General features: G+C 50.5%; 1 protein-coding gene and 1 long non-coding RNA gene across 6 annotated transcripts; one reads left to right on the top strand and one right to left on the bottom strand.

Annotated features, from left to right (window-relative positions):
* Positions 1-18,836: 18,836 nt before the first annotated feature.
* On the top strand, positions 18,837-63,216 carry LMO1 (LIM domain only 1). 5 transcript variants are annotated; one of them, XM_044929479.2, is made up of 5 exons: positions 18,837-19,055; positions 23,516-23,775; positions 58,514-58,727; positions 61,251-61,376; positions 62,841-63,216. In XM_044929479.2, exons 2-5 carry the CDS (start codon positions 23,751-23,753, stop codon positions 62,944-62,946), a joined length of 471 nt encoding a protein of 156 aa, XP_044785414.1. In that variant the 5' UTR covers positions 18,837-19,055; positions 23,516-23,750; the 3' UTR covers positions 62,947-63,216. The 5 variants fall into 5 exon arrangements, with proteins under 5 accessions (XP_044785414.1, XP_025122389.1, XP_044785412.2 ...); XM_025266604.3 differs by lacking the exon at positions 23,516-23,775; XM_044929477.2 differs by lacking the exons at positions 18,837-19,055; positions 23,516-23,775 and adding an exon at positions 56,574-56,815.
* Positions 22,013-24,734, bottom strand: LOC123329774. Its single transcript, XR_006545323.2, has 2 exons — positions 24,427-24,734; positions 22,013-22,487 (listed from the first exon to the last, which is right to left on the bottom strand). It is a non-coding gene; the product is annotated as an uncharacterized LOC123329774 (long non-coding RNA).
* Positions 63,217-65,622: the final 2,406 nt, after the last annotated feature.

Below are 65,622 nucleotides of genomic sequence, written 5' to 3'. Positions count from 1 at the left end.
ACCGAGGACATGAAGGCGTGTTACCATGATTAATTCTAAAATGGGTCCCTCTTCCAAGGAGAAAAGTGACATAGGAGGCTGAAAATAGGGGACATCATAGAGGACAGGAATTACTATAGAAGGTTTTGCAAGGGGAGACAGAGGAAGACAGGTATGGAATGGGAGGGTAGAGAGGCTGTGGCTGGAAAGGTGCATTTCTGGCAGGAGAAATGGACATGGAGAAAGGAGAGACACTAGGTTCAGAGGGTCTTGAAGTGTTGACCTGAAAAGTTTGGACAAGATGCTGTTTGCGAGCCTGTTATAGAGTATGACGGAAGACTGGACAGGGCCAGGGATTCGGCCTCCATGACCTCCAGCACCCTCTTCTGGGGAAGCCCTCCCTGATCCCAAGCGAGATGCGATGCCCTCCCTTGCTGGAATGCCTGCAGTTCCCTCAGGGGGTCTTCCTAAGGTCTGAGCCCATTAAGCCTTCCACAGTTAGATGAGTTTTTTTGGTTCCAAGTGAGGAAAATCCAACTTACTCTTAGAACATCTAGACTAAGGGAAGGGCAGGAATGAAGCTGGGTTTGGGGGAAAATAGAATTAGGAAGCAGAACACTATTGGGTCTGTGTCTGTCACTGCCTCTGCTTGTCTCTTCTTGCTGGGTTAGTCTTTGTCTCTACACAGAGCAGCTTTATCTACATGGCAGAGAATATGTCTTGACTTTTACAGCTTATAGTTTCAGCCAGAAGAGAAGGACTAACTCAACTTTCTTGGTCCCAAGTCCAAATCTCCTCGCAGAAGACACTCATCAGTCTAGCTTGGATCAGGTGCCCACTTTCAGGGTCCATCAGGTCATGGGGCTGGGATTATGTAAGAGCTGAATACCTTTCACAGCAGACATATGAATGGAATGATGAGTAGGAGGTTACGCTGAGCAGACATCTCATAGTTGTCTACCACAATGACCATGAACCTTGGTGCCCAGCATGGGGCCCAAATACAGGAGGCACAAGACATTGTTGGCTACAAGTCGACAAGGGCCGTGCATGTGTGCATAAGTTGCTCAGTCACATCTGACTCTTTGTGACCTTATGGACTATAGCCCACCAAGATCCTTGTCCATGATATGTCTCCATGGAATGAGTTGCCATGTTCTCCTCCAGGCAATTTTCCCAACCCAGGTATCAAACCCACATCTCCTGCAGCTCCTGCATTGCAGGCAGATTCTTTACCACTGAGCCACTGGGGAAGCCTGTAAACAAGTGGAGCATGAAGAAAGATGAGAGGCTTTCATTCCAGATTTACCAGGTAGAAGTCTCAGGCCCACCTCCACTCCTTAGCATTATTCTGTTGGCCTTAGCAGATCTAGGCTTATGTTAAGTAATTCCATCTAGATCAGTAGCTTCCAGATCCTAAGCTCCGGCTGGGATAACCTCCAGGCAAATGCTCAAGGTCAGGTTGGAGTAGATTGGACAAGAGGACTGTCCTTTGGGGCACGTTTTGTGTGCTATCGCTGTGCTCTAAGAGTTGATGAGCAAACTTGCTGGGGCCCTTGGGCAAGGCATGAAGTAGGAGAATGCCACCTTAACCAGGGACCCATTGGGGTCCTATGAAATTAAATATGAAATGGATTTTTATGAAGGCAGCTCCCTGTCCCTGTTGTATTCACAGACCCAGGTCACGTCTTCAGGGTCAAAGCATCTGCCCTACAACCAGCAGAAAGGGTGAATGAGGGGGAGGGCCTAGCCAGAGGCCCCACAGTTAGAGCCATTGGGCTAAAATAGCCAAGGTTAGGGTCAAGATGAATACCTAACTGGGCTCAAACCAGGGAGGGCTAGGCAGCCTAAGACTGAGACCAATCCTTCAGCCTTGACTCCTGCTCCATCTGTGCCCTCAGCTAAAAAGAAAAGGTCTTAGATGTTTCTGCATATTCTTTCCCCCATCTCTTCCAGGGTCAGGCCTTTATGTGACCCTCAGGGAACCTCTTGAAGGAAGGAGGAATCAGAGGGTATAGCAAGGATTGGCTCCAGGCCAAGGGACAAAGTTTCCCATTCTGGGCAGTTTCCAAGAGACCAAGTGCCTGGGAGAGCAAAACCTGGTATTGGAAACTTGAAGAAATCATAGAAACTATTTTATTGCTGGAAAATCAGGCTCAGTCTTTTCATTAGGGGAAAGACTTAGCTGCTGTAACAGACTCCAATCTACAATGGCTTGAGGAAGATGAAGCTTTATTTTTGTCTCGCATTACAGGAGATAACCTGGGTGGCTTGGTGGTAAAGAACCTGAATGCCAATGCAGGAGACTCAGGAAACACCGGTTTGATCCAGTGGGTCAGGAAGATCCCCTGGAGGAGGAAATGACAATTCACTCCAGTACTCTTTTCTGGGAAATTCCATGGACAAAGGAGCCTGGTGGGCTATGGTCCATGGGGTCACAAAGAGTCGGACATGACTGAGCAACTAAGCATGATAAGCAAGCCAGGAGAAAGCCCAGGTTAGCAGGGCTGCTCCACAAGTTCACTCAGGGACCCATCTTCCTTCCACTGTGTTTCCTCTCATCCCTTCTGGTGGTGGCACGCAGAGTCAAATCTGGGTGTTCAAATGTCTGTCTTCTAGCTTGTGGAAAGGTAAAGCCAGGAAGCCCTGGATAAGCAACATCCTTGTACGCAGGAGAGGTGAAAGTAGCTCATACCTGTCCTGCCTACAGGTGAGAACAGTGTCTATACCTATTTGCAGGGAAGCTGCAAAAGATAGTTGGGCAGCTGTGTGCCTGGAGGGAGGAGACAAAAAGGCTGGGAGACCACCAGAAGTTGGCCAGGCTCAGGAAGGGGAACTTGCCTAAGATCTGCATGGAGTAGATCTTTGAACCCGAATCAGGATCCAGGCCTGAGCAGCCACCATCAAGTCCGAGAGGCCTCAGGGCAGCGCTGCAGCTCTGAGGGTCTGAATTAGCAGCCAGTCTCCAGCCTGAAGTCCCTCGGGCTGGGGATGACCTAGTCTACTGGGCTTGGGCACATCTAGTACGAGCTCTGAGAGGTGGCTGACTGTGACCACCAGCCCCGACATGACTCAGACATGTTTACGACTTAACATAGGAGGGGCTGAGAGGGGCTCAATGCCTTGGAGAAACCCAGGCAGGTCCTGGGGAGCAGCAGCCATGGAGGACTATGTGCTCCAGGGGGCTGGGTTTTCCTCCAAACTTGCATCGTTTGGGAGCTGGTGGGCCACATGGAAGAACCTTTCGATCTTGGGGTAGGGATGGAACAGAAGGATCCCACTAGCTAGAACCTGGAGGAAGCAGACCAGGAATGCTCCCCCACCAGCGCCACACGCCTCGGCCCCTGCCTGCAGCATGAGGACGGCTTCTGTGAGGTGTGTGCTGTTGGGACATGCAGTTGTAGCTCCAAGGGGACCACCTGCGTGTGGGTGTGTGCACTCTGTGAGCTTGTCGGGAGACGGTCTGTTCTCTGGGAGTGAGTCACCGTGCCCAGCCCTATGGGCCAGTCGCTTGGGAGTCCACAAAGCTCTAGAACCAGCATCAGCCCCCGGAGCATGTGGGAACACCCAGCCTGCGAGACCCAGCCCAGGACCACTCCAGGACTCCAGACTTCGGTGGGCAGGTGATTAGGAGGGTGGGAGAGGCAGAGAGGACCCTAATCACGCAGGGTGAGCACTGGGGATTCTGATTGGGACTGAGGTTGGGATCCTGACCTCCAGCTGCAGGTCAGGCTGGAGTTTGGTTATTGGTGTGGCTGTGACCCCAGAAGGGACATCGGGGTTCCAAGAGCCCCCATGGTGAGGGTCTCTCAGGGGTGGGAGGTGCAGAAGAAAGCCATTCGGCCATTAGGAGAGACCCACCCTCCAGGGGTGCCTCATTCTAACTGCTGAGAAAGGCTGCAAACTCCCCAGCAATACAGAGGCTCTGTCATCACCAATTCTCAGAACAAGCCAGATGGCTAGATAAATAAGAGAGTGGAGGGAAATATTTGAGCAGACAAATTCTCCCAACTGGGCATTGGGTGGTGAGTGTGCAGAGGACTAGGGCAAGTTCAGAATCTCAGAGTTGGGTTAGACCCCCAAGGCCTTCTTGTCTGACCCATTTCTCACCCAAAGCAGGGAACTGGAAGAGACGATGCAAACACTTACAGCTTACTAGTTTTTCTTTTATCCCCATCACACAAATCACTATACAAATAGCTATGTAATTAACTAGATGGTTGTGATAAGAGCTATGGAGGAAAAGCAGAGAGGGCCCTGCCAGACTGTAACAGGGAGATCTAACCTAGTCTGGAGGGGAGAGGCCACCCTGATGAAGGGAGGGACATTAAATCCCAGACTCACAGTGTGAGCCAGAGGTGGTCCAAATGAAGAACATTCCATGGAGAAGAAAGAGCAAGTCCAAGGGCCCTGTGGCAGGCAGTGGTTCAGGCGGTGACAAGGGCAATGGGTGTTGGCGGGGGCCAGCGGTGGATGTCCGTGATGGGAGATGCTCCAGGAGAGCCTGCTTGTGTAGAGTCAAGGGACGGGCAGAGATGGGGGCTTTCTGCAGAGAGTAATGGGGAGCCATTACAGCTTTGAAGGTTGGTTGACAAAATCTGATTTGCATTTTTATAGTATGTCCCGTCTGCCTATGGAGTATGGAGGCTGGATTAGCGGGCCTCAGTGTGGATGCAGGTATTCTAACAGGATGCTCTTGGAGCTTTTGCTATTCAGTCGCTCAGCCATGTAGGACTCTTTGCAACTCCATGGACTGCAGCAGGCTAGGCTTCCCTGTCCTTCACTATCTCCCTGAGTTTGCTCAGACTCATGTCCATTGAGTCGGCGATGCCATCCAACTGTTTCATCCTCTGTCATTCCCTTCTCCTCCTGCCCTCAATCTTTTCCAGCACCAGGGTCTTTTCCAATGAGTCAGTTCTTCGCATCAGGTAGCCAAAATATTGGAGCTTCAGCATCAATCCTTCCAATTAATATTCAGGGTTGATTTCCTTTAGGATTGACTGGTTTGATCTCCTTACTGTCCAAGGGACTCTCAAGAATCTTCTCCAGCACCACAGTTTGAAAGCATCTTCTTCAGCACTCAGCCTTCTTTATGGTCCAACTCTCACATCCGTACATGACTACTGGGAAAACCAGAGCTTTGACTATATGTACCTTTGTTGGCAAAGTGATGTTTCTGCTTTTTAATACACTGTCTAGATTTGTCATAGCTTTTCTTCCAAGGGGCAAGTGTCTTAATTTCATGGCTGTAGTCACCATCCGAAGTGACTTTAGAGACCAAGAAAATAAAGTCTGTCACTGTTTCCATTGTTTCCCCATCTATTTGTCATGAAGTGATGGGACCAGATGCCAAGATCTTAGTTTTTTGAATGTTGAGATTTCATGCTGCTCTTGGAGTAGCAGCAAGAAAAGATAATGGTCACTTGGACTAGGACGGTAGTGGTGACTATGTGATTGGAGAGAGTGTTAAATATGACTCCAATTTATTTCTAAATTTTTAAAATTACAAATGACTTATTCATTATAAATAATCAAAAGATTCTAAAAGTAAATAATGAAGAAAGGTAATACTTTCCCCTTAACGCTCATCTTCCGCTCTTACCTGCTAAGGCCACCCTGCTGACAGCTGGAACAAGAGCAGCCTTGCACATCTTTCCTTTGTGTTCATCTAAGGGGAGAGAGGTTTTCTTTTAAATGGGATATTACTTGCTACTTACTCTGCAACCTACTTTTCTCGCTTAACAGTACATCACAGATATCCTTTGCAATTCTGTAGCTGTAGGTCTAACTCGTACTTTAACAGCTTAATGGTGTTCTACAGCTTCATGGTGTTCTACAGCGGGGCTGTACGACAGTTTTTTTGATCACTGAGTGACATTGATATTCGAATAGTTTCCTGCCACCACAAACAATGCTGAAATTATTAGGTTATCCTTAAATACGGGTGATTTCCCTCCATAAGATACTTTCCCGGAAGGAGAATTTCTAGGTTAAAAGGCATGTGCATTTCTAATTTTAATCAATAGCACCAGGTTACTTGCCCCAAATTGTAATAGATAGTGCCAGATTACTTGCTCAGCAACAAATGAGAGCACCATTTCCTCAGATTTTTAGCAGACCTGAACATTTTACTCTTACTTTTTTTTCCAATCTGACGAATTAAAGCAATGAAAACTTATTTCACTTTAATTTGCATTTTCCCAGCTAATAATCAGGGTAAGCATTTTATTGGCTATCTAGGTCTTGTCTCATAATGACTAGTTCATACCCTATTTCCATTTCTCTTTTGGGCATTTGTCTTTTTCTTTACAATTTATAGAAACTCTTTGTATATATGACATAATTTCCCTTTTACTGTTTTATATTTTGTAGATTTCATTTGTCTTTTTCTTTGTTTATGGTAGCTTCTACCATCAAAGTTTTAAAAATCAACTGTAGTATAATACCTATCTTTTTCTGTTACTCCTACAGGTGTATCCCACTAAATTTATTCATAATTTCATTATCCAAATCTATTCTATTTTCCTTTAAGTTTTTGTAATATTTTCACTGGTTCATTTGTATATTAAAATCTCTAACCCATTTGGAACATAATCTCTATGGGGGTGCGTAGGGATATCATTTTTTTCTCTCAGATGGATAACCAATTATGACAGCACCATTTTTTTGTAAATTAATTTATTTATTTTAATTGGAGGCTAATTACTTTATAATATTGTAGTGGTTTTTGGCATACATTGACAATCAACCAATGGTGTGTACATGTGTCCCCGATCCTGAACACCCCTCCCACCTCCCTCCCCATCCATCCTTCACGGTCATCCCAGTGCACCAGCCCTGAGCATACTGTCTCATGCATCAAACCTGCACTGGCAATCTATTTCACATATGGTAATATACATGTTTCAATGCTATCTCTCAAATCATCCCACCCTCGCCTTCTCCCTGCTAAGTCACTTCAGTCGTGTCCAACTCTGTGCGACCCCATAGACGCAGCCCACCAGGCTCCCCCGTCCCTGGGATTCTCCAGGCAAGAACACTGGAGTGGGTTGCCATTTCCTTCTCCAATGCATGAAAGTGAAAAGTGAAAGTGAAGTCGCTCAGTCATGTCTGACTCTTAGCGACCCCATGGATTGTAGCCTACCAGGCTCCTCCGTCCATGGGATTCTCCAGGCAAGAGTATTGCAGTGGGGTGCCATTGCTTTCTCCCACAGAGTCCAAAAGTCTGTTCTATACATCTGTGTCTCTTTTGCTGTCTCACATATAGGGTCATCATTTCCGTCTTTCTAAATTTCATATATATGTGTTAGTATACTGTATTGGTGTTTTTCTTTCTGACTTACTTCACTCTGTATAATAGGCTCCAGTTTCATCCACCTCATTAGAACTGATTCAAATGCATTCTTTTAATAGCTGAGTAGTATTCCATTGTGTATATACCACAGCTTTCTTATCCATTCATCTGCCAATGGACATCTAGGTTGCTTCCATGTCCTAGCTATTGTAAACAGTGCTGCAATGAACATTGGGGTACACGTGTCTCTTTCAATTCTGGTTTCCTCAGTGTGTATGCCCAGCAGTGGGTTTGTTGGGTTGTATGGCAGTTCTATTTCCAGTTTTTTAAGGCATCTCCACACTGTTCTCCATAGTGACTCTTCTAGTTTGCATTCCCACCAACAGTGTAAGAGGGTTCCCTTTTTGCCGCACCCTCTCCAGCATTTATTGTTTGTGGACTTTTTGGCATGAAATGGTACCTCATTGTGGTTTTGATTTGCATTTCTCTGATAATGAATGATGTTGAGCATCTTTTCATGTGTTTGTTAGCCATCTGTATGTCTTCTTTAGAGAAATGTCTATTTAGTTCTTTGGCCCATTTATGACAGCACCATTTTAAAAAATAACTTTCAGTTCAGTTCAGTTCAGTCGCTCAGTTGTGTCCGACTCTTTGCGACCCCATGAACTGCAGCACGCCAGGCCTCCCTGTTCATCACCAACTCCCGGAGTCCACTCAAACCCATGTCCATTGAGTCAGTGATGCCATCCAACCATCTCATCCTCTGTCGTCCCCTTCTCCTCCTGCCCTCAATCTTTCCCAGCATCAGGGTCTTTTCAAATGAGTCAGCTTGTCGCATCAGGTGGCCAAAGTATTGGAGTTTCAGCTTCAACATCAGTCCCTCCAATGAACACCCAGGACTGATTTCCTTTAGAATTGACTGGTTGGATCTCCTTGCAGTCCAAGGGACTCTCAAGAGTCTTCTCCAACACCACAGTTCAAAAGCATCAATTCTTCGGCACTCAGCCTTCTTTATAGTCCAACTCTCACATCCATACATGACCACAGGAAAAACCATAGCCTTGACTAGATGGACCTTTGTTGGCAAAGTAATGTCTCTGCTTTTTATTATGCTGTCTAGGTTGGTCCTAACTTTCCTTCCAAGGAGTAAGCATCTTTTAATTTCATGGCTGCAATCACCATCTGCAATGATTTTGGAGCCCAGAAAAATAAAGTCAGCCACTGTGTCCACTGTTTCCCCATCTATTTGCCATGAAGTGATGGGACCGGATGCCATGATCTTAGTTTTCTGAATGTTGAGCTTTAAGCCAACTTTATCACTCTCCTCCTTCACTTTCATCAAGAGGCTCTTTAGTTCTTCCTCACTTTCTGCCATAAGGGTGGTGTCATCTGCGTATCTGAGGTTATTAATATTTCTCCCAGCAATCTTGATTCCAGCTTGTGCTTCCTCCAGTCCAGCATTACTCATGATGTACTCTGCATGTAAGTTAAATAAGCAGGGTGACAATATACAGCCTTGACGTACTCCTTTATTGAGATATAATTCACATACATACAATTTACCCATTTAAAGCATAGAATTTAATGTATTTTAATATATTCTTAGATAGGCAAATCACCATAGTCAATTTTAGAACCTTTCCTTATCTCAAAAAGAAAGCTTGTACACTTTAGGTAGAGGATGAGATGGTTCGAAAGCATCATCTACTCAGTGGACATGAATTTGAGCAAATTCTGGGAGATAGTGAAGGATGGGGAGCCTGGAGGGCTACAGTCCATGGGGTTGCAAAGAGTCAGACACAACTCAGCATATGAACAACAGCAACAACAACCTTTTAGGTGCTAGCTTGTTGCTACCCCTGCAACCACTCATCTGTTTTCTGTCTATAAACTTGCCTACTCTTGACATTTCTATAAATGGAATCATATAATATGTAGACTTTTGTAACTGCCTTTTTTCACACAGCATAACATTCTGAGGCTTATTCACTTTGTGGCATGTATCAGTATTTCATTCCTTTTTGTGGCCCAATAATATCCCTTGTCAGTTGATGGCCATTTGTTTTTTTCCCACGTTTTGGCTATTATAAATAACGCCACTTTCAACATCAGTGTACAAATTTTTTGTGCGGATATGTTTTCAGTTCTCTTGTCTACATACCTAGATGTAGAATTAATGGGTCATATGGTGATTCTATGTTTACCTTTTGAGGGATTACCAGGCTGTTTTCCAAAGTGGCTGCACCATTTCACATTCCCACCAGCAGTTAGGGGTTCCAGTTTCTCCACATCTTCACCAACATTTGTTATTATCTGACTTTTTGATTTTAGCTTCCTAGTGGATGTGAACAGAGAAGGCAATGGCACCCCACTCCAGTACTCTTGCCTGGAAAATCCCATGGATGGAGGTGCCTGGTAGACTGCAGTCCATGGGGTCGCTAGGAGTTGGACACGACTGTATAACTTTCAAGTAGACAACCTGAGCGACTTCACTTTCAATTTTCACTTTCCACTTTCATGCATTGGAGAAGGAAATGGCAACCCACTCCAGTGTTCTTGCCTGGGGAATCCCAGGGACAGGGGAGCCTGGTGGGCTGCCGTCTCCAGGGTCGCACAGAGTCGGACACGACTGAAGCGACTTAGCAGCAGCAGCAGCAGCAGTGGATGTGAAGTGGTATATTATTGTGGTTTGATGTGCATTTCCAATAGTGATGAACATCTTTTCAGGTGGCTTATTGGCTTGTTTATCTTCTTCAGAGAACTATCTATTCAGTTCGATTTATTCATTGTTTTCTCTGATGAACTGAAATGAAATTTTATCATCTATTAAATTATTTTCTAATTTGGATCTATATATTGCTTCTTTGTTCCTCTGTTCTACTTACCATTTCCTAGCTTATCCCATACTGTTCAGATCATGGTGGCTTTGTAATATCTTTTATTATCTAATAATGCAAGTTCTTGTTAACTAGTCTTTCTTCTCATGTTTTCTCAACTAGACTCAGACACTTATTTTTCAAATATAATTCAAATTAATTTTTTACATTTCTACAATACTTTTTAATTTGAGATTCTAATAGAAATTGCATTGAAAGTGAAGTGAAATGAAAGTCTCTCAGTCATGTCCGACTCTGCAACCCCATGGACTATACAGTCCATGGAATTCTCCAGACCAGAATACTGGAGTGGATAGCCTTTCCCTTCTCCAGGGGATCTTCCCAACCCAGGGATCGAACCCAGGTCTGCCACATTGCAGGCAGATTCTTTACCAGCTGAGCCACAAGGGAATTCCAAAAGGCTGGCTTGTCAGGAGTGGGAAATGAATTATTTTTATGAGAATAAGTCTTTTCTTTGAAACATGGCTACCTTTCTATACGTTTAGATCTTGTTATATGTCCTTCAATAAGATTTCATAACTTTATCCAAAGAACTTTACCTTTGGGATTGTTGTTTTAAAATTATCCCTTAGTATTTTACTGTTTTGTCACTATTGCAAATTAATCTTTTTGTCATTTACATTTCTAATATGTCATTGCATTGAGAAAAAAACTATAGATTTTCCTTTACCTTGTATTTAGCCACCTAGTAACTTCTAAACTAAACTTCGTTGGAATTTCTTGAAATGCAATCATATCATTTGTTAAAAAAAAAATGTCATTTTAAAAAATCAGCTATTTATTCCAATTAGTTTACTTTTGTCTTATTGAATTAGTTAAAATCTTCAAAAAATGTTGAATATTAGTGATGGTAATGAGCATCTTGGCAAGAGATGCTCTTGCCAATTTCTGGCAAGAGCTTCTGAATATCATATATTTGTTATTGAGTTTTGATAGATAGTCTTTATCAAATTAAAATATTTTTCTTCTTTCTTTTGCTTTGCTTTGTATTTTATTAGCAATATTTGCTGAATGTTATGAAATGGTTTTTGGCATCTATTACTATAGTCATATTTTGATCCTTTTCATTAGTTGATGTACTAGACTTATATTGATAAATTTCTTGATGCAGAATCATGTTTTGATGATAAACTCTCCTATGTATGGTGTAAATTTGTGATACTTTTCCCATATCTAGTAGCTAATATCCTTATTTTAGATTTTGCACTCATTGAAACTGGTCTGTAATTTTTTCTTTCTCTTTTAATTCAATCTTTATAAGTTTGGGGAATTAAGAAGATGCTAGTGAATAAAACAAACCAGTAATATTTCCAAATTATTCTCTTGTCTGGAAATAATTTAGGTAACATTAAAAATCATCTGTTTTTAAAGGTTATATAAAACTCATTTTTGCTATAATCTGTGGCTTGTAATATTTTTATTTTATTCTTAATTATGGTAAAATACACATGACATAAAAGTCACCATCTCATCCATTTTTAAGTGTACATGTCATTAAGGGTAAGTACATTTACATTGTTATGCAGCCAATCCCCAGAACTCTTTTTATTTTGCAAAACTCAAACTCTATCTCCAGAACTCATTTTATCTTGCAAAACTGAAACTCTATACCCATTAAACAAAAACTCCCTGTTCTCCCCATCCCTCAGCCTCTGACAGCCACAATTCTATTTTCTGTCTCTATGAATCTGAGTGGTCTAGGTATCTCTTTGGAGAAGGAAATGGCAACCACTCTAGCATTCTTGCCTAGAGAATCCTGTGGACAGAGGAGCCTGGTGGGCTGCTGTACATAAGATCACACAGAGTCGGACACGACTGAAGCGACTTGGCATCCATGCATTGGAGAAGGAAATGGCAACCCACTCCAGTATTCTTGCTTGGAGAATCCCAGGGACAGAGGAGCCTGGTAGGCTGCCGTCTATGGGGTCGTACAGAGTTGGACACAACTGAAGTGACTTAGCAGCAGCAGCAGGTACCTCTTATGAGTGAAATCATGCAGTATTGGTCTTCCTGTAATGGTCTTTTTTTACTTAGCATAATGTCCTCAAGTTTTATCCAAGTTGTAGCATGTATCAGAATTTCCTTCCTTTTTAAGGCCAAATAATATTCCATCATATATATATATGTATATGTTTACATATATATACTGCATTTAGTATACCTATTCATCCACTGATGAACACATGAGTTGCTTCCCCCTTTGGGCTATTGTGAATAATGATTCTACAAACAGGGGTTTACAAATACCTCTTTAAGACCTTGCTTTCAATTCTTTGGGGTATATTCCCAGGAGAGGAGTTGCTGGATCATACAGTATCTTGTGGGCTTCCCAGGTAACTCAGTGGGTAAAGAATCTGCCTGCAATGCAGCAGATGCAAGCAGACGCGAGTTTGTTCCCCAGCTTGGGAAGATGCTCTGGAGGAAGACAAGGTAACCCACTCCAATATTCTTGCCTGGTGCCGGAAACATCAGTTCACTTCCTGGGTTGGGAAAATTCCCCTGGAGAAGGGACAGACTACCCACTTCAGTATTCTTGGACTTGCCTGGTGGCTCAGACAGTAAAGAATCTGCCTGCAATGTCTGGATTCAATCCCTGGGTTGGGAAGATCCCCTGGAGGAGGGCAAGGCAACCCACTCCAGTATTCTTGCCTGGAGACTCCCCATGTACAGAGGAGCCTGGTGGGGTACAGTCCATAGAATTGCAAAGAGCTGGACATGACTGAAGCAACTGAGCATGCGTGCACATGGTATCTTGTAATATTTTAATAGCAGAGTTTTCATTAAAAAAACAACAACAGCTTCTGTTTATTGGCCTATTCAAGATTTCAACTTCTGTGCTCAATTTTGATAATTTTCTACATTGCCTGGAAAACATCTCTTTCCTCTAGGTTTTCACATTTGTTTTCATAAGCTTATGTACATTATTGTTACAATTCTTTAACCTTTTCTGTACCTGTGATATGCCTCTTTTCTTATATCTAATATGGTATGTTTTTGCTTTCTTGTTTTTCTTAACTAAGGTTGCCTGGAAAAGTTTATCAATTTTGTTGGTTTTTTCAAAGAACCAGGGTTGGGTTTTCATTTAATTATTTTTCTATTATTTTGTTGCGTTAATTTCTGATTTTTATAACTTTGTTAATTTCATTTATTTTCTTTGGGCTTAGTTTGTTCTCTTTCTAATTTCTTAAATTCTTAGTTAAAATTTTTTTAGTCTTTGTTTCATTGTTAAAAGCACTTATAATCCAACTATTTTTTTTAATTTTCTTATATCTATAGTAAATATATTAAAAAAACAAAAAAAAGTTTATGGCTATATTTTTTCCTCTGAATACAGCTGTGTCTTATAAATTCTTCATGGTATGCTATTCTCTTTTTCATTACTAGGTGGTTTGTAATTTCAGTTTTGACTTTATTTTTGATCCAGTAGTAATTTAAAAGAGTGTTTCTTAATTGCCAAGCAGTATATACATTTGGCCTTGAAATTAGTCTTATTTATATTAATATTGCTGTTCCTACTCCTTCTCTGATTGCATTTACTTGGTGTATCTTTGCTCATTGCTTTATTTTCAGTCTTCTTTGTCACCTTGTTTTGAGAATATTTCTTGTAAACAGCATGTGGCTATATTTTATGCTTTAAATTACTCAGACAATCTGTTTTTTGATAGGGAAATTCAGCCTCTTCACATGTAGTGTAATATACCGATATACTTAGCTTTACTTGTTCCATCTTATTCCGTATACTTGTTGTTCCTTCCCCTCTCACACACACACACACACACACACACACCTTTGTTGTTGTTGCTTTTGCTGGCTTGGTTGAAATTCTGCTTTACTTCTAGATTTCTGGTATTAAGAATTGAGTGGTTGGTTTACTGAAAAAAGATGAAGAAAATTTTGGGAAGAAAATCATGGGCTCAATTTGGATTTTAAATTTTAAGGTACATCCAATGGGATGAAACATTCTACGGGAGATGTCAAGGGGATATGTGGAAATACCAGAGCAGAACTCAAAGGGAGAATTCTGAGTAAGGGCTACACACCAACAACCCCAGATGGCACCTCAAGGTGGGGAAGGTGTTCAGAGACACCTGGGACCCAGTCCTGAGGGATGCCATAGTTAACAGCTGATGAAAGAAGAAAAGCTGGCAATCCATGAAGACTAGAAGGAATGTCCACAGGGTAGAAGGAAACCTCAGAGAATGTGTCTGTCTGAGGAAGAAACATGTTCAAGACAGAAGGGATTATATGCATTAAATTCTGAGAGGTATGGTGAGCCCTAAACATAGTCTTTTAGTGACATAAAAGTCACTGGTGACCTTGGCAAGCCTTACGGAGGCTGAAGCCAGATGGTTGTGGAGGAGGAGAGAGTAGGTGGTGAGGAAGTGTGACAACAAAGGGAATAGATGGCAAAAGGTCTCAAGGCAGATGTGAGGTCCAAGGAACTCATTTGTTGACTTGTTTCAGGTGAGACACCAGAGTTTGCCTGCCTGCTGTGGTGGAAGGTCCAGAAGAACCAGGAGGTCAAAGGGAAGGGGAAGAATCAATTGGACCCTTTGACCAGTGGTAGCTGGTGGACCAGAGCACATGCTGAGAGATAGGGCCCAGCAGGAAGAAGGTCATGTTCTCCAGGAGGGAAGGTATGCATGACCAGGTGCCTGTTGCAGATGTGGAAAATGACGGTAGAAGCACAGACCTGGGGCAGGAGGACCTGGGCCTTTCTGTCTGACACATCCCATCTCTTAAAGTAGGAAGTGACATCACCTACTGACCCTGCGGTGGAGCAGGGGAGTAGATCAGACAGCTGGGGAGACAAGAAGAGAAAGAGGACAGGAAGAGAAAGAGAGTGTGGGAGAACACGTGTGGCTTCTGGGCAGCAAGGGGCAGTGGGAGCAAAGCCTTTGGTTGGCCTGATGTTGATGACATTGATGACGCCCTTTGCATCTCTGGCTGAGCTTCACTGCCCCCCAGGCAAGGCTGGCTATGGGTGCTATTCTGGCCCATTCTCACTCCCACAGCCTCTCCCTTCATGCCAGTCACATAGCTAAAACAGGTTGGAATGTGGGGGCCATATATATGTCAGGTACCAGATCTCACACATTTATAACAATCAGCTCCAAATTCTGATTCCTCTCTTCTGAGTCCTCCTCTCCAAAAAGGTGTAAGACCTTCTAGGAATGCTTATACATGTAATCCAGGTGCCCTCTGGACACCATCAGATTTTGAGTTCTGGATAAAGCCATTTTCTCTCTAACATTCCCAGGGTTGGGAGGTAGGGTTGATAGGCTAGGGATACAGATGCCTCCCGTAATATTAGGGTTGCTCCCTGATACTCTTGCCATCTTGTCATCCACTGCATACACACGCTTCCACCCATGCCACTGAGCTGCTGACGCAGGTACTCTTGTCCCTCTCTGCAGTTACCCGTCATTTCTAGTGACCAGCTGTTTTAGAGGAGGCTTTGATAGTAGAGCTATAGGACTCTTAGTGACCTGCTTCCTCATCTGCATCATTGCCCTCTTCTCATTGGAGTGCTGGGCAGAAGTGGGCCAGGCCCAGCTTTGCACCATACCTGGAACTGTTGCCCTTCCAAACTCCAGGCCTTACTACTCAATCTAGACCCCCATGGGGATCTCCTCTCAGGACCCTCATTGTCTCTCCTCCAGCGTGGTCCCCACTGGGGACCTTGATCCTTATAGTATGTCTATCCATGTCCGAATCTCAGGGATAGACTAAGTTTAGTGTCCTTCACTAGTGCCTGAGGCTCCTATACATTCAGAGATGGGGCTGGGCATCTGTTTCAGTATCCCTGACCACCCATCATGGTGAAGCTCTAATTTTCTCTTCCACTATGAAAACCACGAGGCTGGTCTTCAAAGAGCTCACACAGGCCCTCCGTGTAAGTGAGGGTGGGACAATGAAGCTGGGCTGGACTCAAGTGTCAGATCCTGCCAAGCAGATAACCCAATTGCAAGGCCATGCTCGTCCATATAGTGCTTTTCTGAAAATTAGCAGAAAGTACTCTCTTTTGGCAGGTGCAGCCTATGTCAGGCACATGGCTTGGAGAGCAGAGAGAGGGCAGAATTTCAGCCCCCTCTTGTCCTCTTGGCCAGAAGCCCTAGTGCCAGGAACAGCCAGCACCAGTCTAGACAGTGACCGTGCCTAGCAACAACAGAGAACTAAACAGCATGGAGATCAAAATATTGGATTCATAGGAAGCATGCACCTGGGTTCTGGTCCCTTTCCATCTGAAGTCCTGGAGGGAACAAAAAGATGGTGCCTAAGGTTCTCTCCTTCTGAGCCTCCATTTTTATATCTGAATTCCTCTCCTGCCTCTATGGCTCCCATTTTCTCCAGTGACCCAGTGTAGACTCTTCATATGGTATCTGTCCTTCTACTCTAGGGGAGAGCTGAAACTGTGCCCTCAGGGACTGACCTTATTCTCCAGGTTTCAGTGGACCAATGCACGCAGCACTCAGAAGTCCAGACTTCACACGGAGACACTCACTTAGAGGAACACAGGGGAGATGTTTCCTTAGAGGATTTTGAGAGGTGGGCAAGGGCTTTCTAAGCAGAGGGATGCCATGAGAAGAATCACTAGAGCGAGAACCTGCAGGGTGTGTTCAATTACAGCAAAGCAATCCAGAGGGGCAGGAGTGTGAGGCTGTTGTTGGAGGTCAATAGATAGCAATTAAATTGAAGTGAAGGGCAGTGGTGGTTACAAAGGCTTCCCCAGATCTGGGGAAGGGCCTAAAATGATCTGATAAGCAGTTAGGGCTTGGTCTTGTGGACAAAGGGGAACCATGGAAACTTTTTGAGCAGGAGAGTAGTAGGGTCAGGTCTTGGCACCAGGAAGATGACTCTAGCAGCTTGTGCTGGATGGTGAGGAGGAGTTGCCAAACTCGGTCACTGCATGGCTATGTCCGGTGTTTGTGGAAGATGAGAACAGCAGATTTGGGAGGTTATTCTGAAGAACACCTCTGAACAGCCCCCTTTTCTTCACTGAATTGAGTATAATTAATTCCCTCATTTCACAAACTTTGCCCCATATGAACTATGTGGGTCAATGTGCAAGGATGGAGGAGGGCAGGAGGAATCAGGATGAGCCTTCCCTTCCCCTCCCCTAGCCCTCTCTCCACCCCTCAATCAGAATGTGTTTTGATAAGTGGGGGCTTGGGAGACAGCATAAGGGTGACAAACTGTGCCTCCTCCACCAATTAAATTTTTTAAAAAGCTGCTATGGAAGGAGCGAATATTAGTTTCCTGATTTATAAAGCCAAATGGATTAAGCTCATTCATTGCCCGAGGAAACAAAAAGGAAATCTTCAATACCTCTGTGCACATTGAGAACAGGAACAATACTGGTCTTTAGAAAGCAGAAACCTAATTTGGGGGAATCAATTACCCTCTGTGTCCCTGCCTCTGTGGGCTCTCTCACTGGCTTTCTCTCAATAGAGATTTTCTGGGAGGTAGAATGTGGAGAAGTTGGTCAACCATAGGCACACCCTCCGTTTAGCCTTACAAACAGGAGGCAAAGAACTAGGGTTTGTGGAGTGGGAGTTGGGGGTGCACCTGGATATCAGACACTTGTGGAAATGGGAGGAGGCAAGCTGTGGCTGGGGAGGGCTTTGGGATAAAACCTGGAGAATGGGGGAGGGGGCGGGTATAGGGATGTGCAGTGAGAGGGCAAGAGAAGGGGATGATGGGAACCCGGAGTTTATAACTGGGGAGAAGGGGAGCATCCTCCAGTCCGTGATGGAGTGAGGAGGACACTCTCTCAGCCTGGCTCCACAGACCCCAACCGCCTCCTGATTCGTCTCTTCTGTGGTCTGCACTTGCCCTTGTGGGTTTGAGCCTGCAGTGTGCAATGGCCAGAAAATTAGACAAAATGAAAGGGGATGGGGCGCCGGCCACAGTAGCCACGGAGTCACATTCACAGCCACACACAGAAGTGCGTGCACAATTTCACACATTCCCGTGCTGTGTCTCAGACACTGGCCCACGGTCCCCAGCCCCAGGGCCGCACTCACCCCGACGCACTCACAGTCACACATGGGGAAGCCCACACTCACAAGGACAGGGTCACAGGCTCAAAACGACACCCCACATACTCCCACCCGAAATCGCACACATTCCGCCTCCCCCAAGTCCGAGCTGAAGCTCCCACGGTGTCTCACCACCCCACACAGCCCTCACTCTGGCATGTGGTCACACACACACACACACACACACACAGTCCCTCACACGCACACACTCTGGCTGTGCTTTTGTGTTTTGTCAGAATTAATGAGAAAAGTTCCCGTGCCCTGCGGGTAATTAGTGTCCTTGGAGTTAAATAAGCTAATGGCGGGCACCTCTGGCCCAAGCAATTATGTTTGTGTATTGAATAATTGATTCAAAGGGGGGGAAGGGCCGCTAATCAGATCTGAACATAATGAATTGATTTAATTAACAGGGGAATCTGAGGGGCCCTGGGAAACGCAGGCTTCTTCACTCGGCTGAGCGAGCGCTGCCCGCGCGGAGAGAAGAGCGCGCGGCGGCGGCGGCTGCGGCCCGGCCGGGGCAGCTGCTGCCGGCTCGGCTTGTCCATCGAGGCCGGGCGGACTCGCCCCAGCCCCAGCCCCGCCCCAGCCCCGCCCCGTCCCGCCCCGCCCCCGGGTCTGGCCGGGCCGCTCGCCCGCCGGAGCTCCTCGCCCGTAGGGCTCAGCTTCGGGCGCCGGTCTATCCGCCCCAGTCCGCGGCCGCGCTCCCCGGGCGCGGAGCCCGCGCGGGGCCGGCGGGAGCAAAGCAGACGAGCGACGGCGGAGTCCGAGCCGCCCCCCCCTCCGCGTCCTCGGCCCGGGCCGGGCTGGAGCCGCCGGGGACCATGGTGTTGGACCAAGAGGACGGTAGGTGCCCGGGGACCCGCGGGGCGCAGGGCGAGGGCGGCGGCAGCGTCCCCCGCGCCCGGCCCCGGCCGCCTTTGGCCCGCTCCCCGGAAGCCCGGCGGTGGAGGTGCGCGCGGGTGCGTGTCGGAGTGCCGGGCTCAGCCCGAGGCTCCTCAGCCGGATTAGGAAGTCACCCGGGCCAGCCAAGCCCGGCAGCCCTGCACGCTCGGGCAGGGAACTTTCTCACTGGCTCTTGCCGCCTCGCGGGCAAAGGAGCGCCTCTCCGATCCGCGCCGTGGGCTTCCCCCGCAATGCCCACTGACCCCAGTCTCTCTGCCTCCCCACTGGATATCTGCATGTTCCCGCTTCTGCACCGCTGCGGAAAGGCTCCCCCAGGAGGATGCCCAGAGAACCCCGGGGTGAGGGTGCCGTCCAACCAGCACCGCCCTGGGGTCCCTCAGGTCTGGAACTTCATAGCTGCGGGATGGGTGACACGGCTTCACACCTGGCCGGGCTGGGGAGGACTCTCGGCGATCAGTGCCCCCAGCCCAGAGTGTTGGGAGGTGCACTGCCGGTTAGGGCATGTGGACGGGCTGTATATCCAAGATAGCAGAGGCGGATTCACCTTGAAGGAATGAGTTTTTAAGCTTCAGAGCCCTTCCGTTGTAATTTTGTTTAGTAAATCTCCTATTCTTTTTCTTAAAGACCCTTTACTTACCCACCCCAACCCTAGTTGCATAAGGAAGCTTGACTCTCAGAAAATCTAACCACCCCTGGGTCCAGCTCACACCCTTCCCATTGTAACTGCCAGTCTCTTAGGAGAACTCACAGCTCTGCTGGTCCATGGAGCATCCCCAGTTGCTAGGGCAGTTCTCTGGTGCCCGGGAGATGAAGCCCTGAGGCAGGAGGCTGGGAAATTGGGGGTTGGGAGGCAGCTGCTGGTCTGCAGGGAGGGGTCTGGGTGCCTGGCCTTTCTCTCTGGCCCCGCTAGTCCCTTGTCCCACCATGCCACCTCCCAGGAGGGTGATTAACTATCCTGGTTTGCCCAGGACCATCCCTGTTTTATCACTGACAGTCCCAGGTCCTGGAAGCCCCTCAGTCCAGAGAACTGGGGCAAACTAGGACATCTGGTTGACAGCCTATATCCACAACCTTCTCTGGGCTGTTGTGCAGGGGTGGGTTGGCCTTCATTGAAGGGGCGGGGAGACTTGTTTTCTGGAGTGTAGATTCTGCATAGGCCCTCACAAAACCCAACAAGTTATAACGGCAGCTTCCTGGAAGGCCTGTCCTGGGCTTCCAGAAACCGAAAGAGGAAAAGTTTGCCAACTGTGTACTTTGCCACTCTAGTTGGTTGCAAATCCCTATGCATGGGCTGCTTTGTGGGAGTCGGGGGCTGGGCAGGGCAGGGCGCCTGAACTTGGCCAGCAGCCATCCTGATGGTACGCAAAGTCTGTAGAGTCACTCTGTCCCCTCAACTGTGGCGGCCACTGGGAACGGGCCTTTGTCACTCCAGACACCCCATTTGAGTGTCACCTGTGAGGCCAGCTTGTAACTCCATCTTGGAGCTGGAAGCAGGCCCTCAGGCCAAGGCACATGTGACAAGCCCCACTGAGGAGTTCTGGAATATCTGGTCTGCTGGGCCCCCCGGGCATCAAGTCTTCAGCCCCCTCCCCCACAACCCCAGTGCAGGAATCCATCGGGACTTTACTGCCAGATGCAATGACAAACTGCTAGGACCTGCCCAAAACTTTGTAAAGCAGCCAGGCTCACCCCCTTTCTGCTCACCGTAACCTAAGGGGCTGAGCAACTGGCCTCCCTCTGCTGTCCCCAGAGGCATTTCAAGGGCATTTTGAAGCACTCTTGGCAGTATCACAGTGAGAGTACATGCTCATCACCTGTGGAATGTGTCAGGTGCAGACCCCCGCCCCCAGCCCCAGGGGATACGAGAATTCCACCTCCGTGTTGTGGGCGTGCCCCTGGACCTGAAGGCAGCTTGGGTGGGAGTGAGCATGGGCACAGGAGTTACCTCCCTGCCCAACAATTACCCATAAGCTGAGAGGGAGGCTGCTGGAGGAGCCAGGCTCCTGCCTGGGTTTGTCAGCCCAGCAGGCCCCTTCCTGGGTGGGAGCTCAAGTCACCCAAAGCGTCCAAAGGTTGCTGGGTAGCTCTGTCCACCAGAAGGCCTCTGTGGAGGCCCTTCTCCAGATGAGTGTGGCAGCTCAGTGTTCATCACTGGGGCTGCAGAGGGAGCTGCCTGTGGGCAAAGGCAGCTAGCCCTTCACACACAGCACCAACTCCCTGCTCACACCCCAGCCTCTTCTACAGTCCATTGTTCTGTAACCCAGGCCTGCCCCAGTCCCTGGGTTGGGCTGCAAGGCCCCTGACTCCCGAAAGAGATGCTGCTAACTGTGTGGCTGCTAATTGGGCACCTTGGGAGCTGGGGAGAGCTGATGTTGGGACAGAGTCCCAAGCACACACCTGAGAGTGAGAAAGTGGCCCCAGCTAATCAAGTTCGGGTTTGTGGGTCAGGGCCAGACCCTGAGAGTGAGGAGAGGCAGTCCCAGAGGCCAGGAGTAAGGCCACAGCCCTTGTAGAGTGAACACCTCCAGGTAGCAAAGAGCTGTCTACAGAAAGAAGCTCCCCCTTGCCAGCCTGCCGGGTCCAGTGCTTGCTGCGCTGTCAGGCCCCCAGTCAGGCTGGGGTGAGGGGCTGGCACTAAATGTGCCGGCGGCGGCAGTGCCAAAGCCTCCCTCAGACCCTCAGGGTACAGTTGAGCTGCAGTGGCAGGGGAGAGATCAAGCTCGCAGTCCTGAGGGATGGTGAGTCTGAGCAAAATGATATATTTAACATCAAATATACTCAAGGACTATTAGGATTAAGTATTCAAGATGAAGGGGAAAGCGAAACTCTCTGAGCTGCGGATGAAGCATCTCATTAGAAGCAGCCTCTCTTCTGTTTTCTCAAAGCTTGACTTTCCTGCCTAGGGTAGAGGAGGATGGGCTGCAGCACCATCCCTTCTCCCCTTCCCCCTCCCATCAAGCACCCCACATTGGGGCCCCCTAGGGCTTAAGGGGCATGACCTGGCCTTCAAATCTCCTTTGTACCCACTGCCTCCCCCCTCTGCCATTGTCCGGGGTGCCACAGTTTACAAAGCACATTTATACACATTGTCTCATCTGATCCCCAGAGCAAATTTGGAGATAGCAGAGCCTTCTTCTGCTTCACAGACAGGGAAACTGAGGCCCTAGGGAGAGAAAATGACTTCCAAAAGTCCCCTATTGGTAATAGGCAGAGACGAGATGAAGTCGTGATGGCCCTTTGCCCCTCCAAGGACTCCAGTTTCCTTCTCCTTGCCTGGATCTAATCCTTGGAAGTGACTGTGGGGGATGAGCCTCTGGCACATGTGTCTGGAGAAGAGCTGTTAAGATTTCCATCCCATCCTGGAACTCTGTTCTGTCAAGAGAAAAAAAAAAAAGCCCTTGATATTGAAGAGTGGCCTTCCTGGAGAAGGCAGCCTGGGCACCAGCCCCAGGGTGCTCAGAGAGAAGCAGGGTTCAGAAGGAGAGGAGATGAACACTGTATCCCTTCCTGCCTCCTGCGTTACTAAGTAAGAATCATCAACTCTGTAATAGTAGGAATCTGTTTTCACTGCTGTATCCCCAGTGCCTTAGAATAGAGCTTGGTACATAATATGTGCTCAATAAATAGTTGTGGAATGAAAATAATAACCTTCAAGGCTATGCTGTGCTTGCTCAGATAGAAGCTGAGACAGGATCTCATTCTCTGTGAAATCAAGATGCTCTTCTGAGGGGCTCCTGGGGTAAGGGTGGTGATGGAAGACTCAACAGTGGGAAAATCTGTGCCCTGCAGAGGGTTAACTTTGCCAAACAATCCAGGAAGCAACCAGGAACCCCGGAGAGAGGAGGTAGCAAGGGAGGGTACGTGGTCAGAGAAAGAGTGCCCCCGTGGAAGGGGGCCAAAATCAAGGCTGAGGGGACTGACAGACAGGAGTGGCCTACCAGGCAGTGTTTGGGAATGAGGACCCTGGGTCCTGAGCAGAGCCACGCGCCGAGTTGAGGCCTAGAGGCCTCCAGGTGGCGCTGCGGAGCCGGGCAGCCGCGCGTCTCCACTCCCCATTAACTCGGGAGGGAGGGGGGCCTCGGGAAATGTGTGCATTTATTCAGTAGCAGGAGTGCAAACCTCATACATTGAGGGAGAAAGGCAGCGGGAGACGGCCGCCGAGATTCCCCCATCTCTTTGAATATAATTTTAGATTGAGATTCAGATTAAATCCGAGGGGAAAACACTTTATGAGGCTGAAAGCTGTGTCGTTGCCAGAGCCAGGGTTATGAGCTATCAAATGCAATTACATTAAGACAGATTATACTGGGCAAATTGAGCCATTTAGAAGGTGAGAATCAAAGAAACGGCTCTGATCCTCTCTTCCCCCTTCTCGCTCCCTCTCCCTCTCCAAATTGCAGTTCGTAGTTCCTTGCAATTCTGAGGCACAAAAGTAGGTGAGACTGCTTTTGTATCTGCGAAGTGCTTCACTCCTGAATGTAATTCTAGCTGAGTGCAATCTAGGTTAAGAGCCGGACAAGCGGGTAATTAGAGTCCGCTCGCTGCCCGAGGACCGGCCGCCCCGCCGAAGCGCGCCCGGAATCGGCGCCCTTCTCCCGGCCGAGTCGAGCTGCGGCTGGACACGGAGCGCCCGAGATGATGGTGCTGGACAAGGAGGACGGTAGGTGGCGGGCGGGGGTCCCAACGCCCTGCGCCCCCGCCGCGGCGCGCGGGAACACACACGCCGGGACACGGGCGCGCACACGCCGGGCTGTGCTGGGCTGGCGGTCCCCAGGGGGCTTGGGACTGGGGTGGGGAGGCAAGGGACCTCTGGGCTGCGCGCCCCCGGGGCCGGGCCAGGCCGAACCGGACCGCGGGCGGGCGAGCTGTGCTCCGGCCGTGTGATGCTCTGCGGGGCCGCGTGGAGGCTCCGGCTGCCCTCGGATCTCGGCGCAGCGGCAGTTCGCGTAGAACGTTTCGTCTTTGCGGCTGCTCCTCTCACCGCAGCCATCACCCTCGCGCCGCACGCGTAACCCGAGAGTCGCAGAGCGCCGAGCAAATCAGTGGCTTCGGGAAATCGGACTCCAGAGCTTGCGGCCCGCTGGCGCGCAGAAAGAAGGTGGTCACCGGGGTGCCCGGCAGGCCAGGGGGAAAGCCGGCCGGACCCTCGGGGACACGACTGCCCGAAAGCTCGGTGAGATGAAGGGACGCCTCCTGTGCTGCCCACTGTCTCCCTGAGGGCTCTTGAGCTCGGAGGCAGGAGTTTGGCCCAGAGGAAGAAAGTGTCCCGCTCCCGGCCAGTAGCACGCGTGCCGGAGGCGCCAGGACCTACCTTGATCAAGAGCTTCACTGCGCCTGAGAGGTCAGAAGAGCGGGGTCCGCGGTGGCTAGAAGCCACTAGTAGGGGGTCTCACACACCCAAAGCCTTCCTGACTGCGACTGTCCCGCAGTAATTGTCCTGGTATGTGCAGGAGAGGTCGGAGAACCCAGCCCCCTTAAGGGTAAAACCAGTGGGTGTCTTGTGACCCAGGGGCAGCCCTCGGGGTCGGGAGAGTGGCCCTTCCGTGGCCCCGGCCCAGTCCCTTCTCCTCTGGAGGTGAGGGTTACCTGGTGGGTTAGTGTTGTCGGGAGACATGAATGTAATTGTTAGCACCCAAGCCCCACCTGCATTGTACTGCTGGTGAGGACCTGAGAAGAGGGGTTTTCTGTGAGTCAGCGGGAGTCCTCTTAGAGTGACATCAGCTGACCTCTCCCAGTGAGTATGGAGGTCTGTGCCCTCTGCCCTCCAGGTCGGTGGTGTTCCTGACATGGTCACTTGGTGGAAATCTGAAGTTAAGTGACTTAAGGTCACACAGGATGTTCGCTTTGCTGCCACTGTGTGCCGATGCCCCTAGCCTCCCTTCCACCCACTGAGACCTCAGGCAGGAAGGGCCATTTAAAATATCTGGCCCAGGGGTGGCATGTGGGGGATCTCTGTGGCCGGTCAGCCCATTTCTGGGCATGTGGGTAGAAAGAGAGGGAGGAGGACTAAATGCTCTGGCCAAAAGAATCCGTTTGGCTAGGGTGAGACACCCACTTCCTGTGTGCTGTTCTTTTTTATGGGCCCTCCCCTGGAGCCCCAGGTGGGCCATTAGAGGGCTGGGCTGGTGCAGGTGTGCACTGATTGGAAAGGAGAAGAGGTCTGGGGTGAGGCCAGACAAGGAGGAAGGAGTCCTTGCTTTAGCTCCTTTCTCATCAACTCCCGGTGTTATCTTGGACCAGTCATGCCCATCTCGAGACCTCACTTTTCCTCTTGGTAAAGTGAGGAGCCAGTGCAGCCAGGTCCTTCCTTGGTGTTTGGAGGTGCTCCCACCATGGGGAGCATGTGGAAATTGGGGTATGTCTTCAACCCAGATTGTTTGGCATTGACTCCCTAGGCCCAAGCCAGAAATCCAGAAGACCCAGGCCCTGTACACAGGTGGCCTCAGGCAGGAAGACGGGCCTCCAGCTGACAAGATAACACCGCCACCAGCACCTCGGGTCTTGTACTCTGCAGGCACCCCAGAATGCCTTGGCTCTGTGTACTAAAGGTTTCTAGATGAGCCCTAAATGGAAATGGTTCTCTGGAGGTCATTTCAGCCAGTCTCCTGCCTACCCCCGTGGTATATGTGTTTCCCTTAGTGTTCCCCAGACCTGTAAAGAAGAGCTGACTCTGCCCTAAGGTCCCCCAGCCTGTCCAGTCTTAACGATGTGGTGCCCAGTAGTGCTGAGATCACTGAGCTCTGGGACCCCTCACAGCACAAGGAAGAAGACTGGCTTAAGTCCTGAGGAGTCATTTGATTCATGTCCTGCTCAGCCTAGATCTGTCTTTCAAAAGCAGCCTTTTTGCTCATAAATCCACCCTCCATTCCCTGTTGGAGTCTAGCATCTCCTGGTTCCAGGAAACCCTGAAGGTGGTACCTTCAGCTAGGTGGAGGGAGAAAGGCTCTAGACCCATTCACATCCTCACCCCCACCCCCAAACCTGCTGCCTAATTCCTTCCTCACACTTAATGCTCTCCCAGCAGGTGGCTGTCTGGGCTGGGTGGCAGCACTGCTCCCCAGGGCCCCCAAAGAGCGTGTTCCTCCGGCTGTGGACTGCACCCTTTGTCTGGCTGCAGCGGGGAACTCGGGCTCCTATTAACCACCCCCAATGCCTTTTCTCCACCTGACAGCATCTTGTGGGAAGAGGCCCAGGCTCCTCTGGTTGAAGTCAGGTCCGCCAGCTGCCGAGGACCAAAGCTCTTGCTCTGCTGGGCTGCAGGGCTTTCATGTTGCACTTCTGAAAGATAATAAAATATCAATCGCTTTGCCGTAGCAACGGGTTTAAGAGACTTTCTGAAGTATTGAATCGTCAGAAAAAAAATTTTTTTTTTTTTTGCTTTTAAGCACAGTGCATTATTAATAAAGTAATCCATTAGGTCGAGCAGTGAAGGGCCACCACAGAGAGGAAAGATCTGTTTTGCAAATGGTTAAACTTCGGGTTTCAAGATTAATTGCTTTCATTTGGATGCTTGCTCTTGGCCTAGCCAGCTCCACTTTACTGGAACTCAGGGTCCTGCCTTTCTACGTGCCGTGGGGCCTGCCTGTCAGCAAAGGGACCCCAGCTCCAACTTTCCTGGAGAAACCACCCTTCTCCCCCTGGCACCTGTGCTTGGACTGGCACAGGCAGTGGGCTTTCCGGGGAGGTTTGTGGTCCAAGGGGAGCTATAGCCCTGAACCCTGAAGAGTCAGATTAGCTCTCAGCCTGTTGGAGAAATGGCCCTAGAGCAGGAGCAGGCAGCAGAGGGTCCAGGCAGCCCCCAAAACAGGGAGAGCCTCAGGTTGTGAAGGAATGGGAAGGAGAGCATGCTGAAGTCACCCCCGAGGGGTGGCCCCACATGTGTGCTGCAGAAGGGCAAGTCTGGGTGTAAGCTGCCTCTGCATAGGCCCAGCAGGAGGGCCGGGGCGACTGCAGGAAACACAGGCAGGGAGTGGAACTGATTTAATTCCTAGGGCATTTTTAATAAGTTAAAAAGACCTAAGGAGATTGGAGCTGGGCTGAGGAGGACCAGACAGTGCATCTTCAATTGTTAATGACCACTATGAGCACAGCCTCCACAGCAGACTTGGTTGATCCATGGGGGCAAGCTCTCAGCTACACTTGGCTACTGACCGGCAGGACCTCCTAGAATATCCCATCATGCTCTGGACCACAGAGGGTCCTAGGGGCCTCTCCCAGCAGAGTGTGGCCAGGACCTCCCTGGTCCTGGAGGAAAGGCGGGGAGGGAGTGGGCCCTGATGCTGTTCTGTAGTGCAGACCCCAACCCATCGGCAGGAGGGTGGAACCCACTGGACACTGCTCTCTGTTGAGGGCTGGTAAAGGTCTTGTGAGGCTGGCACGGTGGGGACCAGGCCTGGCACCTGCCGTGTGCCTGGAAGAGAAGGGTCTCCATCTGCACCCACCAGTCTGGCCTGGGCTGCAGCCATTGCCTCATGCAGGAGAATGAAGCATCACAAAATCTGAGCATGTATAGCTATGTCCCCTTCCTACCCAAACGCAGCGAGGCAGGGAGCCTATAAGGATGGCTTTCCCCAACCCCCTCCCAGAGCCCAGGGTAAAAAGCAGGTGCTTCTGTCTATTCCCTGCTCTTCCATTCATCTGCCCATGCGGAGAACTTGGGACGGGGGGGCAGGGTGGAGGGACAGGGAAACAACATAAATTGGTCTGTCGTCCGGAATCCATGTCTCGCTAATGTACCCAGATTAACTCAACTGTAAATTGTCTCCTTGGATGGCAGTGTCTTGCTAAAAGTTTCCCATATGATTCATGATTTGGATTGCTTTTAACGGCTATTGGCTAAGCAAGCCGGTGACTGTACAAGGTGATGCAATTGGCATTAGTGAGGGAGGCACGGGAGCGTGTAATGCAGTCAATACTGCATTAACTACTGATGCCCAATTACAGGGAGTGGGAGAGAGCCTTTCAGGAGCATTAGGACTGGGGGAAGCTGAGATCACTGGCCGCTGCTTGCCTAAAAGCTTCACCCTTTGCGTGCCGGGGCTCGGCCCTGGCCTGGCCAGTCACTTGGCCTCTGTGGTGGTAGGAACTGCCTCTCTCGCTCTTTCATGTCCCACAACGATGCTTTTAGCACATGGAAATGTGCATTTTCCTAGAGCTGGGGCCTGCTTCTCATCCCTCCTGAGAATTGATTTCCCACCCAGCTCCAAGTCCCAGAGTCAGATGGGGTGGCTGCCCCACCTGCTTCCATTTAAGGAACCACTCAAAAAGCCCCATCTGAGAGTAGGACCAAGAGGAGGTCTATTTTGGTCTCTCCCCCTTGGAACAGATGGATGATTGCCAGCGAGCATTGGCGGCCGACCCTCTATGATCGGAAGAGACGTGAGGTTTAGCCTCAGCACAGCTGGACTGCTGGCACAGGCAAGGCTGCTGAAGCTGAAGAGTGGTCTTGGCTGGGCCTTCTCTGAACAGAAGACAGAGCTGGTTGGCTGATGAAAGTGACCCAAGCCAGCTTGGGGTCCTTAGCCAATGTGGACCCCCTCTGGAGCTACATCCCACAAAGGGCACAGCTGTCCCCGTGTAGCCAGGAGGCCAAAACTGTTGTTCAGGTCTAGTTCCAGGGGCCAGACGACCTCCCAGGAGCCCCTGATCAGGCATATTATGAAGTTTGGAAGAAGCTAGGGGTGAAGGTAGAAAAAAGGACCTGATAGCCCAGTGTGGCAGGTACTATGGGACTGGCTGCCATATCTACTATTGTGCTGAGCTATGTAGGTCCAATATGTCCACTGTAGTTCTGTGTTCTGTGCCAACCCAGCGTTGAGGTGGTTTTGTCTCTATACCTTCTCATCTCTATGGTGAGAACAAGCACATCTAACTGGCAGGATTGTTATCAGGATTAGCTCAGATAATGTCCACGTACACACATTGTAAACCAGGAAGCTTCATGCATTGTGAAGTAACAGTGCTATCTGCAAAACCACAGGCTGATCCGAAATAGTCCTGTGCCCAGATCAGTGCTTTGTTTGCTGCCCGGTGCTGGGCCCTCATCCTCCCTTTTCTCTAGTTTACCCATCATGGCCATCCCTCACCACTGTCTAGGAGGCAGGGTGAACTCACTACTCACCACTGTTCAGGTCCTTACAGTCAGGTAGCACCATGGGAAGAAGCCTCCAAAATCACTCTTTGTAAGCCCTTCCATTTATAGTGGCAGAGTTGAGACTCAACATTGCCCAGAATTACATAGGGAGTTAGAGCCCAGAGCTTTAGCATCTTTCTGTATTCCATCTTGGCTTCCATGCCTGTGCCTGTACCCAAAGTGTGACAAGGCTGGATGGTAGAAATCTCTGATAAGGAGGAATATGAGCTTAACCAAGACCATGTGTCTGGGCATCCTACTCATGGCCTCACTGACAGGCAGGGCATGTGTTCTCAGATGTAGGTAGGTCCTCCTGGTAGGTGCTGATGGGCACTAACCTGACCTGGGCCTTCACGGGCTGGAGAAGCCCCAGAAGTACATGTGGCCTGTAGCCCATGCTGCCTGCCTGCCCTGCCTGGAGCTGCAGGACACTGAGGCACACAGGCCATCCTTGCAGCCTCAGCTGAACTTTTCGTGGTGCTGCTGGCCTGCGTTTTCCTGGTAGGTCTGTACTCTAGATAGGGCTGCACCAGTGGAGTCTTGTGCTGACTTGCAAAAGCTGATTTTGCACATCCCTTCCCAACTCTGGGTTCAGGGACATCACATTGGTAACTTGTTACAAGCCATAGTGGAAATATTAACACCACGGAAATTGGCAAACACTGGAAATCAAGGGTTTTTTTTCCTGGAGAATCAGTTGTGAGATATTCATCAGCACACCACCGGATTGCATTCATCTGGAACTCTGGACCTAATTCTTTCACCACCATTCTCCCAACCCATCTACCACCTTTCTTTTGGTACCAGAGGACCCAGCCTTTGCCACCCTGACATTCTACCAGATACCTGCTGCCACACTAGGCTGGGCAGGACTGATATGTCCACTCTGGCTTTATCTCCCATGCCGACCTGGCATTTCCCTCTGTACCCTTGCTCATGCTGTCCCCGTTGCCTGGTGCATCCTCTCTACCCTTTGGTTGGCCTTGAGGGAGCCTACAGGCAGCCTAGGCTTCTTACAGACTATTCCAGGTCCTGTTCAGAGTCACATCCACCCAACTAGCTACAAGCTCATCTCTCATTGGTTGGAGGATGTTTATTTTGTGTTCTGGCTAAGGCAGGAGCCTATTGTGGCTGACATAACAGGGGTGGGGGTGGGGGAAGGGGAGGGGGGGAGAGGGGCTGGCCCAGGTGCAGGGACAGATGCCTCAGAGTGCAGGCCTACCGGGTCAGACTGGATCCCCAACTCCACCTCCTACCCCTTCCTAAGTGGGCTTTCTTGAGTGGCCTACTGCTTCAGGTGCAGCCTGCTAGCATAAGTCAGGAGACCCGGCCGACTGCTGTGTGACTTCAGACAACTTCCTGGGCCTCGGTTTTCACATGTCTACAGTGGGGGCAACACTTAACTGGCACCTAATGTTCATGTACACACTTGATAATCCTGGAAGCCTCGTGTCCATGTGAAGTGAGAGTGCTCTCTACACAGATGCAGGATGATCTCTTTGGCTTTGGCCTCTTGGTCTTTACACAGCAGCTCTTGTTTCACTGAACCCTTAATTAAAAGCAAGCTTTGTACTGTGCCTGTGTATCAGTTAGTTACTGCTGCATAACCAACCACCCCAAAACTCAGAGGCTCAAAACAACAAACATCTATTTAGCTTTTGAATCTGTGGGTCAGTAATGAAGGTTGGGCTTGGCTAAGGGGTTTTCTGGGCCTTGGCTAGACTCACTCATGCCTGGGGGATGGCTGATCAGCTGGATGCTGGGGATAACAAGACTATGTCCCTCATCATCCAGCAGACTTTTCTGGATTGTTCCCAGGCTGGAGGCAGGTCCAGAATGAATGTGCACAAGGCTTCTTGAGGCCTAGGCTTGGCTCTGGTATATTGTCACTTTATATTCTGTTGGCTAAAATAAATCACAAGGCCAGCCCCAGTTCAAAAGATGGGGAAACAGTTCTATCCTTGAAGGAAGGAGGTGAAAAGTCACATTCCAAAGAGTGTGAATATGGGGAGGGGCAGAGACTTAGAGCCACGTACAGGTTGCACAACTCACAAGACCAGAGCTGGGCTCTGAGCCCAGGCCATCTGCACTCCTTCTCTGTGCTCTGCTGGCTCCCAGCTCCCCGTTGCAGCTGGCAGACTTGAGGATGGGAGAGAAGGACATTTGTGACCCTGAGTAGGATCAGGAATGGTCTGTAATGGGGCTGCAGGGGGAGCTCATGGGCGAGGGATGGAGCCAGCAAGAGGATGACTTGGGGTTGGGGGTGTGGGAGGCTTCCTGTGGGGGCCATTGTTGGGGGCCGACATCAGAGCCTGGCCAGTTCCTCCATGGGGAAGCCTGGAGGGGGACCACAGTGAGGTCAGGCCCCACTGCCTTCTCTGGCTTTTCGTCTGTCCTACAAAGCCACCCATCAGTTGGAAGGGGCGTGAAGTTCTATGGTTCCCAGAGCGGACTGAAACCTGGACATCCATGCAGATGCAGCCAGGCGGGAATCAATTCATTGGTTAGCCCCTCGCCTCAAAACAGGGCAGTAAGTGGGCTGGTGAGAGGCCCGTGTACATTCATAAACCAGCTGATTGAAAAGCAATATTTCAGATAAATACAAGCCAGCGATCTATCAGTGGTTGTAATAAAACCCAGGCTTCAGGCTGTGATTTTATTTTGAAATAATAAGAATTGCTTGATTCTTTTTACTTGAGTTACCATGGTAATTCCAGCGTGGAGCAGTGTTATATTGATTTAGAAAGTGGACAGTAATATTTCTTTTGTGTTATTCTGTTTCTAGGCCTTGATTTCTAATTTCCACTTGGAGATTACTTTTATAAATTTCTTAAGTCCTTCCACTTTTTTTCCTCTCACAGTATAATTTTCCTCTCATACGCCGCTATGTTCTGAGCTTATTGGTTTGCTCTTATTTTAAATTAAACTTGCTGGTTTCAAATATTGAAATGACATCTTTGTCTGTGTCTGTACTTTGGTTTAGCAAAATATTACAGTCTGACGCTTTCTGCTTAATAATTTAAGGGAGGCATTCTGTCGGCCCTCACTGGGTGCTGATAACTTATGACTCAACCAACGCAGACCTTAAACTCCTGACATTTTAATATTGTGTGGCGGGAGCGGCCGCCCCTCTGCTTGGAATCTCAGTGGAGAAAAATCCATGTGGTACCCCAGAAGGGAGTTTTAATAATTCACCTTTGCTGCTTGGCACAATGACTTGATAGAGAGGGGGAGGGAGGCTGGTTCTTCTTGGATAAGTGGGAGCAGCCCTGGTCTGGGCTCCGATGGCCCCCACGGGCACCCACTCCATCCAGACTTTCCTGTCCCCTGAATCTTTAAAAACTCGAATTCCTGATCCCTTGGTGATAGACTGTCCAGCCTGGATTGTGGGGGGCTGCCTATGGGGGCTGCCTATGGATTGTGGGGGGCTACATCATGAATGCTTGAACTCTCCGTTTCTTAGTTTCCCAAGTGAAACTAGCTTGGGCTTAGTCAGACAGACTGAGTTCAAATCCCACTTTGGTCACTAGGTAATTCTAGATAGTAAACTGAAAAGTAATTCTAACTGGTGAAACGGGTATGATCATGACCATCTTCACACAGCTCTTGATGGTCTTAAAGGTGATTGATGTGGTTTCCCTCACATTCCTAGGATTTTGGGAGGAGCAGGGGAGAAAGTGGAAATGGATGTGCTTTGGAAAGTTTACTCCGTTCCAGATGTGCCTGGGTTCAGAACTCTGGCAGGAGTGTTTTTTGGAGAGGACCCGGGGCAATGACTCCACAAGGAAATGGGTCAGCCCCACCCACTTTCCTGGTCTGCCCAGCGGAGAACAGGGAATCTGCTGCAGCAAGCTAGAGGGTGTTCTCTGTCCTCCGAACTCTCCATACTACACAAGAAGAATGGGGCTCCATGAAGCTCACAACAACAAAGGTTGTAGGGCAGAGATCTGTACACAGGCCCCCTCTCTCTGGCCTGAGGAAAGGTCCTTCCTGTCCTGTGTGTATCCACCAGTGTGGTGGTGTATTAGTTATCTGTTACTGTGTAACAAATTATTTCACAATTTAGCAGCTTAAAAAAGCACCCACTTTTTAATCTCACAGTGTCTGTAGGTCAGGAGTCCAGGTACTTAGCTGGGTCTTCTGCTCAGGGTCTGTCATAATAATCAAGGCACTGGCTGGGACTGTGGTCTCATCTGAAGATTCATCCAGGGGAATGAGCTTTCAAGTTCACTCATGTGGTTGTTGCTGCTGCTGCTACTGCTAAGTCGCTTCAGTTGTGTCCAACTCTGTGCAACCCCATAGACGGCAGCCCACCAGGCTCCCCCGTCCCTGGGATTCTCCAGGCAAGAACACTGGAGTGGGTTGCCATGTCCTTCTCCAATGCATGAAAGTGAAAAGTGAAAGTGAAGTTGCTCAGTCGTGTCCGACTCCTAGCGACCCCTTGGACTGCAGCCCACCAGGCTCCTCCGTCCATGGGATTTTCCAGGCAAGAGTACTGAAGTGGGTTGCCATTGCCTTCTCCGCATGTGGTTGTTGGTGGGATTCAATTCCTTGTGGGCTGCTGGACTGAGGGCCTCCGTTCTCCACTGCAGGATGGCCAAAGGCTGCCTTCAGTTCCATGCCTCATGGCTTTCTCCACTAGAGCAGATTGCCTCCTTGAAGCCACCAAGGGAGAATGTCTGCTAGCAAGCAGGAAGTCACAGTCTTTTATAAAATGTGACACATCTAATCACAGATGTGACATTCCATCACTTTTGCTGTATTTTCTTCCTTGGGAGCAAGTCTCTAGGTCCAGCTCATACTCAAGGAAGTGGGTGGGTGGGGCTACACAGGGTGCAGAGGATCACTGCGCACCTGTGTGCTCAGTTGCTTCAGTCTGTCCAACGCTTTGTGACCCCAGGGACTGCAGCCCACCAAGCTCCTCTGTCTGTGGGATTCTCCAGTCAAAAATACTGGAGTGGGTTGCCATGCTCTCCTCCAGGGGATCTTCCCAACCCAGAATCGAACCTACATCTCCTGAGACTTCTGCAGTGGCCGGCAGGTGGATTCTTTACCCACTGAGTTACCTGGGAAACCAGAGGATCACTGGGACAATCTTAAGAAGCTTCCTATTGCTTGTGAGAGGTCAGCTTCCAGAATAGTATCTCAGGCCCCAGGTGTCCAATAGTTTAGCTGCCCCCAGAGAGGGTGACTCACCTCTATCCCCAGGAGGCCCAGCACCTCTGTTCCCTGCATCATCTCACACCAGGGAAGGACACAGATGTCCCAGCACCTTTCATTTCATCTTCACAGCACCTCCAGGAGGCTGGAGCTCAGCATTAGTCCCATTTTGCAGAGGAGAGGGTTATGCCCAGAGAGGGCAGGCTTGCAAAGCACTTGTCTGTTACTCCAGGGCCTCTCTTCTCTCAGAGGAGATGAGGGTCGTTCCTTCCTGTGGCAGCCTCCCCACAGTAGTGGGACTGAGGGCCTCAGCTCCTTGCCCGCTCTGCTCAGGCCAGGTGGAGCTGGCGTCTTTGAGGTGGCCTGGGCAGAGGCCACCTCAGCAGTTTCTCACCTGTGAACAGGGCTGAAGGAGACTCTCCTGTGGGCTAGGGCACAGGATGAAAATCAAAACTCATGCCTCCTCCACCTGGCTCTGCCACCAACTCACAGTATGTCCCTGGGCAGGCCTCTTCCCCTCTCTGGGGTTACATTTTCCCATTTATGTTTCCAGGGCTGCTGGCTGCTTGATGCCCAGCTATTCCATGCATGGAGACGTGACCACTGGAGGGAAGCAGTTGGGGTGAGGCCAAGACCAGGAGAGAAACACCACCCCATTGATGTTGCTGTGTCCTTCTTTTGTCTCCTGGGGTCAGGAGAAGTAGAGATTCCAGGTGAAAGCATTTGTGGCCTCCAACCCTCCACGCTTGGTCAGGTGGACGAGCCCATCCCTGGCTCTTCCCAGGCAGAGCTCAACTAGGAGACAGAGGGGACTCTTGGAATAGGCCTAAAGCCTGGAGGCCAGTGAGCCTGTCCCAGCTTCAGACCTGAGAGGACCCTGGTCAATTATGTCCTTTTATCTGTGGTTGGGGGGTGGGGGTATGAATGCACCAAGAAGCATCTATTAATAATTCTTTGCTGATGCTGAGATACTCAGCTGATACTTTCTGAGTAGAAAAGTCCAGGGCCCGGCAGAGGCTGCCTGCAACCTGGGATGGGACATCAGGGCTGAACCCTATCTCTTTGCCTGTTGACCAGAGGCAATCTCTTGCTGTTCTCATGCCAGCCAGAGGCTGCTCCCCAGCTTCCAGGCATCCTGGCAGGGCATAGGGGTCCCAAGGAGCCGAGGACAGTGGGAGGGGCTAACTTGGGCACAAGTCCGGCTTAGTACTCAGCCCAAGTACAGAGTATGATGTTTTGACCTGCCTTTTTGCCCCTTAGGATGTTTTCACACTACTCTTTGATCCTCAGAATGCTTTATCAGATCAGTGCTAAAATATGCCTTTTATACAAGAATCGGAGAAGGCAATGGCACCCCACTCCAGTACTCTTGCCTGGAAAATCCCATGGACGGAGGAGCCTGGTAGGCTGCAGTCCATGGGGTCGCTAGGAGTCGGACACCACTGAGCGACTTCACTTTCTCTTTTCACTTTCATGCATTGGAGAAGGAAATGGCAACCCACTCCAGTGTTCTTGCCTGGAGAATCCCAGGGAAGGGGGAACCTGGTGGGCTGCTGTCTATGGGGTCGCACAGAGTCGGACATGACTGAAGCAACTTAGCAGCAGCAACATCTCATTAGTATTATTGAAAATGTAAGGAAAAAAATAATCCAGGAAAAAACCTAAATTGGTTGAAATAATTAACACAAAGCAAAACTGGCAACAGTTAAGACTGCACCTGGCATAATATGTTATTGACTAAAAACTGACAGAAGAACCAAATCTTCCTGATAGAATTTAGACCTGCCAAAGTTGGCTCAGGAGATATTTTCTGGTATAAATAATTACTACAAAAAAAAAATCCTCAGCAACAATGAAAGTTCTAATTTGAAAGATTTGATTTCAGCCCCAAACTGATCATGAGCCACAGAGTCACTAAAAAATTTAAGAATAATTTATCCCAATGAGAATAATTCCAATATAATAAAATGGAGGAGAAAGAAATGGTTTAACACTAATGAATAGAAAATTGATCAAGGCATCAAACTGACTTAATGAAGCTCATTAAGAACTACTTTCTTAATGAAATATCGTCAAGATATAATGCTTATTAACATATAGCTGTTAGGGGCTAGCCCCTAGTAGTAGATGCTTAGTAAATATTTGTTGCATGACCTGTGGATGAATGAGTTAGCGGGTAATGGAAGGCAGGAGAGGAGCAGACAGAATGAAGAATTCCTTTATCCCAGAGAGAGGGCAGATTTTCATTTTATTAAGATCATTTGGGCTACTCTGGAATGTTTTCCAAAACCACCAACCAATCCTCCACTTCTCAGTGGTCACCTACTGGGTGTCCTACAAATTTAACTCAGTTCTGACATCTACCTACCCAGAGGTGATGTCAGATCCCACAGGTCCAGGGCTCATTCCCACAAGACTGCCTTCACTTCAGAAGCCAATCTCAAGTCTAGGTATCACCTGTACTTCAGACCAACATGCTAACAATCAGGGTTCCCCACACCCCTCCTCAGGTGAGATCATCTCCTAGAATGGCTCACAAAGCTCAGGAAAGCATTTCCTTTCATTTACCAGTTTGCTCTAAGGATATGATAAAGGATACAGATGAGCAGGTGGATGAAGAAGCACATAGGGTGAGGTCTGTAGGGTCCCTAGCATAGCAGCTTCCATCCAGCTTCAGCATCAGTCCTTCCAATGAATATTCAGAACTGATTTCCTGAATATTGGCATGCATCACCCTCCTAATATGTGAACATGTTCATCAACCCAGAGCTCATCAAATCTTGTTCAGGACTCTGTATAGAGCTTCATCACTAGCCACCTCCCAGCCTTTCCTGGAGGTCAGTGGGTGAGGCAGAAAGTTCTGACCATCTTTGGAAGGAATGATGCTAAAGCTGAAACTCCAGTACTTTGGCCACCTCATGCGAAGAGTTGGCTCATTGGAAAAGACTCTGATGCTGGGGGGGATTGGGGGCAGGAGGAGAAGGGGACGACAGAGGATGAGATGGCTGGATGGCATCACCGACTCGATGGATGTGAGTTTGAATGAACTCTGGGAGTTGGTGATGGACAGGGAGGCCTGGCGTGCTGCGATTCATGGGGTCGCAAAGAGTCGGACACGACTGGGAGACTGATCTGATCTGAATCATAAGGTCTTTCTGGTGACCAGCCCCAGCCTGAGGCTATCTAGGGGCCCCACCCTAAGTCACCTCACTAGTATAAACTCAGAGGTACTCAGTAGGGACTCCTTATGAATAACAAAAGATACTCCCATCACTCAGGAAATTCCAAGGTTTATAGGAGTTCAGTGCCAGGAACCTGAGACAGACATATTACTGTTATATCTACTCAGTCGGTTCAGTTCAGTCACTCAGTCTGTCCAACTCTGCGACCCCATGGACTGCAGCACATCAGGCTTCCCTGCCATCACCAACTCCCAGAGCCTGTTCAAACTCATGTCCACTGAGTTGGTGATGCCATCCAACCATCTCATCCTCTCTTGTCCCCTTCTCCTGCCTTCAATCTTTCCCAGCAACAGGTCTTTTCCAATAAGTCTGTTCTTCACATCAGGTGGCCCAAAGTATTGGAGCTTCAGCTTCAGCATCAGTCCTTCCAATGAATATTCAGGACTTATTTCCTTTAGGATTGACTGGTTGGATCTCCTTGCAGTCCAAGGGACTCTCAAGAGTTCTCCAACACCACAGTTCAAAAGCATCAATTCTTTGGCGCTTAGCCTTTTTTATGTTCCAACTCTCACATCCATACATGACTACTGGAAAAACCATAGCTTTGACTAGATGGACCTTTGTCAGCAAAGTAATGTCTCTGCTTTTTAATATGCTGTCTAGGTTGGTCATAGCTTTTCTTCCAAGGAGCAAATGTCTTTTAATTTCATGGCTGCAGTCACCATCTGCAGTGATTTTTCAGCCCAAGAAAATAAAGTCTGTCACCGTGTCCACTGTTTCCCCATTTATTTGCCATGAAGTGATGGATCATCAGGAGGCTCTTTAGTTCCTCTTCGCTTTCTGTCATAAGGGTGGTGTCATCTGCATATGCGAGGTTATTGATATTTCTCCCAGCAGTCTTGATTCCAGCTTTGCTTCATCCAGCCTGGCATTTCTCATGATGTACTCTGTATATAAGTTAAATAAGCAGGGTCACAATATACAGCCTTGAATTACTCCTTTCCCAATTTGGAGGATAATTGGACTCTATACATGGACATCACCAGATGGTCAACACCAAAATCAGATTGATTATATTCTTTGCAGCCAAAGATGGAGAAGCTCTATACAGTCAGCAAAAACAAGACCAGGAGCTGACTGTGGCTCAGACCATGAACTCCTTATTGCTAAATTCAGACTTAAATTGAAGAAAGTAGGGAAAACCACTAGACCATTCAGGTATGACCTAAATAAAATCCCTTACAATTATACAGTGGAAGTGAGAAATAGATTTAAGGGCCTAGATCTGATAGATAGAGTGCCCGATGAACTATGGAATGAGGTTTGTGACATTGTACAGGAGACAGGAATCAAGACCATTCCCATGGAAAAGAAATGCAAAAAAGTAAAATGGCTGTCTGGGGAGGCCTTACAAATAGCTGTGAAAAGAAGAGAAGCAAAAAGCAAAGGAGAAAAGGAAAGATATAAACATCTGAATGCAGAGTTCCAAAGAATAGCAAGAAGAGATAAGAAAGCCCTCTTCAGCGATCAGTGCAAAGAAATAGAGGAAAACAACAGAATTGGAAAGACTAGGGATCTCTTCAAGAAAATCGGAGATACCAAAGGAACATTTCATGCAAAGATGGGCTCGATAAAGGACAGAAATGGTATGGACCTAAGAGAAGCAGAAGATATTAAGAAGAGATGGCAAGAATACACAGAAGAACTGTACAAAAAAGATCTTCACGACCCAGATAATCACAGTGGTGTAATCACTTACCTAGAGCCAGACATCCTGGAATGTGAAGTCAAGTGAGCCTTAGAAAGCATCACTACGAACAAAGCTAGTGGAGGTGATGGAATTCCAGTTGAGCTATTCCAAATCCTGAAAGATGATGCTGTGAAAGTGCTGCACTCAATATGCCAGCAAATTTGGAAAACTCACAGTGGCCACAGGACTGGAAAAGGTCAGTTTTCATTCCAATCCCTAACAAAGGCAATGCCAAAGAATGCTCAAACTACTGCACAATTGCACTCATCTCACACGCTAGTAAAGTAATGCTCAAAATTCTCCAAGACAGACTTCAGCAGTATGTGAACCGTGAACTTCCTGATGTTCAAGCTGGTTTTAGAAAAAGCAGAGGAACCAGAGATCAAATTGCCAACATCTTCTGGATCATGGAAAAAGCAAGAGAGTTCCAGAAAAGCATCTATTTCTGCTTTATTGACTCTGCCAAAGCCTTTGACTGTGTGGATCACAATAAACTGTGGAAAATTCTGAAAGAGATGGGAATACCAGAACACCTGATCTGCCTCTTGAGGAATTTGTATGCAGGTCAGGAAGCAACAGTTAGAACTGGACATAGAACAACAGACTGGTTCCAAATAGGAAAAGGAGTTCATCAAGGCTGTATATTGTCACCCTGTTTATTTAACTTATATGCAGAGTACATCATGAGAAACGCTGGGCTGGAAGAAACACAAGCTGGAATCAAGATTGCCGGGAGAAATATCAATAACGTCAGATATGCAGATGACACCACCCTTTTGGCAGAAAGTGAAGAGAAACTAAAAAGCCTCTTGATGAAAGTGAAAGTGGAGATTGAAAAAGTTGGCTTAAAGCTCAACATTCAGAAAACGAAGATCATGGCATCCAGTCCCATCACTTCATGGGAAATAGATGGGGAAACAGTGGAAACAGTGTCAGACTTTATTTTTCTGGTCTCCAAAATCACTGCAGATGGTGACTGCAGCCATGAAATTAAAAGACGCTTACTCCTTGGAAGGAAAGTTATGACCAACCTAGATAGCATATTCAAAAGCAGGGACATTACTTTGCCAACAAAGGTTCGTCTAGTCAAGGCTATGGTTTTTCCTGTGGTCATGTATGGATGTGAGAGTTGGACTGTGAAGAAGGCTGAGCGCCAAAGAATTGATGTTTTTGAACTGTGGTGTTGGAGAAGACTCTTGAGAGTCCCTTGGACTGCAAGGAGATCCAAGCAGTCCATTCTGAAGGAGATCAGCCCTGGGATTTCTTTGGAAGGACTGATGCTAAAGCTGAAACTCCAGTACTTTGGCCACCTCATGTGAAGAGTTGACTCATTGGAAAAGACTCTGATGCTGGGAGGGATTGGGGGCAGGAGGAGAAGGGGACGACAGAGGATGAGATGGCTGGATGGCATCACTGACTCGATGGACATGAGTCTGAATGAACTCCGGGAGTTGGTGATGGACAGGGAGGCCTGGCGTGCTGCGATTCATGGGGTCGCAAAGAGTCGGACACGACTGAGTGACTGATCTGATCTGATCTGATCTGGAGGGGATAAAACTAGGGGCAGAAAAAAAACAGCCATGACAAGTGTTCTTTGTTTTGAGTTTTATAGGATGACCACTCCCTAACCCCTCCAGCCTCAGACTGCCCTCTGCTCCTTCCTGCAGTTCCCTTCCTTCCAAGAGTCATTCTGGGCCTGTCAGTGGGTGGGGTGGAGATGGGGGACTTGATGGTCAGACTGGAGGCAGTTGAAGTCCTGGAAAGGAATGGTGGAGGGTGTGGCTAGAACTGTGGCCTTGGGAATGTGAGGGCTCTTCTGAAGTCTCCTGGTGGTTAAGATCTTGCCTAGAGCATTTCTACTACCAGTAGCAAGGCTTGAGTTTCCAGAGTTGAGCCTCAGGGAAGGCAGACAGAGGCCTCAACTGCAAGCCTGTCCTTATCCACTTTTGTCCTGGAGGCTCCTGCTGACCCTGCCCAGCTTTGGCCTGAGGCTCCCTGCACATGTGCTCTCTCCTGTGGCTGCCCCATGATTGGACCAAGCTTCTGGCTTTCCAGGCTTCAAAGGAGTGAGCTGAAGCCCTTGGCCTGAGGCAGGCGGGAGCACACCAGGGCAGGGGAGCAGCAAGTCCAGTCCAACCAGCTACCCACGTCCCAGCTCCCAGAATCTCATTTGATCGGTCTGTAAAGTGTTTCATGGCCTTCACAGCTCTGGGCCTGTTTCCTCTCTCAGACTGGCTTCCATGAAAGCTCCTGGACTTCCCTGGTGATCTAGTGCTTAAGAATTCGCCTGCTAATGCAGGGGACACGGGTTCAATCACTGGTTCAGGAAGATCCCACATGCCGTAGGGCAGCTAAGCCCATGCTTCGCAGCTACTGAGCCTGGGCTCCCTAGAGCCCGTGCTCCGCAACAAGAGAAGCCACCGCAGTGAGAAGCCTGTGCATCGCAACTGGAGCGTAGCCCTCCACTTGCCACAACTAGAGAAAACCCAAGTGCAGCAATGAAGCGCAGCCAAAATAAAATAAAATTTTAAAAAAAACTCCCGATTCTGGGAAAGAGCCCAGTCCCTCTACCCTTACCCATGTCTAATACAGCCCACCTCCTGATTATATGAGAGTATGGCCTGAGAAGATCAGAGCCTGTGTCTGAGGGCACTTCCATGGTGAGCCCAGCGTGAGGCCCTGGCTCTGCACTGAGCTGCCCCTGAGGGCCTCTGTGCAGCACCGCTCCTGCCTGGCCTAGGGAGCCACACAGACCATTCCACCCTGGCTGCACTCTTCTCCCCATGGCCCACATGCTCTGCATTCCCTTCCAGCGTAAAGGCTTCAGATTCCCTCCCCCAAGAAGAGAGAAACCCCAAGAGCATCAGTCCAGGCCCCAGATTCAGGGGCGGCTAGGTGCACCCTGCCACAGTGGGCCTGGCTCCCTCTGCTGATCACATGCTTCATCTTCTTGAGTCACCTTCTCAGATTAGCCACAAAGGGTGCTGCCCTGGCCTGGGCACTGTACTCTTTCCCTCCAGCAATTTTCATTTGACCCCAAGGCAGCCTAGTCGCCTTCCTTCCTGGCCTTTGTGGCCTGGATCTGAGCTTGTACACCCCGCCTAGGGGAGACTCAGGCCCTGAGAGAGGGTAGCACTCCTTACTGAACCTTGGCTGGGGACCTGGAGGACCTCACTCCGATCCTAGTCATAGTGCCTATGCTGTAACTTGTGGTACCTGATGTAGGACAAGCTCAGGGTCTGGAAAAGGGACCCCCCCTCCATAAGTATGTTGTTTGTAGATGGGATGATAGCCTCAGAGGATGGAGAAATTTCAACAGAGAGCTCTAGGGAGACAAAACACAAGTGTAGGAGTGGACACACTCAGGGAGTCAGAGGAGAGTGATGCCTCCTAGGGAGCAGGGCTAGAAAGAGAGGGCACAATCAGATTTCTGGATGGGAGTACCAAGGAGGGAGCCAGTAGGGGTGGGGAGGGTGATCTGAAGCCCTTCCCTATGGAGTAGCTGTTATGAGACAGGGTGATCCCGGCTGAGAGCTGGCTGTTAGACCTCCCAGGACCCTCTCCTGACCCCAGAATTTACTTTTTATGAACTGTTTTCTCTTGTTCTCAAAGGAATATTTGTTTTGTTGTTTGTTTTGCTTTCCTTTATAACAACTTTATTGAGAATAATTTGAATGCCACAAAATTAACCTTTTAAAAATGTGCATTTCAGTGTATTTAGAGTGATGCAGCCTTCACCATTATCTAATTCAAGAACGTTTTCATCACCCGAAAAAGAAACTCCATATCCATTAGCAGTCACTCCCCATTCCCCTCCTCTCTGGCAACCACTGATTTACTTTCTGTCTCTATGGATTTGCCTATTCTGGATACTTCATACAAATGGAATCAGACAAGTTGTGGTCTTTGTGGCTGACTTCTTTCCTATCATAATGTTTCCAAGGTTCATCATGTTGTAGCATGTCTCAATACTTCATTTCTTTTCATTGCCAAATAATATTCCACTATCTGTGTATATCACATTTTATTTATCCATACATCAGTTGATGGGCATTTGAATTGTTTTTACTTTTTAGCTATTGTGAATTATGCTACCATGAACATTCATATACAAGTTTCTGTGTGGACATATGTTTTCATTTTTCTTGGGTATATATTTAGGAGTAGAATTGCTGAGTCATATGGTAATTCTATGTTTAGGGATATTTGGTTTTGACTTTAAATAAACAGTACAAGAATGTTGAGAAGATAAACCATCCTTGGCTGTCTGAGTTTTTGGAAAGGAGGTTGCCTTTCCAAGGTTCAGCAGGACCTTGGGTCAGTCCTTTTCAACTGCTGGCTTCAGTTTTCTGATCAGTGAAGTGGGATTTCTTATGCTCTTTGCTCACTTCAAGAGCTGTTGTTAGTAATTACTACTTACATAGCGTGTCCAGGATTGCAGAACACTCCTCTTGCTTTAGCTGCTTTGCTCCTTTGGCCCTGCAGTTTGGGTATTATTACTCGAGTTCTGCTGATGGGAATGCTGAAGCTCAGAGAGGCTGAAGGACTTGACTGAGTTTACATTGTGGATTCATGGCAAAACCTGAACTTGAACCCAGACTCATCAGGGTCCAGGTCCCTGGCCTGAACTCCCGTCTCGCCTGTGTCTCTGGGCACAGCAGGGTGTTATGCGAGGGAGATCCCTGTCTGAGCAGCCATCACGTTCTCGTCCCCATCCTGCGTGCTGGAAAGTCAGGCCCCAGACGTGGCAAGACATGGGCTCTAAGGCAAAATGCTACTCTAGGATTTGTCAAGAGTCTGCTTTTTAGCTGTGTGACTTTGGATAAATTACTCCACCTCTCTGAGCCTCAAATTCCCCACCCACCAAACTGAAGCAGTAATTACTACTCAGAGCACTGGAAGGAGAATATGGTAAGATGTATAGGAAATGCCAAGCACGATGTGAAACAGGTGCTAGAACACTTGAGCAGGGCTTGGGGAGGGTGCGGAGTGCTGTGGGACCTGTGAGGAGAAATGGGTGGATTCTGGGCTGTTCAGAGCCGGTGTTGGGGAGGAGACATCACTTGGGCTGGCCAGGAATCTGAGAGGAGGTGCACTCTGCCAGCGTTCTCCAGCCTGGGGCTGCCAGAAAGCAGGAGGGGTTTCCAGGGGTCTCACCAAAACCTCCCGTCTCCAGGAGAGCTTGTAGATAAGCCCTGCTGCACCCTCAGCCCTCACCCCCAGCCTCGCCCATGATGCCTGAGACGGGGGCTTGCATGACTGCCTTAGTTAGCCTGAATGGTAATAAAACACTTTAAATTTATTGTGACATTTGGATTTAATTAAAAAGTACACACTTAGGGAAGTAGAACATAATGGGGAGAGAGGCAGGGTGGCTTTTCCCCTCCTTTCTTCCCCAAACTAATTAGCGTTGTATTTTAAATTGTTTATGTGCCGCTAATCATTGTAATAAATCATTTATACTGAAAAAGACACAGTCGGCTGTGCCCGCCGCGCGGGTTCCGCTCGCCAGGCTCTATCGCGAACAAATTGATCTGGAAGTGAATTTATTAACCACTGGGGAAGAAATCATTAGTGCTTTCTCTAAACATTCCCCAGGTACGCTTTATTGCCGCAGTTTATGCTGTAACTAAAAGGAGCATTACCCAGGCCCATGTTGTAATTTCCTCGCAGAGCCGGCAGCCCACTCCCAAGACGGGCGGTGGGAGGGGTTGGGGCATTCCTGCCTCCTTGCCTGCAAGTGGTCTGGTGACCCCAGCCCTTCTGCAAGGCTGCTCATTCCAGAAGGGGGCTGCCCTCCTGGTGCCTCTCAGTGGAAGAGTGGCTCACAGTCGCTCGTATTTATGTCTCTTTCAGTGTGGCTTCCAGTTGAGGGCTTAGCCTCAGGTTTGGAAAACTGAGGGGCAGGGGCGGTGAGTCACTGAGGTCAGACAGGCTTGTCGTGGACCAGCTTCCCCACCCAGAGATGGAAGGCATCAGTGGTGGGATGATCGTTTGCTTGGAGGAACGAGTATGCCTGAGCAGGGCCCCTAGGAGCCTACTCTGCCTGCAAGTATCCCCAAGGCCCTTATCCTGCAGGCCCAGGGGCCTCCTCCTGAGTTTGGCTGGAGCAATCTGTTCTGCTTGGCTTCCAGCTGAGGCCCGCTGCCCCCTGAGTCCCATCCCCTTCCAGTGCAGGGCCAGGATGGTGCTCAGCATGCCCCACATGGCCTGACGGGTGGCAGGCAGGGTGACTGTCAGCTCCCTGGCTGCAGACCCCATGCCTCAGTGCAGCCTGCGGCCACCCCGGCCTTCCCAGCAGTCCAGCTACCTAGTCATGCTTTCTCTCCCTTTGCACAGGAAGGCTTCAGACTACTCTCGCTTCCCAGGGCCTGCACGCCCAGGCCTGCATAGCAGGCTTCCTCCCACCAGGTTTCTGGAAGGGAAATTCACTTCTGAACCAACACCTTCTCCCTGGGAACCCATGGCTGGTCTGAGATACAAATTCCTGCCTGTCTGACTCCACTGCTCATGTTCTTAGCAGCTTCCTCACTGGGGCCCCACGAGCCTCCTCAACCAGGTTAGGGGTTTGTGGGGATCTGGCTCATGTGGGCCTTGCCTTCAGTTCTTTTCACCGAGGTCTGCAAAGGAGGGAGGAGCAGCCCCCTAGGCCTCAACAGAAGGCCCCAGGATGGCACCTCAGGCAGGCACCCCAGTGGCCGTGTTGGGGCTACTGGCACCTAAGAGGCTTCTCCCACTTCTGGGGTCTCCCTCCCAGCCTCCTCACCCTCCCCTCCCTCACCCAGCCCGGGGGCTAGCAGATGGGCCCTGGCTGCTCCAGGAAGCAAGCAGGACCCAGCAGCTGGCTAGGCCAAGCCTGCCTGGAGGGTCCCCTCGTGGCATCTAGAGAACACATTTAAAAGTTTGAATTCAAAATTGATTTTGAAGGGCCCTAATCTCCGATCCCCTGGCGCTCACGGTGTGTCTGCAGCTCCTGCCAGACTCTCGTTTTCTGGTTCAGTGCGTTGGTGCTCGCGTCTCTGATGCTGTGAAATTGAGACTCGTCTGAGAGTCCATGCCCTCCTCCTCCTCTGTGGAGATTGCAGGCCCCTTGGGAGCCCTGTTTCATTAGATGGGTGACGTGGGCTTTGCCAGTGCCCAGGGAGCAGCTGAGTTGCCTTCTGGGGAATTCAGCTTCCAGACGTTTCCCCGCTAGTACCCACAATTATGCAGCTCCAAGCAGCATCCTGCCAAGTGACTGGGGGCTGGCTGCAACAGACCAGGATGGGATGGGGCTTGGGGGAGCTGCGGATAGAGAGAGGTTTGGACCTGGGGGTTTTCTGTAGCAAACTTCAGGGGCTTTTTCCTTCTGCTGCCCCCCAGAGGTTCAGACTAGGCAGGGAGGGAGCAGTGGTTATATCTTTAAGCTCAAAGGACCCTCAAGAGGGCAGCTGTGGGAGTGTGTGCCAGGGGAGGGGTGCCCCGGCCGCAAGCGCAAAGGGAAAGACTGAACTGCCAAGATTACACAGATGCCCGAGCTCCAGGCCTCCACCCCAGCACGAGAGTTGGGACGGAGTATTTACTCAAGAGGCCTGCAATGCAGGAGACCCAGGTTCAAGCCCTGGGTTGGGGAGGATCCCCTGGAGAAGGGAGTGGCAACCCATTCCAGTATTCTTGCCTGAAGAATTCCATGGACTGAGGAGCCAGGTCCGTGGGGTCACAAAGAGTCAGACACGACTGAGCTACTGATGCTTTCACTTTCAGATGCACTGAGGAGGGGAGGGGGCTTCATTCCTCATGGGTCTGCAGGGCTGAAGGACAGGATTGGTGCCCCTTTATCTAAAAGGTAGAGGGTTTATATTGGGTTGGCCAAAAAGTTCGTTCGATTTTTCCTTAAGATTATACGGGAAAACCCGAAGGAACTTTTTTGGCCAATCCAGTGTTTGCACAAGAGCAGTCATTTCTCAGCTGGAGCCCTGGGGTGGGACTGTTCAAATTCCAGAGAGTGGCAGGCCAGGCACTGCTGCAGTTGCATCTGTGCTCGTTTCTTTGCTCGTTTCTTTGAGCTACATAGCTCCAGCTGTGTGATTCAGCACCAAGCCTGATGAAAGCACCCATCTCTGGGGAGCCTGCCTATCTGCATCAGCCCACCTGGCCCAGCAGACTCTGGTCAGTAATATCTGGATAGATTCTGTTCAGTCTCTTCATTCATTAACTGAACTGATGGTTAAAAAGGGATCACTGTGGGGTTCAGTGCTGGAGACACAGTGGTGAATAAGACAGAACCCCCAGAATAGGTCTTCATGGCACTTACATTCTTATGATAAAAGACCAAACATTTTTCTTAGGTAAAATCACTAAAAAGTAAAAACAATTACAAATTGTGGTGAAAACTCAGAAGGAAATGACCAAGGAGTCATTTAAATAAGGAAATCAAGAGATCAAGGCTGGCCTGTCTAAGCAGATAACATTTAAGCTGAAGCCAAAAGATGAGAAGGAGTCAACCAACCTCATGAAGAAGCGGGAAGGGTGTTCTGGCAAGGGAGAAACAGCAGGTACAAAGGCCCTGAGGCAGGAGGGAGAGCTGGACTCTGGCTAGAGCTCGTTGGGGGTGGAGGGGCAGAGACCAGACCACACAAGGATATCATGGGTTTGATAAAAAGTGTGGGTGATATTCCCAGCCCCCTGGAAGCTGAGGAAGGGTTTCAAGCTGAGCAGAGACCTGACCTACTTTGTTCTGAAAGATTTCTCCAGCTGCTATTTGAAGTTGGGTTATAGATACGAACAGAAGCAGCAGCTGGAGTGGGGCTTAGCTAGTAGTGTGGTGAAAGATGGTGGTGGTTCTGGAAGTGGAACGAAGTAGGTGAGATGGGATACAGACCAAGCAGGGAAGAGGAATGAGGATGATGGAAGATCTGAGGATGACTCTGAGTTTGTGCCCCAAGCACCAGGATGGATGATGGTGTTAGGACTGTGAACGGAAGCCTGGGTAAGGATACAGGTTTGAGGGAGGAGACCTAGAGCCCTATTTTGGATCTGTTGCTTCCTAGATGTATCTGGAGCTTCCCAAAGATGAGAAGAGAAGGCCTTCACCCATGCTGAAGGGGCACGCACTGCAGATAAGTATGCAGTTAACTTAGGCGTCATTCCCCATGACAGCCTCCGAAGAGAACGTGCAACTTCTGATGTTTCAAAGTGCCCCTAGATTCTGTCTGCAGCTGCTCCCATGTCTCTCGGTGCTCCCCTTCAAGTTCTCTACTGGGTTCCCTAAAGCTGTTGCCTGACAGCAGGCTATGCTGCGTCTGGCTTCCCTTAGCAGCGAGGACCCAGTGGTGTTATCTCCCCGCCACTGGAAGGTCCCCGTGGGCTCAGACTTCTAGATGCACCATACCTCAGGAGGTTTGCCTCCACCAGAACCCGCTGCAGAAGTGCCAGCTGCTTTTGGATTCTGGCACAGAAAGTGGCTCCCTTGGGGGACCCTGGGGACCAGAGTCCCATTCTGCCCTGGTGCGTCCCTGCAGGGGGTGTTTCAGAGCCGCCTTCTTTTGGCCAGGCCCAGATCGGGTCCAAGCAGAAGTTCACTTTCCCTGTTGCTTAGGAAAAAAATGATGTGATGCTGCCTCTGGAAAGAGCAGGGAGGGGGTGGGGCACTTCCTGGCCAGCAGCCTGGGTCCAAAGCCCTGCTCGGCGGCTCACAGGTTGCCTTGGGCAGGATTGTGATTTCCCTGACCTCGGGGTCATTAGGAGGATGAGCGTTAAGGAGTCTAAAGCGTTTGGCTGTAGTAGGCATTCATTGTGGAGTGTTATCATGAGGTCAAATGCACCCACCGTGGCTGCAGATGTTTGGGACAGGACTGGACAGTGCTTTCCTTCGGCCTCTACTGTGGTGGACTGTGGAGACCCAGAGGCACTTGGCACTTTAGAGATGGCAAGTGTTGTTGGACCCCTTTAAATTTCTTAGCTAGGCCCCTCTCCAGGCCCCACTTCCCCAATCATCTCATTCACACGAAGCTCCTGGCTATTGACTGAGGCTCCCCCAACCCTTGTAGCTCTGGGTCAGGAGCCGCCAGCTGTCTGTCCTCTCACAGCTCAGCCCTCCCCAGTGAAGCTTCTTCGTCTTTCTTAAGGCCGCAGGGCAAACATCTCATCTCTGCCTCCACACAGCCTTTCTGCTCCCTTCCCAGCCACTGAATCGTCTCTGTCCTTAGATTCCAGTCCACATCCCCTTGCTGGCCCAGCCAGAAGCCCTGTCTAGACCCTATAGCAGCCACAGCTTCTGAAGGACAACAGCTGAGAAACCTGTGACATGCCAGAGCCTGGGCACAGTGCCCTGCCCGTCACTCCTCCTGCTCTTAGTCCAGACCCTGCTCTAAGCTTGCCCCCAGAGTCCCACCCTAGAGTTACCCCTGTTCAGGCTGCACAGGAGAACCCAGAAGCTGCTCCAGCAAGCCTTCTTCACCCGGGCTGTTCAGGGAGGCCATGGGGTGTGCGCAGGGGTGAGAACTTGATCCTGAGAATCTGGCAGGCTGGGGCTCCTATCCTTGCCCTCCCACCTTCCAGCTGTTTGACCTTGGGCAACAGCCTGAACCTCTCTGGGCCTCTGTTGAGTGAGTTAATCATTTAGTGCCTTGGGGTAAAAATGAGCATTCACTGAGACAACAGAGGTAGTAAACGGTGGGTAAATGGTGGGTTTTATGAAAAGACATATAAAGTCCCAACTGAGGGGCCTTCTTAGTTTTTTGTTGTTGCTCAGGTATAATGTATATGCAGTAAAAGGCCCAAGTCTCAACTGTTCAGTGACGTTTTCCATATGTATGCACCCATTCACACACCACCAGGATCAAGATAAAGGACATTTTCAGGCCCTCAGCAGGCTTCCTCACGTCTCCTGACGGGTGATGATACACGCCATCATTCTGACGTTGATCACCATGGGTCGGCTTTCTGTTTGGGAAGTTCATACAAATAGAATGACGCAGTGTGCCTTTTTTGTCTTGCTTCTTTTGTGCCACATTATACTGTCTGATTCATCCATGTTGTTGTGTATATTGGTGATCCATTCTTTGTCATGGTTGTGTACTATTCCATTGTATAATCATAGCACAATTTAGTATCCATTTTACTGTTGATGGACATGTGTGCAGTCTCCAGGTTGGAGCTATTGAGAACTGCTGGGAATATCCTTGTGCGTCTCTTTTGGTGGACATAAACTCTCACTCTTTGGGTGCATACTTCGGAAGAGAATTGTTGGGTTGTCAGATGTACGTAAGTTTTCTTAGCTGACTTTTTTAAAGCTACTTTGTTAAATGTTGTTATAAGCATTTCATGTCCATTATCTAATTTGATACTCTAAATAATCCTTTAAAGTAGGCTGTCCTCATTTAGCAGGTGAATATATTGAGCCTGGGCTGGGGAGTGATGGAGTCAGCTGAGTCCGTCTCTCTGTGTGGACCACTGTCAGGGTCTACATGGCCTTCCTGTCCTCCAGAGTCGAAGGGGCCAGTCCCCCCACTGCACTGTCCGGCATCCCAGGAGCCGAGCCCCCACCACGGGGAGTTGGAGGTCACGGGAGCCCCACATCCCTCCCTCATTGAACCCAGTGCGCAGCCGCCTCCTGTAAGGAGGTGTGCGCACAGAGGTGGTGATGAGCGTGCTCTAGGTGGCTGTAGCCGCGTGCTTCAACAGTTGTTCTCATTGGCTTTTGAGTCCAAGTGAGTAGGAAATGCTATTAGTTCAGGCCTCGCCTGGCGCATGGCAAGGCCCTAGGATAGGAGTGCAGTCAGATGAGAAATTGTGGAGATAAAACGGGTGTGAAATGGAGGCCTTCACACAAGGCTGGATGTGTCTGTGTGAAATGAAGTTACTTCTGAGAAAACGAGACTTAAAGAGATTCTGCAGAATTAGATTACACTTTCAAATTTCCTTATTAAACGGGATTGATGCTGAGGAGGGGCCACCGGCTGGCTGTGTTTGGGATCCTACATTGCAGTTCCAGGCCCAGGTGTGGACGCTGCTGGGTACAGGCACCTTGCAGGTGGCAGGGACCCAGACCCTAGCCTCTGGCAGCTGACGTGGGGATGATGAGTGTAGACTGATCACTTCTGGATAATGTCAGCCACTTCATGTGGGTCCGTATGGGCAAAACCTCAGGGCTTGTGTACCTCCATTTCCTGGGGAATGTGGTATTGAGAACAGAGCACCAGGCTTCTTACTTGTGGGTTTTGTTCAAATCAGAGCTTGATTTTGAGCTACAGTCCACTTTTTGGATATGTTGTGGGGTTTTTTTTAATATAATGTTATTTATCTGTGGCTGCGCTGGGTCTTCATTGGTGCACGAGGGCTTTCTGTAGTTGCGGAGCATGGGGGCTACTCTTGCGGGCCCTGGGGCACGCGGAGTTTAGTAGTCGTGGCACACGGGCGTAGTTGCTCCACAGCGTGTAGAATCTTCCTGGTCCAGGGATCGAACCCATGTCCTCTGCATTGGCAGGTAGATTCTTATCCACTGCGCCACCTGGGAAGTCCTGATATGTTGTTTTTTTAAAAGACAGTCAACGATCATATGACCACTCGAGTGTATGTGTGTTTATTTACGTGACACCCGTGCGTGCATGTGCTTGGATGCAGGGGTATGTCTTTTCATGAGATTTACTGAGCACCTACTAATGCTCGCACTGTGCCGGAGCCTGGAATAACGTTGTTCTGGGGAGAATAAACAGATGTGGCCCTGCCTCTTATGGACCTAGTTTGCAAGTGTGCGATTACGTGTGCGTGTGAAAGTCTGTGTGCAGCTATGTATGTTTGTAGGTGTGACCTGCATCTGCGTACCTTCCGTGCCTCCTGACCTCTGTGATGTCTGCCTCCTGGGTTGCTAGCAGCTCTAGGTGAGCAGTGCCCAGCCCGACATCAGAGCAGATGAATCCTGAAGACAGGCTGCTGGGCTTCAAATCCCAGCTCTGTATGACCTACGACAAGTCACAACCTTTCCAGTGCCTCAGTTTTCCCATTGTTAAAATGGAAATCGTTTTCATCTTCAAGGGCATTTGCTAGTTTCTGTGAAGAGAGGTGCATTTAATGCCAGGTGTTATCCTACATGTGCCTGAGGACATCCTGGAAGTACATGCTAGAGTCATTCCCACCGTGCAGGTGGGGAGACCAACAGGCCTTGAGAGACGCAATGACTTATCCAGGATCAAGACCAGGGCTCTGCACAGGAGACCAGACAGGAGCTGGTCCATGGAGCCCCTGCTCCGTCGGCCTGCTGCAGGAGCGGATGCCCCACACCACCAACAGAGCCGAGGACAAGTTCAAGGGAGGCGAAGGTGTCAACAGTGGACAGGAATGGGGTCCACGTGGTGTGTAAAAAATAACAAAATGAAAATAATCAGGGTACCGTCTCATAAGGCAGTTGGGAGGCAAGCACTGCTAAGTTTTCAATCATAGATATCTCCCTCCAGAATACCCTTAGCCCCCAGGAGAGTCCAGCTCTGGCTCCCTGCCGGCCCCTCGGGTGAGAAAGGGAGGCCTAGCTCTGTGCTGGGCAGCTGTGTTGTGCTGTGTGAAAGTGGTTTTGAAACAGTACCGAGGTATGTGGGGCGATGACGTGAAATCCCAAGCCCACACCTGCCTGTGTCCCAGGCCTCCCAGGGCAGCCAGCGGGACCTGCCCTGAGCTGGCACCCCTTGAGCTGCCACAGCCCCCATCTGCCCCCAACTGGTCCCTGAAGCTGTCTGTCAGATAGACGCGGCTGATCTCCTCCTGTACACGTTTGCAGTGGCCACTAGACAATGCTTTGGGTAAGGCTCGACTCTAGTCAGCGCCTGTATGACTTTAACCATGGTGGCACGTTCAAATCAAGTGATCCTCCTCAAAATGTGTCCATCACGGGTTGTAGGGCCCTGAGATGGAGCTGTGACTAATGGCATTCTTCCCCATGTGCTGAATGGGCTGACACTAATCAGGGCTAGCTCTGGACTGCCAGGTTCGGTTAGTCCAGAGCACTTCATGTGGATTAGCTCCCGGATTCCTCACCGAAGCTCTAGGAGTGCTATTCTCATATTTGTTTTATAACAAAGAACCACAGAGCAGTTAAGGTCATATAGTCAAAGGTGTCAGATAAAACCAAATTGAAGGAAACTCCGTAATAACTGGCCTGTACTCTTCAAAGATGCCAGTGTCTTGAAACACAAAGAAGGGCTTAGGAATTCTTTCAGATTCAAGTAGACTGAACTTGACGACTGAATGAAATGCATGATCCAGACTTTTATTTTCCCGTAACAGATACTATTGGGGGAACTGATGAAATCTGAATGGATGGATAATAGTATTAGATCAGTGGTAATTTTCTGGCTTTGATCATTGTACTGGAGTCACGTGAGAGACTGTCCTTTCTATTAGGAAATCACACCAAAGTTTTAAGTGGTACAGGGGCTTCATTACTGAAACCAACTCTCCACTGAGTCAGGAAAAGAATTATAGGGAGGGAAGGAGGTAGCTGCATAGATAAACAGGGAAGGATAAAGTAAATATGGTTAAAAAAGTTCATATTTAGAGGTTTGGGGTAAAGAATATACAGGAATTCTTTCTGTTCTTGCAAAACCTGGAAGTTTGAAGTGTTGACAAGATAAAAAGTTAAAGAGCAAGAAAACAAGTGTCAGAACAGGGAAGACTTCCCAGGGTGCATGTTGACAATAGGCTCCTATTTGTCAGTCGCAGCCAGTGGCCAGACTCGGGGCTGGGGCTTCCTATGCAGAACCTTATTCTGTCCTCACCACAGCCTGGTGGAAGGAAACTGGTATGGCCCCATTTCACAGAGGACAGTTGGAAAGGTAAAGGGATTTGCACCAGGCCCTCCAGTGACTTGGGACAGTTCCCAGACTGGAAAGTAGGCTTTCTGAGTTCAGGCTCTAGGCTCTTAGCCTCAGCTCCACTGCTGACCCTGACCTCTGGAAAAGAGTCGGGTGGGCAGGACCAGGCATTGTTCTTCCTGGAGCAGTGGTGAAAGGAAGGCTCTGGGGCAGAAGCAGACAAACTCCATTTGCAGGATGGAAAGGGAATGTTATTCCTGGATTCTGCAGGGAGTGGAACCAGCAGAGCCAGGCAGTGGGGGGGGTCCTCAAATACCAGGTGGAGTTCTGGGTGGTGGCCACAGTGGCTTCCAGCAGGGGAGCCACAGAGCATAATGTGGAGTGACCCGGGGCTGAATGGGGTTGGCATTCTGGGGAGGCGGACCGGCCCTTGAGATCACTAGGAGCGGAGAAAGTGCTCCACAGCTGGGCTTAGCCTGCTCTCCAAACTGGAGGCATGGGTGGGCCCAGGAGCCTGTGGCCTTGGCACTTTGGAAAAGTCCGATCTGAGGGGCAGGCTGGCCGGGGGTAGGTGGCAAGAGTTGCTGAGGACTTGGGTGTGGCCTGGCAGACCACTCTGTGGGGTGTGGGAAGAGCTGAATGACCTCTGGCAGTCCCTCCTGGTCACCCGGACTGTCTGGCTTTTCCCCAGATTAAAGAGCTGAGGGTTAGTGTCTGGCAGCCGAATGAGTCAGACTGGGAGCCTGCCTTCTTCCTGCATCAGCCCGCCCAGGGATTCAGCCTGACCAGCATAGGGATAGGGTAAGGGTTGGGCTCATCTCCTGTCAAATATCTCCCTGCACACCCCAAGATTTAGGGGAACACTCGAGCTGAGTGAATTAGTTTATTTTGTTGGGTCCTGTGTGTATGTGTGTGTGTGTGTGTGTCTGAGCGTGAGCCTGCACGCGCATGCAGGGGCAAACACCATCCATTGTAAAATATCAGTGTTTTCATGGGTGAGTAGTAATTACTGGGTAATGCTTTAAAACCTTTCCTGAAGGAGCGCAAAGCTGTTTTTTTCTAAAGTCAGGAGTACATTAAAAGGATTACCATGTAGATTTGATTTTTAGATAACACTAAAATGGATCCCAAATGGACTTCAGCAAAAGGATGCTATCTCCTTAATGGAAAGTGCATGGCCTGAGGCTCAGCTCCCAGAGCCGGGCAGGGGAGGGAGGGAGGGAAGAGGTGTCTGCAGGGCCGACTGGCAGGCTGGAAGGGGGCTGGGGAGGGAGGACAGGGATGAAGAGCCCGGACCCTCTGGGGAGCATCTTGCTCCATCTGGGGAAAAAGGGACCATAGATGTCCTCCTTAAAGCCCTTTCACCTTGCCAGGGGTGTTTTCAAGTCTCCTGGACCAGCCCAGGGAGAGCAAATAGCGTGAGTGCTCCCTAAAGAAGGGAGGGTTGAGTCAGACTTCTCCCAGGACCTCAGACTTGCTAGGCAGAGAAAGCGCAAAGTCCGCGGATGCTCTGGGACCTCCTCGGCCAGGCTGACCCTAATGTTCCATGTCTCAGTGGACGTCAGACACTAACAGGAGCCACATGGCTTCTTTAGAGTTCTCCAGGGCCCAGAAAGCAGTGTCCAGATAAGCAGCCTGCCTGGAGCGGGGTGTTCAGGCCTTCCAGAGCCCCCACTTTATGCCAGGCTGGGGACCTGGGGCAGCATGTGGGTTCACTCCGCATAACCTCCCTGGGTCCTCTAGGTGCCCCGTCCCAGCGGCGATAGAATTACCAGCTACCATGTGGTCTATAGCACTGCAGGCTTAGCCTCTCCAGGAGTCAAGCCAGATGGAATATGGAGCAGGACAGACACTCCTAGTGCTGGGATCCCCCTTCATTTGGTATAATTTAGTGGGCCAGATACATCCCCTGAGTAAGGAAGTTCCAGCCACCCCCAAACCCCGCAGCAGTGAAAGCACAAGTGTAGAGCCCCCGGAGGGCCCAGCATGTCTGGGAAGGGAGCCAGGCCTGCTGCCAGCCCAGGGGAACGAGAGGGAAATCAGCCTTAGGGAGACTGGATAGAGGCTTTGCCTGGGGTTTTCCAAGCTGGAATTTATATGCATAGCTATGCTGGCTGGCTCTCCCTCCACAGGCCCCAGGGACAGTTTTGCCCTCGGGAGCCCCCAGATCTTCCCACACCCAGCTCTTTGAATCCCTCCCGCACTTGGTCCCTGTAGGCCAGGCCTTGGAAGGGCCCCCTGGGCCCCCCTTAGCTCGCGGGTGTGTCTGCTCCCCAGCCAGCCTCTCTGGGCTCCTCAGAGTTCTTTGACCGGGCTGGCCCCTGTCAGCGGAGACGCAGGCAGGCCTGAGGATGCAGCCAACCTGAGCCCCATCACTCTCTCAGACCAATTAACCTTTAGAGCTGCATTAAGGAAATGAGGCAACGGACTTCCCAGCTAACAGATGGGCCCTGCGGGGACTGGGGGAGGGAGGAGCCCAGCACAGGAAGCCTGGTTGGCCTCCACACTGCCCTCGCCTGTCTTGCTGATCCTGGGTTCTCCAGGGCCGCCCCCTCTCCCAGAGGAGGCAGCGGGGCGAGAAGAGCACAGGAGGGACGCAGGACCCCTGAGGCCAACTTGATGCGGGGCTTACATGAGCCGTTTGGCCCGTCTGGGTCTCAGTTTCCCCACCTGTGGAATGAGAGCATTTGCCTGTAAGAACTCCGGGGGCCCGTCTAACCTGACATCTGTGGACTCTGAGACTGAGGTCCTTTGGAAGCTACTTCTCTCCTGAAGCATGAGGAAGGGTCACCCTTGGAGGAAGGAAGGGAATGGTTGGTGGCGGGGGGTGCAGTGAGGGGGAGGGCTGAGAGGAGGGGTGCCCTGGAACTGGAACTGAACCCAGAGCCTGGAGAGTACGCAGGTCCTTTGGAGAATATGGGCCCAGGAAGAGGGAGCCTTCAGGGGCTTGTTGGAAAACTGAGGGGGCAGGAAGAAGTGGGCTCTTCCCTCCAGAGGCGACCCCTCAACCTAGCAGTGCCCTAGTCAGGGAAGGAACACCCCCTACCCCCATCACCCCTGTGAGGGGCTCTTAGACAGGTGTCACAGGCAACCCCGCTGTCCAGCCTGTCTCTGAGACTCCCTGTATTTCCATCCAAGCCTGGAATTCACCACACCCAAGCCTCAGGGCTCCGCATGGATGCCCAGGTCCCCTGGGGACATCTGCCCCCACCTCCTTCTCAACCTCCCCTCCCTGCGGCCTTAGGGCTGGGGCCCTAGGAGCCATGCCTCTGTGCACATACAAGGCCACTGCATGCGGTACCAGTGTATGTGGGTTGCATGTGAGTGCACTTGCTTGCTGCTGGGTGGTCTGCCCCTCCTCCAGGCAAGGCCATGCTGAGATTCCTGTCCTCTGTACTCACCATCTTCTTGTATGCTGGGAAGTTCATATGGACCCTGGGAGCTGGCCAGAGTCTCCAAGATTCTTACTTTGGTAAGACGAGGAAGGATGCAGAGGCACTGAAACTCCCCTTCCTCAGCCCAGGGCAGGTAGGAAGTTTGAATCCAGCTAGAAACATTCCTGGGGGCTGCCCAGGTGGCCCAGCAGGAATCAGCCTGCCAATTCAGGAGATGCAGGAGACATAGGTTTGATCCCTGGGTCGGGAAGTTCCACTGGAACAGGAAATGGCAACCCACTCCAGTATTCTTGCCTGGAGAATCCCATGGACACAGCCTGGCGGGCTACAGTCCACAGGATCACAGAGTTGGACACGACTTAGCAACTGAGCAGGCACACATGCAGAAACATTCCTAGGGAGGCCACCAACTAGGCCAGCGCCGTCTGTCTCCCAGCACCAGCCAGGAGCTCCAGAACTCCTGTGCCCCCAGGAGTATCACAGGAGCACCCCACTTTCTTCTTGACACTCCCACAACCAAGAGGCTTTAATCTGATGTGTCCGGTTAAAATAAAAAGCACACTGCAGTGTGAGGATGTCCTGAGGTGGCAAACAAATCTAGGAGTCCTAGTGGAACCCAAGCCCATGACCAGCTTCTCAGGGCTGCTGGAAGAGCTGATGAGATGGGGCTGCCTGAGGAGGCCTCGGGTGTACGGTGGGTCACACAGCACAGGGGACAGTGGCTGGATGGAGAGGGGTGACTCGGGGAGGCTGGGCCCTGGGGCTGGTTGTGTGCCTGCAGCTGAGCAGACTTGGGGCTCCTGCAGCTTCTGGAGGGACCTTCATGGGCCAGGGGAGGAGGCTGTGCCTTGCAGCCCCACGGCGTGGGACCCAAGGCCAGAAGAGGTGGTTGCCAAGGAGATGGGGAGGGATCCTGGGATGGGGCAGCAGAAAGAAGCAGAGGGACATGTCCTGAGCCACAGCGCCCGCCATGTCCATCTGTCTGTCCATCCACAGGTGTGCCGATGCTCTCCGTCCAGCCCAAAGGGAAGCAGAAGGGCTGCGCGGGCTGCAACCGCAAGATCAAGGACCGCTACCTGCTGAAGGCGCTGGACCAGTACTGGCACGAGGACTGCCTCAAGTGCGCCTGCTGTGACTGCCGCCTGGGCGAGGTGGGCTCCACGCTCTACACCAAGGCCAACCTCATCCTGTGCCGGCGTGACTACCTGAGGTGGGCGGCCTCCCCCGCCCCGCACGCACCCCGGCCCGGCCACCCCGCGAGCCCCCTTCTCCACGGCTGGCACTGCTCTGCCCTGCTTCAGCCCCCATACCCAGTCTACGCACATCCCGGCCCCTGCCCCGCCCCTGGGACTCAGTGCCCAGCACTTGTCCAGGGCGGGCCTGTCTCTAACCATCGGGCATCCAAGAGGAGCCTCCCAAGGGCATCAACATGGTTCTGCCTCTGCCTTTGCCAGGCGCTTCTGACCCACCCTGTCCCTGGAATCGAGGAAGGGATGCAGTGAAGGAACTTCCAGGAGCAAGTAGGGGAGTTCCAACTTCCCTGGGCTCCCCTGGCCTGCTGGTTTCCTCCTCAATCTCCCCAGGGCCCAGCTCCCCATCTTCCAGGTGGGCCCTGGGATTAGACACCCCCATGCCTGCAGAGTCTGGTAGGTAACCAGACCCTGGCAGAGCCACTGATGTTGGAGCTTAAAAACCTGGGTTTAAACTAGTTCTGCACCTCTTTCCCCAGTCTCAGTTTACTCTTCTGTAGATAGTGAAAATACCAACACTTCCCCACTTTGCATTCTTCAGAGTTCCAACCCACCCCTCCCCTACAACCTGCATCCTGTTCCCTGGGGCTGCCTCCCCCAGTTAACCCTCCCTTAGGCCATCTATGACATCAGCAAGGCTGGAAGGAGGCCACCAAGCAGGGGCCTTGGCTTAGACCCAGCATCTGCATTTGGCTCCCATGCAGGCTGCTGGGTGGTGGCCGGGCCTTGTGGGGAAGGAAGGCCCATCGCATTAATTAGTAGGTCGTGCCCAGGGTTTCTTGGGGCTCCCTCTACTCAGGACTGGGCTTGTTGCGGGGGAGGGTGCGATTATCAGCAGAGGCTCCCCTACTTACCCAAAGAGCCTAAGATTTACCTGCCTACACCTTCTGCCTTTGCAGGATGTTTTGTTTTGTTTTTGTTTTTTTTAAGTGGTGCTGTAAACCAAGATGTGTGACTCAGACTGGGGCTGGAGGAGAGATGCTGAGGCCAAGAGGAGGGGTTAGGCATTGGGACTCGCCCCTCGGCAACCTGGAAGCGGCCTCCAAGTCTGGAGGTTTAGGACATCACCTGGGGGCTAACCCAACCGGGCTGAGGGGAGATGGCAGACCAGCTGACCTGGCCAGGGGTGGCCACAGTGCAGGAGGGGCTCATCTATAAGGTCAATGCATCCATAATCACCCTGGGCTCTGCCAGCTATTGGAGCCTGAAGATATTTTCCTGGGCTCTGGCAGAGGCCCAGGAATGACTCTGAGGCCACCTGGGCCAGTAGGCCAGGGGGCCTGTGGGGCTTCCTTGAGTTGCTCAGTCCCAGAGAATGGCTGTCCAGAACCTGCCCCTCTGCAGTGACTTCTCATTGGACTGGTGGCCAGAAAGGCCCCCCTTGGCAGGCCGATGTTGTGGCCCAGCCTTTGTATGCCTTAATCTGAGCCACCAGGCAACTCAGGCTGATGAATAATGGAGCTACGTTCATCTGCAGGCGCCTGAGCTTGAGCTGGACAAATCAGGGATTAGAGGGCGTCCTGCCTGCCTCTTGGTCCCTTGCCTCACTTGGGGCTCGCTCTGCCATTGTGCAGAAGGGAAGCGAGGAGGAGCCTGGCTGGCACATACCCCTGGAATGTCCAGTCAAGGGCAGGCCTGCATGGGGAGGGAGTGAGTTCCCTGTCCTTAGAGCTTTGCAATCAACAGCCAAGAAGAGGGGTGCCTGCCCCAAAGAGGCATTGTGCCAGATGTCCTTGAAACTTCCTTTTGGCATCAGTCCTGTTTTAGAAGCATCTTTAAACAGGATCATCTAGCCCAGCATCCCCATTTTAAAGAAGGGTAAACTGAGGCTCAAGGGAGTTAGGCAAGTCACACCATGAGTCAGTAGCAGAAAAAGACCACCCCATAGTGTTGTTGTCAGGATTTAATGACTTGGTCTTTGAAGAGCCCCTAGATTAGCACCTGGCATATAGCAAATGCTATGTAGGCATTTACTAAAGGAGCTGTGGCTAAGAGGTTACAGTTTTCACAACAAGCCTGTGAAGGCTATGTTTAAGTCCCCATTTTACAGTTGAAATAAATCAGGCTCAGAGAAACTCAATGACTTGCTTAAGGACACACAGCCCATGACTGGCAGACTGTGTCTAAGTTTGAGCTTGTGTAAGCCTAGAATCCTTGCTCAGGGCCCGGCCTACTGTTCTGGTGTCCCCAGGTGCTTGAGAGACCCAGTGGGAGCCCTCATTGTCAGCGAAGCGGGGGGACAGGCATATCAACCAACTCCCGAGTCCCCACAGGCTCCTTCCTGAGTGACTGTGTCAATTTCTCTGAAGCCTGCTCTCTTAGCAGAAGTTAGACACTGTCATCTGTGCGTCTTCCTTCTGGCCCGGGGCCCACCTGCTGAACTACAGGGGTAGGGGGCAGGTGGGCCCCCAAGTTGAGGCAACTCCCCTGCCCCCCACAGCCCCCCACAGGCCCCTGAGCCCTCTGCACCCTTCCCTCTGCAGGCTCTTTGGCACCACAGGAAACTGCGCTGCCTGCAGCAAGCTGATTCCAGCCTTTGAGATGGTGATGCGGGCCCGGGACAACGTATATCACCTCGACTGCTTCGCCTGCCAGCTCTGCAACCAGAGGTGAGTGCTGGTCTGTACCAGGCCCAACACACTCAGCAGACCCTAGCTGACACCTGCTGCCACAGACCAGGAGTGCCATAGAGGCACGCATGCAAGCGCAGGTTCTGTTGCATGTTGTTGTAAGTATGTACATGCATGTGTGTGTTTTATGTATGCCTGAGCCCTCTAGCCAAATGTGTGTGCTCTAATACTGTCACATGTGTACTCGTGTGTGGAGTTCATCTCTGTGCAAACGTGATGGACAGGGCCATGCATGGGCTGTGTGTACATTGTGTGTTGTGTCCATGACTGTATTTTTAAATGTCTGTATACAAGGCGGGTCTGTGTGTGCTGTGTGTGTGTGATGGGTGAGTATGCCTGTGCACGTGTGTTTTAAATGTATGTGCACAAGAGCCCTGTGTGTGTCCTGTGCCCTGTGTGCTACATGCAGATACACGCATGGACGTTCTGGTGAGAAGGGGTTCCCAGACCTGGCCAGTGAAATACCCCTGGGGAACTGTCACTCATTCCTGTGATTCTGGTTCCAGCCCAGCCTTCTTTCTGGTCTTTTGGCCCCTACTCTGTGCCCCGCCCCGCCCTGTGGGAGACCCTGGGGACCTAAGGAACCAGAGCCCTTCAGCCCCGAATAGGGGCCAACCCCCAGAAGGCCCTTTGCTCAGGACCCCCAAAGTTAGGAAAGAGCTCATACGAATGCTCCCAGAGGTTGAGGTCCCGGGGGACCTGCAGGGAACACTGGTTTGGGGCTATGCCCAGACCCACTGCCAGGGGGGCTCAGTGAAGTTGCAGCGCCACCTGGTGGTTGAAGTGGGATTGGCTGGGACCAGGCCTGTGACCCTGGGGTCCCACTCAAGGCCTCCGACCCCCGACCCCCGGGGACATCTTTGGGGGAAGGGCTGAATCCTCCAGTGCTTGAGGAGGACTGGGAGGGGCAGGGCCTTCTTTAGGTTAGAGGGAAGATGGTGGGACAGGGTCACCTCTTCCTGGAAACCCACAGATTCTGTTTAGAAGACAAATGCCCTTCACTGAGCCATCTCCTTAAGGTGGGGTGGGGAACAGAGGGTTGGAAAAGTCAGCCATTTTATCCCTTCTTCTTTCTCCATCTCTGCCTCTCTCCTTCCCTCTCCTCGCTTGGTCTTTTCCTATCTCTTTGTCCATCTCTCTTTCTCCCTCTCTTGGGCATCATTTCTACACCTTCCCACCAAGCCCACCCCTGCCCCCACCCCACGAGGGACCCAGCAGTGGAAGCCTGTGGCTTGGGCTGTGGATCTGGCCGAGGGCTGGGCTGACCCAGGGTGACTGGCTGGGTTTGCTTGGGACTTTCTGGGATCCTCTCTGGAAAGCTCAGACTCCCCAGGACCTCATTGCCCATATGTCCTCCTCCTGGGCCGGGTGGCATCCTGTCTGGAGCTCCTACCATCCACTGGGACCCCACCATGGCCTCTCTCTCCTGCTTGGATTTTCCAGATTTTGTGTGGGAGACAAATTCTTCCTGAAGAACAACATGATCTTATGTCAGATGGACTATGAGGAGGGGCAGCTTAATGGCACCTTTGACTCCCACGTTCAGTAACGCCCAGCACCTGGCCTCCAGGCCCGTCTGTCTGTCCATCCACCCGCCTGCCCACCTGCCTGGCCGGCCAGCCGCTCTCCTGCCGATGAGAACTCCTCCGTCCTCGATGGGAGGGACGGCCCTCCCTCCGCCGCTGCCCGTCTGTGTGTGACCCCTCCTGGGGCCAGGCTGGGCCTGTACAGTCTGTCTTCTGTATATAAATGGGAACATTTATTTTATGAGAAATGTAATGCGATTTTATTACTGGCGTGGATTAAACTTATGAATGTTTCCGGGGAGGTTACTCTGCATTGATCACATGACTGACACAGACCTGGGGGACCCTCCCCTCAGCTTGGGAGTAAAACAAGGCCCTCCCTCAGTTCTTGGCAGGGAGGAGGGCCCTAGAGCAGGACGTGGGGGCTCTAGCGTGTGCTGTTGTGGGGCAAGGCAGTTCCAGGTGGGCTTTACGAGAAAAGCTGGAGGGGAAGGGACAACCCCCAGTACCCCCCAACCAGAAGTGGGAGCTAAGCTGTCCACTCCCCATCCTCTGGCAACCATATACCCTGGCCCCCAGATGAAAACTTCCCTTCCCTGGGATCCTGTGTTACATCCCCCCTACACTGCTCAGTCAGGGACCCAGCTCTGATCTACCTCCGTGGTAAGACCCCAAATCCCAGGCTCCCTACGATGGGAGCGCAATCCTGAAACCTCTCTTCACCTTCAGGGGGACGAACAGCATTTGCTGTCTCTTCCTTACAGCCTGGGTCTTGGCATTCTGCTCCTCTGGGTGAGAGAGAAAATCCCTTTTCTCTGTAACTCAACCCACGCATGCTGGAGGCTTTCATTCATTCAGTCGGCAAACCTTAATCCGCTCTGTCTCAGCCCTGTGCTGCAAGTACCAGACATGAGGATGAATCATGGATAGGACACAGTCCGTGCCCTTGAGGACGAGGGGGAAAGCCAAGAAAACAAACAGATCACATCAAGGTGAGGACAAATGCCACGGGGAGACCCGGGACAGGCCCGTTTCCTCCAGCAGACACAGGACTGTTTGGGATGACTCCAGAGAGTCAGACAGACAAGTCAACTGCACACAGACAGATACGTGTGCTGACAAGAAGAAGAGATAGACACACACATAGGTGGGTGTGTCGGCAGAGATAGGTAGGGACAGCCAGGTAGCTGGCAGGTACTCAGACCGGAAGATAGCCAGACAACCAGTGACCGAGTGAGGCCCTGGCTGTAGCCACAGTGCCAAGCACATGGCCTGGAACTGAAAAGGTATCACTGAGCAGTATTAAAGAGAGAGCCTCCTTGGATCCAAAGCCGAAACAGAGAAGGCCGAATGGATGGGCTCCTCCAACCATCAGGCCACTCACTCCCCCTTCCCCAGGGACTGTTTTTATCCTGGCCACAGACCAGAGCCCAGAGGAAGTCAGCCCACAGCTTCAAGCTCTGCCTACTCCTGGACAAGGGACTTGTTGCCTGGATGGAGCGGGGGCTGCACTGTGACCTCACGTCACCTGCCCCAAGGCCTGCTTCTCCCCTGGAGTGATGTGGGAGGACACCTGGGCTCTTGGGGGCTCTTGGAGGAGGTTGTGTCTCTAAGCTATGATTTTGTGGCCAGGGACCCAGTCCACAGGAAGGGATCGCTACGGCCAAGGATCTTGGGGTAAGAGTTCTCCTCTTTGGGTCTCACACCTTCGGTGAAGGAGCTGTATCCATGTTGTATCTGAGAGAGAAGAGAGGCTGCAGGAAGTATTTCTGAGTGAGTCTGGTGAGACCAGGGGCTGTCGTCCATATGTGACCATGTGAGACTGAATGGATCTGAGCGCGTGAACTGAAGGCTGAAGTCCGTAGTGAGGGATTTTTCTTGCTCAACATGAACAAGTAAATTATTTCTCTGGACTGTAGCAGAGTCCCCAGTGCCAGACCCTCCCTGGGCCCTGAGGTCTAGGATGGCTGTGCCCACCCCCAAGAACCCAACTCCTAACTTCGGAGTTTGCCACAGATAAAGTTGTGATGCAAGTTAATTGCATGGTTATCGAGAGATAACGGAGCCACTCGAATGCAGTTTCTGGGCAATTACAGTTGTTTCCAACAGAGTTACCATATTGCAGCCATGAAATAATGTGTCATTTTGCAGTAATTATGTAATTAACTTGTCTCACACTCTAGGTTGCACAACAATTAATTCATTCACAATGAGATTGACTCAAAAGTCAGGCAGCTAGGCTCTGAAAGCCCCCAAGAGCAGAGCCAGCCTTCTAAGATGACCCCAGCCCCACTCTGCCTGATGCAGACCTTGCCAGGATGCTTCCTCAGCCTAACATGGTGTGGAAAGTTCCAAGTCCAGCATCATGGCTCCACTTACTTCTGTCTCACTGTCCTCCTCCAGGAAATGGAGATGGTCTGTTTCCTGAGACAGCCACAAGGCTGAGATCTACACTCTGAAGTGCTGCATTTACATGAGCTGGGGTCACCATCCTGGACATCGTGAAGTCCTGAGTAGGAGACCCTTAGCCCAGGAAGACCCATAGCAGTTCACAGCTGCCCCCACGAAGGGGTCACACAAGGCCTTGCCTCCGCAGGTGTAGGACCAATAGGTGGGGAGGAGAGCGAGTCAGAGAGGGGACCAGTCTCTCTGTAGCAGGGCAACCAAGCTAGGGCTGGAAAGGCTATTGGGAACCAGGG

The sequence above is a fragment of the Bubalus bubalis genome, chromosome 16 (assembly GCF_019923935.1).
Source record: "Bubalus bubalis isolate 160015118507 breed Murrah chromosome 16, NDDB_SH_1, whole genome shotgun sequence".
Taxonomy (NCBI): domain Eukaryota; kingdom Metazoa; phylum Chordata; class Mammalia; order Artiodactyla; family Bovidae; genus Bubalus; species Bubalus bubalis.
The sequence above is the reverse complement of the archived record's forward strand: the minus strand, read 5'-3'. Positions and strand labels throughout refer to the sequence as shown.

Bases quoted from the DNA above. Each gene is read 5' to 3' on its own strand.
- LMO1 (XM_044929477.2), top strand. From the start codon at position 56,755: ATGAGCCGTTTGGCCCGTCTGGGTCTCAGTTTCCCCACCTGTGGAATG. The intron at 58,728-61,250 runs GTGGGCGGCCTC...TTCCCTCTGCAG, and splicing joins TGCCGGCGTGACTACCTGAG to GCTCTTTGGCACCACAGGAA. The intron at 61,377-62,840 runs GTGAGTGCTGGT...TGGATTTTCCAG, and splicing joins TGCCAGCTCTGCAACCAGAG to ATTTTGTGTGGGAGACAAAT.